Below are 63,047 nucleotides of genomic sequence, written 5' to 3' on the forward strand. Positions count from 1 at the left end.
TAGTCCTGAGGTATGGGGAATAATGCCCCAAGCCTCAGCTCCTTCTTATTGTTATTTTCTGAGGTCTATCTTAAGGCTCAACCTTGGGTTCCACTCCTAAATCATGGCTAGAGCCCCCAGTCACACTGAACCAGCAAATTGTCTTACTCCCTGCAATCCCTTAGGTGGCTGCAAACTACATCTGTCCTCTCTTCCCTCCTGCAAGTGCCCACGGCCAGCAGAGTCCCTGCCCCTCTGCTTCTGCACTCACCAGGTGGGTGCTAACTCTTCCTTGCAGCCCCTGGAGGTCAGGTCTTTCATGAGGTCTTCTTTGGTTGTCTTAGAACAACTACTTTACCCAAACTTTTGTTTATTTCTGTTGTTCTACATTCACTCTGAGGCAATGTGCTGTATTTTTCTATGGAGGAAATTTGGAGGGCAGAAAGTTTTCTGACCTGCTCTGCCATCTTCCCAGAATCTCCTCTGATTCATTCTTCTTAAAGACTTTTTTGTTGTTGATTATCTTTTGTTTTTATATCATCTCGATTTCCCGTGTCCTTCCTCCCTTTCAGCAAGCCTTGATTACTACTTATTGAAATAACAGTATTGTATTGTAACAATAAGCCTTGCCTATTGATTATTATTGCTTAGAATAAATAATTGTTTAACAAGAAAAAGGTAAAGAGGAGAAAAAAAGGACCCCAGGAAATCCAGCCAACACATAGAACAAATCTGATGTGCAATATTTTAAATCTGTGGAGACTGACCTTTGCAAAGAAGTTGGGGAAAATGTCTTTTCATATTTCTTTTTTGGGTCCAACCTTGTTCTTTGTAATTTTGCAATAATAATAACTAGCATTTAAGTGATGCTTTAAAGTTTGCAAAACTTTTACAAACATTATCTCATTTTATTCTCATGACAACCCTGGGAAATATGTGCTATTAATGTTGTGCCTGGTTTTCCCCACCCCCCCTACCTCCAGGAGGTGAGCAGACTGCCGGGTCAGCTCTGCTCTTCCCCACTGGGTCTCCGCCCTTTCCTGGTCAGCTCACTTGCGTAGAAGTGGGCAGGCTTCTGGATCAGGCAGGGGAATTTCAAAATGTACTGACCAATCACTGCTTATGTAAGGTCTTCTTTATAAACTGAGGTTTTTTCCCAGATTGGGGCTGTTGCTGGCTGCTGCTACTGCTATTGCTGTACCTGGGACATGTGGTAGTACCTGCTCAGACCGCCATGTGGCCTGATCAGCCAACATGGCGTTTTAATAAAAGGTGCATTCTAGAATTATTACTTGGGTTGTAAATCAAGGTACGGCATTATCACCCCCACTCTACAGACGAGGAAACAGGAAGATAAAGGTTAAGTGACTTGCCTGGGATCACACAGCTAGTAGGTATCTGAGGCTGGATTTGAACTCAGGCCATCTTAAGAGTCCAGCACTTTCTGCACCATGCTGCCTAGCTGCCTCTTCAGAGTCACTTGTTTTGTGGTGGTCATTCTTTTCACTTTATTGCTGTAGTCAAAGTGTATATTGTTTTCTTGCCTCTGCTTGTTAAATTTCACACCAGTTCATGCAGGTCTTTTCTTTCTAGATTCATCACATTTCTTGTTTCTTATGCAGCACAATAATATTCCATTATATTCAATGTAATTCATTCAATTTGTTTAGTCATTCCCTAATCAAATGGGCATCTCCTTTGTTTCTCTTCTTTGCTACCACACCCACAAAAAATGCTGCTATAAATATTTTGGTGTCTATGGAGTCTTCCTTTCTGTCCATGACTTCCATGGGGTATATTGCCTAGCCATGGAATCTCTGGATGAACGGGTATAAGGTGTTTTAGTCACTTTCCATAACTAAAAATTGCTTTTTCAAATGGTTATTCCTAGTCACAGGCCCACCAAACGATAAATCAGTGTTCCTTTCTATAACCTCTTCAACTTCGACTTATTCCCATCTTTTGCCATCTTTGCAAATTTTCTGGTTGTGAGGTAAAGCTTCAGGGTTTCTTTGATTTGTATTTCTATTATTTGGAACATTCTTTCATATTGATTTACCTTTTCCTTATTAAGGAACAGTAATTTAGAGCATTCTTTCTTATGGTTATTAATAGTTTGCAATTCTCCTTTTCAGAGCTCTGCCTAGAACAATAGTTGTCACGAAATTAATGTGTATTGATTCGTTTGTTCATATATTTTGACCATTTCTCTATTAGGCTATGGTTTTTGGTTTTACACACTGAACAGTTCATTGTTAATGACCACGTAATTTATTGAAACAGAGAAACAGAAAAACCCAAAATATATAGCAGAGTGTAAAAAGTATAAAAAGACTTTCAGGTAGTAAACTGAAGGATTCAGTGCAGCTTGGACTGACTTCCTCTCCCCACACTCACTCCCCACTCCCAGCCAGCAAGCAGGACAGGGAGGACAAAAAGGAAAGGATACAGCAAGTTTAAAAACTCTTGAGGTTTGCCCGGCAAGTGTCTAGTTGGGACAAGAAAGTAAGGGGAAGAAAATGATGGCGTCAACTCATCCTTATTTTACAGTGGCTGTTTCCCAGCCTGACATACTTCCCTTCATAAAGTCAGTCCTGAACGTTCCTCTGGTTTGCTTGTGCGGCGGCTCTGCTTGCTTGCTCTATCTTTAGCTGTTCTAAGCCCCACAGTGTTCTAATCTAGGGGGAATCTCAGTTCTTGCCACTCCACCCAACTCAGTATCAGCTAAATGAAGTTCTACCGGGAGTCTTTTTTCTTTCCTTAGTTCATGAAACTTGCAGCAAAAAAGTTTCTTCAAGGGCAAAATGGAATATAAACTTGAGGACTCTGGGGAATAGATAACTATGCATATTTCTTCTACTTGAGCCACTTTCTGGAGATCTTGAAGGATGGCACACAACTTCAAAAATGCTGCTATAAATATTTTTATATTTATGGAACCTTCCTTTTTGCCAGTGACCTCTTGGATGATTCCTTGCCTGAAAGTGGAATCTCTAGATGAAGGGGTATGCACTTCTCATAATTCCAAATTGCTTTTTGTATAACTTCAAATGTGAGCAAAGACAGACACAGAGGCAGAATAGCACACACGGATTAGTTGTAGCCAAAGTGTGTGTTCTACGATGTATTCCATAATGACTACTTTCTGGTTGCTTTATTTAGTCTCTCTCTACCCCCCCCCCCCCCTTAAAAATGTGCATGGATATATATTTGCTATCTAGCATTTTTTTGCAATTCCAAGTGCCATCCTCCTTCCTTTTGAATGTAAATGAATCAGTTTTGCTTGTTAGAGAATGCATCTAAATATAGCTATATTGGTAAGGTAAGAGACCATTTTTCCTGACATTGGGAACCTTGTGACATTCCCCTCTCCTGTAGAGGTGACTATTCTGATATAGAATCTTCTATATAGAAGCTTCTATAGGCCTTTCAAGTACTTCCCCAAAGGCTTGCACCAAAGGATCACAATAAAATCCATGTGGCAAAATTGTAGTTGGTCTCACAAATTTCAAGTTAAAAAACAAACAAATCTCAAGTAGTTTCTTTAGTACAGGGAATCTGCCTTGGTTTGCATTCTCACACTGCTGGGGTTCTTCATGCCACATCCCTCTATGGCTAGGACTGAGGACTGCAGGTCTAGAGGCTGAATTTGTTGTTATTCAGTTGTTTGAGTCTTGTCTGACTCAAACATGACCCCCTTTGGGGGTTTTTGGCTTGGAGTGGCTTGCCATTTCCTTCTCTGGCTCTTTGACAGATGAGGAAACTGAGGCAAACAGGGTTAAGTGACTTGTCCAAGGTAACATAGCTAGTAAATGTCTGAGGTCAGATTTGAATTTAGGAAGATGAATTTTCCTGACTCCAGGTCTGGCACTCTATCCACTGGGCCCACCACCTAGCTGCCCCAGAGACTGTATAGTCATTTCCAAAAAGCCATTCAAACAAAACCAGTTTATACAGGGTAAGGCCTTTTTTCAGGTCTCTACTGTGGCAATTAAATAATGATGTCCATTAGTAATAAAAAGGCACCCAGTACTAACAAGGAGTGAACATAACTAATCCTTCTGAATTTGTCCTTTTCTAATGAGAGAAAATCTTTTCTCCATCATCCTAAATTTATTTCTCATGGCTGCTTTAAACGTAAATGGTTCTGAAGAGATTCCCCAGTAGTACATGGAGGAGGATTTAATTACCATGTTCGAAGGCCTAACAAAACTGGATAGCCTAAAACACAATTTAACCCAATTATCTTCAAGGTATAGTTCTTAAAGACAAGGCATATGTACACATTTTTTTTTATGAATGGTCACAGACAATTTACTCTCCAATCTCCTGGGTATAGAAGTGTCTTATAGCAGTAAACAACTATCATTTCTAAAGGTTTCACCAAAAGCTCCAACTGAAGCATCAGAGTCAATCCAGTCTGACCTTCCTCTGTACTACCCATGCCCTCTATCAGCAAGCTCATTACATTCCAGTCCTGCAAAATTGGAACAAGTGTTCTGTTTAGTTTAGGTTCAATATTGGAACAAAATAAGACTGTTAGGTCATTCAACAGTTAAAAAGAAAGTGAGACATACTTAGCCGTAGTAGGATGATATTTGACAAAGGTAGACATTGAGAGTCCCCTAAATTGATTCAGGTGAGCAAAACTCTTATCATGCTCCATCAGGCAAACATCCTGGGAGCCCTTCCAGCTCCTCCAGGTAGCTTTGTACTCAGGTGATGAGGAAGTGATGTCAATAATTCCTTAGTCCATTTAGCCAACTAAGTCTCAATAACTTTAAAGGAACAGCTAGCCCAATTTCCATGGGGGGCAGAGTGGTATTAGGATATCATACCTACCAGATGACACATGTAGCATCACTCTCCCTGAGCTCTCATGATTCAAGCAACACATGTATTTGGAGGTCTCTTTCTGTAAAGACCAGATTGAATGGAGACTTTGTGAGTGGACACTTGCTACACACTAAATTCAAAAAGCAGTTACTCACCTGTTCCTGGGTTCTAGTTGCTATTGAATGGATGATACATCATAATTTACCCTGGCCTAGAGTTTCCAGTTATGAGTTGGATGACGCAAGATGATTCCTCTGACAAGGAGGTTCTCATGAAGTGTCTCTCCTGTTAGATGTATCAAGTGCACCTAAATCCCTCAAATATTAGTCCTAACCTCCAATAACCTGATAGTCTCTCTTACCTATTAGGACCTGGCTCCTGAGGAGTGCTATTTGGCCTGGTTCACTGATATCCTTGTATATGAAGGGCATGTGTAATTGAACCTCAGTGGTCATTAATCTGGTAATATAGGATATTATTGGGGATGGGGGTCCTGCCAAGTCCTCCCAGTGAGCTGGGCTCCCAGGATAATTGCATGTAAGGAGCCTCAAGGCACTAGGATGACATTATCTTCCTATGCACTGATTCTTACAATTTGGCCAGCAGCCTAGCTGAATGGTCTGGAGCTTGGAGTGAACAGGGCTAGATAATCAACCACCCCTTTGGGGTCAGGACCAATGAGGGGATTTTGCTGATGACACTCATATCTTTGATTATGGGACATATCTGTAACCATCAAACATCATTTACCCCCTGCTGAATTGAATTAGACTTATTCCATTACAAAAAGAGCAGAGGTTGAGTAGTGGATTACCCATTTAGACATGCAGGCCATGATGTCATGTTGTGGTACCATATGATCCCCTTAACTAAGCATGAAATTGCTACTTCTGCCTAATGGTGTCCATGGGCAAGTATGGCATGATTCTCTATAGTTGCTGACATGCCTCCAATGGGCAAATTGATTATAACTTCTCAGAGCTATCAACCCTTTGTGTGGCTGATACCTACTCAGGATATGGCATTACTATGCTTGTCAAATCTGCCGCCATTGTTTGTTTGTTTTTTGCTTTTTGGAGGGCAACTGGGGTTAAGTGACTTGCCCTAGGACACACTGCTAGTTTTTGTGTTAAGTGTCTGAGGCCAGATTTGAACTCAGATCCTCCCAACTCCAGGGCCAGTGCTCTATTCACTGTGCCACCTAGCCGCCCCATCCACCATAGTCTTCTCATAAAATTGATCCTTCTTCCTTGTGCTCCCTCTCCCTTCTGATCAGGGTACTCTTTTCCAAGAAGACCCAAGATGGGGCTCACTGTCATCACATCTACTGGGTTTTCCACCAATTGTATCAGCCTCAGGCAGCTAGCATTTTTGAATGCTAGAACAGGTTCTTGAAATAATAGCTTCATCATCATCACCATGACTATCATGGTTGGGTGACCTACCTACCTGTCTGCATACAAAGTTTTGTGCTCAACAAGTCAAAGGTACTCAAGGAAGGGGGAAAGTTCTCCAGTTCAGCAGTTTCTTGGACCCAACCTCCAGGAAGTTTTATCTGATAACACAGGTTGATTTAAGGGGTTGTGTGCAAGGGAGAGAGGAGTTTAAGCATGAAAATAACAAGCAGAATTTATGATAACTTTTTTTGTAATATAAATAACAAGTAGTCTGAAATGGAAACTCATGGTTTTATAAACGATCCTCTATTTTTTGTTGTGTATATGAAAATGCTATTTTTAATGGTACATAAATTCAGAATTCAAAAAGGGAAAAATAGAATTAAAGGTGCTCTATGGTTGAAATTGTTAATATTTATATAGCATTTTAAGATTTGCAAAGGACTTTTAATATATCATGTCACTGAATCTCACAACAACCCTGTGAGGTAGGCATTTTATAGATGAGAAAACTGAGGATGAGAGGTTATCTATTTCTTACCAGATCCTCTGATACTAGATCTAACTTTTTTTCCCCAGAAAACTACATCTCTACACTGAACCTACTTAACTTGTCTTCTAGTATTGTTGCTGGGAAGACCTCAGTAGTTTGGGGGCTGGGGCACTGGGCTTCTGGACTTGATACCTGCTCTGGTGGGGACATTAAATAAGGAGAGGTCAGATTGTTCTACCTAATTTATGCCATTTTCTGATGCCACCAAAGTTTTTACATAAGGATGTTATATTTCCATCTCAACCATTCCTAGCATGTCTGTTATAAAACTCTTGATGATTAAAAGAGGTTACACTGAAACCTCTCCAGATCTTAAGGAGACTGTACCATAAAATGTATTCACTGGCATTTAGCAGAAGTAAAAATCGGCTTTCATTTCCTCATAATTATATTAATAGCATTATACTCTAGTATGGATTCTCTGATGCTGAGTAAAGGCCAAACTCTGACTAAAGACTTTTTTGCACTGATTACATTCATAAATATTCTTTCCAATATGAATTTTCTGATGCCTATCAAGATCTGAGCTCCACCTGAAGGCTTTCCCACATTTGTTACATTCAAAGGGTTTCTCTCCACTATGAATTCTATGATGTCTATTAAGGTCTGAACTCTGATTAAATGTTTTCCCACATTCATTGCATTCATAGGGTTTCTTTCCACTATGAATTCTCTGATGTTGAATAAGTTGTGAGCTCCCCCTGAAAGCTTTCCCACATTCACTACATTTATAAGGCTTTTCTCCTGTATGACTCCTCTGATGTTCTATAAGGATTGAGTTCCGACTAAAAGCTTTGCCACATTCATTACATTCATAGGGTTTCTCTCCAGTGTGAATTATCTGATGTCTAATCAGATCTGAGCTACACCGGAAGGCTTTTCCACATTCATTACATTCATAAAGTTTCTCTTCCTTATTAATGCTCTGCTGTCCAGTAAGGTCTGTGTCCTGTTTGAAGGTTTGTTCATCAAGTTCTTCAACAGCATGAAGTCTCTGATGCTTAAGAAAGACTGTGCGTCCACTAAAGGCTTTCCCACATTTGTGACATCCATAAGGTTTCTCTCCACTGTGTATTCTTTGGTGTTGAAGAAGGAGTGAACTCTGTCTGAATGTTTTTCCACATTCACTACATTCATAGGGTTTCTCCCCAGTATGAATTCTCTTGTGTGTAACAAGGTGTGAATTCTGACTAAAGGCTTTCCCACACTCATCACATTCATAGGGTTTTTCTCCAGTATGAATTCGATGATGTATAATGAGCTCTGAGCTCTGATTGAAGGCTTTCCCACATTCTTTACAAACATAGGGTTTCCCTTCACTATGAATTCTCTGATGTAGGATAAGGTTTGAGCTCCCCCTGAAGGCTCTTCCACATTCCTTACATTCATAAGGATTCTCCCCAGTATGAATTCTCTGATGTCTACAGAGATTGGAGCTCTGATTAAAACCTTTTCCACATTCATCACATATATAGGGTTTCTTTCCTGTATGAATTCTCTGATGTATGGTAAGATTTGATCCTCGGTTAAAGACTTTTCCACATTCATTACACTCATGAGTTCTCTTTGAAGTATGAATTTTTTTATATTCAGTAAGTTCTGGTTTTTCTTTCAGTTTCTGATCATATATTTCACATCTTTGGGATTCCTCCCCTGCAGGAGCTCTATGAAGTGTAACAAGGTTTGAGCTCCAATTGACGTTTCTCTCTCTCTCATTACATTCCTTATTGCTTTCTCCTATAAGGCTTTTTCTTTGGGTCATACTTACTTGCCTGAACCTTTTCTTTCGGGAATGGGTCTGGTTCAGTCCATCCTCTGAAACATTTAAACTTTGCTTCTCTAACTCATCTTTACATATCCTGGTTTCCACCAACTCAAATCTTTGGGGAATTTGACTTGAAATTGTTTCTGATGTTGCTTGAAATGCCTCGTCTCCAGAAATTTCCTGTTTTGGCTTCCATTCCCTCTTTTCAGTCCTGTTCTCACAATCTGAAACAATAAAGAAAAAAATTTAAATAAATATTATTTATTTTCTAGGAAAAAGGAAACTGAAGGGAGAAAGAATAATAAAAATGAAACAAATTTTCATCAAGAAAAACAAATTTGAAAGTCCTCTAAGTGGCCTCAAGAACTCTATGCACTGGGGGTGGCTAGGTGGCACAGTGAATAGAGCACCGGCCCTGGAGTCAAGAGGACCTGAGTTCAAATCCGGCCTCAGACACTTAATACTTCCTGTGTGACCTTGGTGATCCTTGGGTTTCTAGCTGAGTCTTACCTTTCCCAGGTCTTCAGTGTGCATTCTGGATACATTCTGCGGGTTCACATAAAGGAGAAGTTGAGCCAGTGGAAATGGAAAGAGGCACAGCTTTACTGGCAGGACAGGTGTGTTGTTACATCTCTTCTCTTTGACCCCTCATGCTTCAGCCCTTAAATCCCCAAGGTGCACTTGCAGAGCTTGTGGACAGCTCATGAGGGAAGGTGGGGGGGGGCCAATCAGAGAACAGGGAGGCTGTGTCCAGAACAGCTTGCATACTCCTGTGCACTTACCCTTAGTCCCTGAGATTAATCTCAAGGTAACAGGGTACATTGAGTGACAGCACACAATCTGGGTGTCTCGGCACTTCCTAGAGGTTAGGGTGCCCTGACCACAGATAAGATCACATACTGCTGAGTGCCCTATATCCTGTTACATCAGACTTGAACTCAGAGAGGCTGCCTGAGACCCATAGAGGGGCTACAGGCCTCAACACTTGGGCAAGTCACTTAACCCCAATTGCTCTGCCTTCCCCCCTCCAAAAAGAAAAAAAAAAGAACTCTATCCACTGAACCACCTAGCTGCCTCCTTAGCTTCAATAGCTTAGCATTAATATTTTCCACTGGCTTCAGTTTTACTTCCTTTTTTTTTTTTTAATAGGTTACACAGTCAGTTATTTTGTGTGGGTGTTAAGTATCTGAGGCCAGAACTGATCCCGGATCCTCCTGACTCCGGGGCCGGTACTTTTACTCACTGTGCCACCTAGCCGCCCCTCTCCATCATTTTCTTAAAAATAGACAATTAACAAAACAAGCAAGCCATGATTTGCTGATTTCCAAGTATAAAAACAGTCACACTGAAAACTTAATAATTGGCTATTATGAGCTGCTTTGAATTGACTCTAGCACATCCCTATTTTGACTATAATATTTAAAAACTGCAGTATTTTTAAAAGTGTCAATCAATAAATAAGCATTTATTACTATGTGTGAGGCCTACTATGAGCCAAGCAAAGCCTAGGTACTGAGGATACAAGGAATAAAACATTCTACTCACAAGGAACTTACATTCTAAAAGAAAAGGCAAGTATGTATAACTAAATATATGTGTATGTACCGTGTTTCCCCGATACTAAGACACTGTCTTATTAATTTTTTTGGAAAGAAAAACACCAGAGGGCTTATTTTCAGGGGAGGGCTTATGTTGTCCTGCCTCAGCTCTCCTCCGCGGCACTGCTCTCAATGGCGCCAGCAAATCACTGGGGAAGAACAGGATGACGCGCTCACTGCTGCAGCTCTGATTGTATGCAGCTCAGAGCGCGGCGTGCATTTCACGGGGGGGGGGGGGGGGAACGGTGCATACAGAGGGTACCGTAATGTAGCGTGTAGCACAGGGGATCACCTTCACTACAGTAGCAATCTCAATAGGGCTTATTTTCAGGGGAGGGCTTATTTTAGAGGAATCTTACACAGTAAGGGGAGGGCTTATTTTCGGGATAGGTCTTATTATGGGGGAAACACGGGTATATATATTCAGAATAAATATGAAGAGAATAAACACAAAATAGTTAAATACAAGCTAGTTTGGGAGGAAGGGCCCTAGCTACTGGGTGATCAAGAAAGGGTTCTCATAGAAGGTGATGCTTGGGCTGCATCTTGTAGCTTCTATCAGAGGAAATCAGTGGGGTGAAGGTGAGAATAGAATTTATTCTAGGAATAATGGGTGGTCAGTGAAACAAGCACAAAGATAAGGGATGGACTGTGATATGTAAGGAACAAAGAGATTATCAGTTTGGCTGGACGACAGAATTCGAGAAGGGGATTAATGTTTAAGGAATTTGGAAAGATAGCTTGGTGCCAGGTAGAGAGGCAAAAGGAAGCATTGGATTTGACTGGGTAGGGAGGGAAGTGACATAGTCAGATGGACTGTAGTGATGACAGAGATGAGGCCAGGATTCCTGAGACCTGAATGGTCCCTGCTCTCAGGACATAAAAAGTCCAAGATGGGTGGATGTCTGAAGACCAGTCAAGTGGTTGACCAAACTTGTTTCCATGTGGACACAAGGGGGCAGGGCACACAGAAGCTAAACCTCACTGAGTCCTTGCTGAACCAGGACTCTCAACCTCTTTTTATTAACTGTTCGATGATTTTTGAATGTTTCATTTCATCCAACACTGAATCTGAACTGAAAGGGTACTGGTGTTAGGCCTGCTCTAATAGAGACCGATCAGAAGACTATTGTGATCATCTAGGTGGAGATGATAACTGAGGTGGTAGCTGTGGGAGGCGAAAGGAGAGATTATGAGATGCTGTGGAGGTAGAAATGGCAAGATATGACATCTATTTTAGATACCTGGGGTGAGAAAGAGATTGAAAATAATCTCAAGGCGGGGCTAGGTGGTGCAGTGAATACAGCACCGGCCCTAGAGTCAGGAGGACCTGAGTTCAGATTTGACCTGAAACATTTAACACTTACCAGCTGTGTGACCTTGGGTAAGTCAATTAACCCCAATTGCCCTGCCTTCCCCCCTCCAAAAAAAAAAACTATAATAATAATCTCAAGATTATGAAGTTGGGAGTCTAGAAGGATACTTGGTGCCTGGGTCAAAGAAGATTGATAGCTGTTGTTGCCAAAACCATTAGATTTTATTGGCAGTTATGTGTTATGGACAAAACACTAATAGACTCACTGGGATCTCCCAATTGTTTTATGGAAATATAATTTTATTTATACAGTGCTAGGAATTCTATTCCTGTTAGTTCCTGTGAGTCTGTCAATAAGCATTTATTAAATATTTCTGCTCTTGACAATGCTGATTAGTTTTGCTTCACTTTTTCTGGTGTGAAATATATGTGATATAAAAACAAAAGACAGTAATGAAGATTTATTTTTTAAAAGAAAAGAGATAAGTAGGAAAACTAATTCATGACTAAAGGTATCATAGATAATAATTATAATAATATCACATATACGTGTGTATGTATAATAATATCACACGTGTGTGTATACAGACACACATACAAACACACACACACACACACACACACACACACACACACACTGAATGGACCAAAAGACCAAGCAATCAAATTCTTTTTTTTTTTTTTGCTTTTTGGAGGGCAATTGGGGTTAAGTGACTTGCCCAAGGTCACATGGCTAGTTTTTTTTTGTGTTAAGTGTTTGTGTCCTCTATTCACTGTGTCACCTAGCTGCCCCAAGCAATTAAATTCTTTTTTTAAATTTTTTATTAATTTGTTTGTTTCCTTTTAGTTTACAGGATTCAATTCCACAATTCCTTGAGTTTCACATTTTGTCCCCTTCCCTGCCCTCCCCCCCATGGCAGCTTATAGTCAAGTATAGGATCTGTAAATATTTCCACATTATACATTAGTCAGGTTATAAGGACGGATTGTCCCAGCTGAAATGAAAAATGGTAAAGAGGACATAAAACCAAATAAGAGAAGGAAAAAGATCAGGTGTTTTGCTTCCACCTGGATATAAATTTAGTTCTTTCTAGTTCTTTCTCTGGATGAACATATTTCTCTCCATCATGAGTCTTTTGGGATTGACTTGTATCACTGCATTGCTGAGAAGAGTCCAGTCTATCAAAGTTGGTCATCACACATACGTTGTGTCTGTAATTGTGTACAAATTTCTCCTGGTTCTACTCTTCTCACTCAGCATCAGTTCTTTTAAGCCTCTCCAGTTAAATATGAAGACCATCTGCTCCTCGTTTCTTATAGCACAACAGTATTCCATAACATGCATATACCACAACTTGTTCAGCCATTCCCCAATTGATGGGCACCCCCTTAATTTCCAATTCTTTGCTACCACAAAAAGAGCTGCTATAAACATTTTTGTACATATGGGTCTTTCTCTCATTTCTATGATCTCTTTGGGATATAACCGTAGGGGTATTGCTGGATCAAAGGGTATGAAAGTATTTATAACCCTTTGGGCATAATTCCAGATTGCTCTCCAGAAAGGCTGGATCAGTTCACAACTCCACCAGCAATGCGTTAGTGTTCCAATTTGCCCACATCCTCTCCAGCATTTGTCATTTTCCTGTTTTGTCATCTTAGCCAATCTGATTGATGAGATGTGGTACCTCAGAGTTGTTTTGCTTTGCATTTCTCTAATCAATAGTGAATTGGAGCATTTCTTCATGTGCTTATAGATAGCTTTAATTTCTTTCTCTGAAAACTGCCTGTTCATACCCTTTGACCATTTATCAATTAGGGAATGACTTATAAATTTGACTCAATTCTCTGTATATTAATAATTAAATTCTTAAAGAAAAAGCTACCTACTATTTTAAAAAGCCTAGTAGTAGGAAACTAATTATAGGCAAACTTAATGTTTCTCTCCAAGAGCTTGATAAGTCCAACAAAGGAGATAAAAAAATAAATTGTAAACTTAACAAAAAAGCTGTGAAAACTATATTAGAGAAATCTGTGGAAACTTTTGAATGTGTTATTCCTTAGACTGCAATTGCAGTCACACAAAAACTGTGGATGCACTACTATACATAGAACTTATAAAAATGCAGAAAAGCAGAAATCTTAAGTCCATTTTTTATAGAACAGAATATGATTTAAAAATTTTTTTTAATGAACAAAAGACAAAGACGTAAATGGAGTCTAAAATAAGACATTCCAAATAATTGGTGAATCAAACCAAATCATAGAAACAAATGAACATTAAAGAGAATGATAATAATGAGATTATGGTGTCCTGAAACCAATCGGGAATACCCTGTTGAGAATTCACTTTTTTTAAACCTAAAAATGAAAAAAATGTATGATCACAAACAAGGACAAGAGATTTCAAAAATTAAAGGTGAGACAAACAAATTGAAAAAAAAAATTAGACCAATAAGTTATTAAATAGGGAAAAGATCTGGTTTTTTCCTCCAGAAAAGACTAATAAAGTTGATAAGCTAGTAGTCATTTGCTTTTATAAAAGAAAGGAAAACCAAATCAACAAAATAAAACATGAGGAGGGGGAAATTCACAAGTGAAGAGGAAATAAAACATTTATTAAACACTTTTATATCTAGTGGCAACAAACCTGAAAACCTAATTGAAGTGGATTAACATCTAGAAAAATATAAAATAACAAAACTAACAAGATAGGGAATAGATAATCTAAATAACCCATTATCATAAAAGGAAACTGAACAAATACAAAGGACAAAAACAAAACAACAGGTCCAAACCAACTTAACAAATAATTTCTAGCATTCATTTAAGGAACAACAACAAACCCCCCCCAACTGTTTTCAAAATGTAGAAAAAAGACACACCATACCAAACTTTTTCTATGAGACAAACATGACCTTGATTTCCAAATTGAGGAGAGATAAAGCAGAGAAAGAGAATTATATATTAACACTAATGAACACTGATGCAAAAAACACTAGATAAACTATTGGCAAAAAGACTACAACAAAATAAGAAACCTATTATGATCAATTGGACTTACATAAAAATGCAAGAATTAGGAAACATTAAGAAAACTATTAGCACAATAAATTATATTAATAACAAAAATAAAATAATGTCTATAGATACAAAGAAAACTTTCATTTTTATTAAAAACTACTATAAATCTAGTAAGGAAATAATAAAAGGGCCTTTCTTTTATATGCTTAAAAATTTAATATAAAACTCAAATCAAAATTATTTGTAATGAAAAAACACTCAATCCTGAACAGTCAGAGATCAGGAAGTTTATAATTCGTGACCCCAAATTAAAATGATTCCAGCCCCATTTTTGTTTTTGTTTTAATGGAAAAAAAAAAAACAACCCAGATTCCCAGAGGATGAATTATGGGTCAGGGAAACAGGTTTTTAGAAAACAGGCTCATGTTCCCATTACTACTGCCTCTTTTCTTCCTGTTTATGATACTGAAATAATCCTCCTTGCCAAGACAAACCTCTCTACAAGTACCTTTGTTCCCATCCCCTCCTATCCTTTCCAGGAAATTGCAACCCATTATCCCCTCAAGCTAGCATCCTATTTGACCCTTCTGCTGCATTTGACACTACTGATCACTCTCTTCATCTTGGATAATCTCTCTTTTTACATTTTATGATACTATCCTCTCCTTATGAACTCCCAACAGTATGTTATACTTCCCTTGTCCAAACTAGACCAAGGGTCAACAACGTCAATACTGCCAAGGACATTCATACCTTTCTGACACCTTTTCACATCTACCTTCAACTCTGAATCACTCCTACCATTTGTTTTCTTTGTTCCTCCTTTATGGAACATTGCTGAACACAGATAAGGCTCTGAAATACCTGTATTATATTAATGGATCCCCCAATCCCAACTTCTCTCCAAAACAGCTGCTTCTCCCAACTTCTCTTTTTCTGTCAATGGCACTCGTGACTTCTACAGTTACTCTGGCTTAGAACCTTAGAGTAATCACTGAATATAGGAAATGAAGAAAGAAGACTGAGTCATAAAGACAGGTCTTTTCTTCCTATGAAATATCTCTTATATTTGTCCCTTCAATTTTAGTCCCATTGTTACCCTTCTAGTTGAGGCTTATTACTTTGAGAAGGATGAGTGTTGTTCCCACTCCCTGTTTCCAGAATATTCTGCTAAAACACTGATGGGGTACCTGGGGTCTAGATCAATTTGTGAAACCAACTTGTAAAACCAGTCTGTTCAGTTGTAACTGCAATTTGTCCTTTCCCATCCTTGAGCTCTGCCCCTTCTCCTTATCCCACACTCCACCTAGGCAACACCCAGTGACCCCTTTGTTCTTACTTAATCTCTTCATTTCTTCTGGGCCTGGCCCAAATCTTATCTAAACTATCTATTCACATGCTCCTCTTGGTCAGCTCTGACCTTTGTCTATGCACTGAGGCCCCTCCCATCTGGTCAGCCCTGACAATGGCAGCCCTACCCTTTAAAGGTAAAAGCATGTACCCCTCTCACTTGCAGGTCCCCTAAAGGACTCTTGCCCGCTTAGTGTAACAATAAACTTCTACAACTCTCACTCCAATTAAGCCTGAGACCTTGAATTCTTTCCAGATGATATTGCAGGTTTTCTGGTCTTAGATAAGATCAGAATTCCTGCTGAACCTATTGGGATCCTGTCCCCTATCAACACCACTTCAATCATGTCTCTACTTTGCTGAGAATTAGCTTTTTTGTCCTCTCTTTTCTATAAAGTAATATTCAAGGACACGTAGAAGCATTATGGTAGGAGTAATATCTTAACTTCTGCCCCCATGCAAGCTAGGCTAGTTTTTCCTTAAAAAGCACTGAAACCAATCTTTGAGACTTGTTTGGTTGAGGGGCCTAAAGGTTCAGGCTGTTGACATTACTTCCTAGTCACCTGTGTACCAAATGGTCAGGATTGGGGATCTTGGGTTGGGGAATTACAATGGGTAGCTCTGGCAAGGGAGCTTTGCTCAGCTGAGTCAACTAGAGGTGTCCTCAATATCTATCCTTGTTGAATATCCTTTTCTTGTTATGATTAAGTGAATCTCCATTTGTTAACTGTAGAATGAGTATCTCATTTTGTTCCAATATTGAACCTAAACCATCAGGGGTGTGGCCTGACTCAGACCACAATCTAGAAAGAGTTCAAAATCTGAGGGAGATGGAGATGACTCTCATGAACCAGGTTTTACCGTTTCTTGTTCCTAGAATTTAAATAACTTCTAGATTTCTAGATTTTAAAAACTTCCATGGCATGTTGATGGAAGAGATTCCACCTGTTCAATGTAGTCCACAATTTTCAATGTTCAGCTGCTGTAAGGGAAGGTGATTGCTGTAAGATAAGGGGATTGGATTGGGGAGTGGAAAAAATACAAGGAGAAAGAGAGGGGAAGGAAAAGAATTCTCTGTATAAGTCCCATCAGGTTTTGTCCTTTGACCACAGCACACTTCCACAGATTCGGAAATTTCTGACCCTTGAAGCAAAATTTATAGAGCGTTGCCCAGTCCCCCATCTTCATCATCACATACACACAGAAATTAGTGGCAAAATGAGGATACCAGTGGTGACCGACTGGGCATCAGGCATCTCCCAAACTTGAATTAATGTAATTCTTCCAAGTGTATACAAGTAATAGAGGGGAACAGATTATTGTAATAGAAAAAAAAAACATTAGACTGGGAGTCAGAGAACCTGGCCTCAAATACTGGATCTGCCATTTATTGCCTGTGGTACCTTGGGCAAATAATTTCCCCTCTCTTGGCCTCAGTTTCTTCATCTGAAAAATGAAGAGGGGTAGACTAGACAGCCTTATGAGGATTCTCCTACCTCTAAAGTCTACAATTCTTTTAATGAAAGGAATCTTTTTCAGAGGCAAAAGATAGCCAGTACTAGTGATGGGGGACAGAATCCCAATAGGTTCAGCAGGAATTCTGATTTTATCTAAGACCAGAAAACCTGTAATATTGTCTGGAAAGAATTCAAGGTCTCAGGCTTAATTGGAGTGAGAGTTGTAGAAGTTTATTGTTACACTAAGCGGGCAAGAGTCCTTTAGGGGACCTGCGAGTGAGAGGGGTACATGCTTTTACCTTTAAAGGGTAGGGTTGCCATTGTCAGGGCTGACCAGAAGGGAGGGGCCTCAGTGCATAGACAAAGGTCAAAGTTGACCAAGAGGAGCATGTGAATAGATAGTTTAGATAAGATATGGGCCAGGTTGAAGGAGACAAAAGGCAAGGACAAAGGAGGGTGTGGGCCAGGCCTGAGAAGAAATGAAGAGATTAAGTAAGAACAAAAGGGGTCACAGGGTGTTGCCTAGGTGGAGTGTGGGATAGGGAGAAGGGGCAGATCTCAAGGGTGGGAAAGGACAAATTGCAGTTACAATTGAACAGACTGGTTTTACAAGTTGGTTTCACAAATTGATCTATACCCCAGGTACCCCATCACTAGAGTTCCCCAAAATACTGAGCTAGAGACTTCAGAAAAGGCCAAGTTTTTGCAGCAAATCAATCTTTCCCATCACAGTGAAAGAAAGTGCTTTCTTGCCAGACTCTTAAAGAAAGAGGAGGTACAGGGGCAGCTAGTTGGCACAGAGAATAGAGCACTGGCCCTGGAGTCAGGAGGACCTGAGTTCAAATCCGACCTCAGACACTTAACAAAAAAACTAGCTGTGTGACCTTGGGCAAGTCACTTAACCCCAACTGCCCTGATTTTCCCGCTCCAAAAGAAAAAGGAAAAAGGAAAGAGAAGGTACAGATTAAGGAAGAAATCAATAAATTCACTCATTTCCCAATTTTTCATTCACCAGGCCAGATACCTTGGTGCAGAGAACCAAAACATCCAGCCACTATACCTCATGGAGACCTGGAAATCTATAGTTACTGACCCCAATTTAAACTGATCTCTTTATATATCAAATTCTTGGCCTCATCTTACGGTTTTTGTTTTTATCTTTAATTTTTAAAATGATGTCTTGGGGCAGCTACGTGGTGCAGTGAATAGAGAGCACTGGCCCTGGAGTCAAGAGGACCTGAGTTCAAATTTGGCCTCAGACACTTAACACTTACTAACCATGTGATCTTGGACAAATCACTTAACACCAATTGTCCACCCTTCCCCCCTCCCAAAAAAAAGCAAAAAAAAAATGATGTCTGAAAGTCCAGTTATGGGTCAGGGGAGTGAGTGCTTACCCAACAGGCTCATGTTTCCATCATTCTCCAGCATCTGATCCTTGTGGAGATTCTCCTGTGGGAAGATCTGTCTCTTGGATTCCTCCTGGGTAAGAAATAGGGCCATTGACTCTGCCATACTGGGCTCTTGAGGGAGAAATTTTTGTTGCTGTGAGGAAATATGCAAAGAAGAAAGCTTTGGTAACCAGTACAGTGAGGGGTGGGAAGGGCATAATGGGCTTTAATCTGACTTCAAGATGGGGATGTATATTGGCAGGAAGAAAAGGTATGCTGTTATTAGGGGGTGGTTTGTGTGTGTGGATATAAGAACTGAAGTTTCTATAGAATTTAAACATTTACAAAGTGCTTTATACACATTATCTTAGCCTTCTTTACCCTGTGAGGTACTTTATGTGAGCATCATTATCCCCATTTTACAAATGAGAAAACTGAATCTCAGAGTGCCTGGGGTCACATAGTTTGCAAGTCCTATACAACTCAAAAAGTACAGAAGTGGGATTTGCACCCAGGTACTTGCTGACTGTAAGCTCAGCACTTCACATGTCACACTGGACCAAAAAATGGAGAGGGTGGGAGGAAAGACGAGTTATGGGGTGGGGAGCACGAAAGAGAATGAGTGTATAAGAAGGGATGTATGTGTGAGTAAGGAAGGGGTTTATGTGTATGGGCTGTGTATGTTGGGAAGGGGTGTGTTGAAGGGAGGCAAAGAAAGGGAGGGAGAAGTGTGCTTAAGCAGTGGGGGATGTCTGAATTTTTGTTGGGCTCCCAAAAGGCCAGGGGAAGGTTTGGGACATAGGGGTGTATTTCTGACCCAGGCGAGGGTCATCTTGCCTATAAGGGAATGGGGTAGGAAGGTGCTTATCTAGGGAGGGGTGGAAATCGAAGTGTGACAGTGGGAGTGCAGGATTCCGGCTAGTGCGGAAGAGGACGAGTGGATGGATGGGTGTGTAGATGTGCATCCCCTGTATAACCACGGGGGTGACCACACACACACGTACTTGTCACGGCGCAGGCACAGGTGTGCGTGGGATGGAGGGAAGGGGGTGGGGGGGAAGCGTGGGGTTCAACCCTTTATATCAGACCATGGAGAGACATGGGTCTCACCTTCTCCAGGCTGCCACCAGCCTCTTGCCCGCTCATTGCCCGCGCCCCTACCACTGCAGCCTCCATTACCGCCTCCCCTCGAGACTGGGCCAGATGGGAACGGTCACTTCCGGTGCCCTCCTGGACCAGTCGGGAACTAGTCTCCTCCCTCCCCCCCTCCCATCCCTCTTCTCCCTATCCCCCCAGTCAACTACAGTTCCCTCCCGAGAACCACCGACATCCGAGTCCTCCGGTTTTCCTAGAGCGTCCACGAGGACCCAAACTTCCGGTATATTGGCTACTTCGAGAATCAATTCAATCCATCCCGTGATTATTAAACGCTGTGTGCCCGGGGTGTGTATAAGTGCAAGGCGCTGGAGGCACAAAGACAAAAAACGGAAGTGTACTTGGCGGGGGTACAGAAGACAAAACATTTACACAAGTCAGTGTACAGTAAGAACCATGGTCCCCTTTTTGGACCCCCGATGGTGGACCGAATTGGGGTCTGCGGAAGTGGGCCTTTAAAGAAAGGGTCAGACTATTATTAAACAATCCGACTTTTTACACCACTCCCAGAGCCCTGTAGAAAGTGACGTAGAGGTTAAGTTTGGCTCAAAGCCAGGGTTTGTCTAACAGGGGAAGTAGAAAAGTACTTGATATACAAAGATCAGGTATAGGACAGCTATTTATTTCCTCTACACAAAAGAAATACACACTGAGACCCACAAGTACAGTTACATTGAAAGAAAAACAAATAGTAGTAATGAAAAACCAGGAGTCCAGAGGACTGAAGATGAAATATAGCACCCATCTCAGTCAATTAACATTTATTAAATGCCTACTAAGCTAAATGCTTGTGATAGAAATAGAGCTAAAAGAATCCAGCTCTCAAAGAGCTTATATAAGGACAATCGTGTAAAATATGTACAGACAAGATATACAGAATAAATGGGAAATAATTGACAGAGGGAAGATGTTAGAATGAAGTAGCTTTCTTTAGAATGTGGAATTTTAGCTGGTATCTGGAGGAGGCCAGAAAAGCCATGAGGCAGAGATGAGGAGGGAGAGTTGTTTCCAGCATAGGGGAGTCAGTGAAAATACACAGAGTCTAAAGATGAAGTGTCTTGTTTAAGGAACAGCAAAGTCTCCCCTCTCCCTAACTTTCCTACTACTATCAAGGACACTATTATCTCCCTAATCATGCAGTCTAGTGGAACCTTTTCTTGGGACCTCCCTCAGTCTGGTTCTTCCCACAGTCTGGGTCCTTCTCTGAGATACCCATGTAACCAATAACTTTATCTGCCACAATTCTCTTCTCCCTTTGCTTCATGCTTGTTCCAACCTCTTTAATTCAAATATTCAGAATCTCTTCTTTCTCAGATACAGAAATCAAATCCCTTTTTCATACAAATTGCTAAGGGCATGACTTAGTCTCCACACAATGACTTCATTGATTTAAGGTACTCTACAAGCCCTTTTCACATAGTTCTGATTATCTGCTTCAATCAAAAGTGTTTTCACTTAGCCAAGTCACTAGAACCAAATAAAATAGTTTCAACTCCACCCTTGCAAAGGCAAGGGAGACTTAGAGAAAAATTAATTTGGGAAATAAACAGATGGATAAGAAGGTGATGTCTGAGAATGGGGTTTAACTTTTCAGATTACAGTTAACAATGTAGGTATGACAGATTCTTGACTAGAAATGGAATACATCTATCAAAGTCTAATAAGAATATATTTGTCAGATGGTTTGCAAATCTAATTAAAAAACCACAGACTTCCTGCCAAGTTGGCCACCTGAACAGGTAGACTGCTCAATTTCCACATAGTTACTGTGAGGGGAATTATGCTTTTCATATTAATTAATATGATATATGTAATGATTTGTTTAGATTTACTAATATTAATAACTAATAATTTAGATTTTTCAGAATTGCCTCTACTGCCTTTTAAGTCAGAAGCTTACAGTGCAACTTGATCAATGAAATCCTTGATAACAGTCTCATAATCACTTTCATTCTTGTACTGTGTACCTTAAGTGAATCGAATCAAAGATTGTAGAACCTGTTCCCATCATATAATTCTGGTTCTGTGACCAGAGTAACAACCGCCAAGGACCTGAAACGACACTGTTCCCACAGGATTCCAGGACATTTTTATTTATTGTGGACTCATGGGCTTGGCATAGGAAAACACTCAGGCCCTGGGAAACAATTGTTTATAATCCACTTTACCCCCTCCCTTCTCACTTGTGTTTTATGTGTATAATCTCTGCCTTCACTACAGCAAGGTGGAATTCTGATGAGGAGAATTCCTGATTTGCAAATCTGTTACTCATAATGAAACTAATTAATTAAACTGCTACTTGATCACTGGCACTCCTGTCTCTAGGCTTGTTTTTTGTGGCTCCAAGAATTCCCAGGTTAGAGACTGGCTCAGTAAAATCCTGTTAACACTGCTGACACTATGATAAAAACCTTGAACTTCACATCAGACCAAATGATAATCAAGAAATCCAGTATGAAATTATAGTACAGTGAATTCTCCCACTTCAGAATTGGACAGAAAGTCAGGAAGGGCAGTTTTGAGAGGAAGGGAGTATCATAGCCAAGCCATGATCAACATAGTATAACTTCCCATTGCAAACAGAAAAAGGCAGGGACAATTGCAGCCTGCAACATTCTGTGTCCAGGGGCCAAAGGAATGGATGACTCCCCTGAGAAATTCAAGTACAAGATGGATATCTTCATAGCCCTGAGGAGCAGCAAGGTTATCAACTGGGGCAGTGCCACAGTGCTCACACTTCAGGCACAGGGTCATTGGTAAATATTTAAGAACTTGCTCTCTGGAAAAAATGTACATACAATACTCAATTAAATTTAATCTGAATTATTGACATTTTCTCCATCACTTTCTTAAGTTTAGAAATCAACAAAACAATAAATCAAGCTCTGATGTGTAGCATTTGTTGAGTTCAGCAGTGAAAATGCTCAACAGAAAATTTAACAATTGGCTCTCTTGAGCCTGTATAAGCTGGTTCTTGGTTACTACTATCCCTAATATCCTCCTGAGACTCCAGATGGGGCCATGAGGATCCAACACTGAAAGATCCAGCAAGGCTGAACACTGGGAAGTGGAAGTTAGCATAGGAACCCCAGGGGATCCAGAGGAAGGACTAATTATACTATTCAAAAGCACAGTAGGGGATGGAACCTAGCCCTAGCATGAAGCCCTAATTTAGGAACTAAAGCTAGAGAGAGGAGTAAACCAAGGAAAACACCATCTTAAGTCAAAAATTATTGCAAATATTACTTCATAATATTTCATCACTTGTCTCTCCATGATCAGGAATAGCCCCCACACACTTATATCTGCACTGTGACAATATACCTCCACACTTGGCACGTGGTTACTCCTATGGTTATACAGGAGATGCACATACATCTTTTCATCCATCTATCAGACATTATTACTTCATAATACTTTAAACAAAGACTCAAAGGAACAAAGAGGATTTTTCCACAAGAATTATATGAATACCTGGAAGAAATGAAGCAAGAGATAAAAAAAAAAAGCTCTGGAGGAAAGAATTGAAAAGAAAATAACTTAGAAGAGAAAGTAGTAAATTTTATCCAAATGGAATCCCTGAAAACTAGAATAAACCAAATTGAAATCAACAACTTCATGAGAAAGTAAGAAATATTAGAACAGGGGCAGCTAGGTGGCACAGTGAATAGAGCACTGGCCTTGGAGTCAGGAGGACCTGAGTTCAAATCTGACCTCAGATACTTAACACAAAACTAGCCATGTGACCTTGGGCAAGCCACTTAACCCCAATTACCCTACCTTCTCCTCTCCAAAAAGAAAAAAAAGAGAAATATTAGAACAAAATCAAAATATTGAAAAATACAAGAAGATCTACAATATCTGATATAAAAAAACAACTGACATGGAAAACACATAGTAGTTTTTTCTTTTTGTTCCATTTCCTTCACAACATGAATGTGGAAATGTTTTACATGACTGTACATGTATAACCTATATCAGATTGTTTGCTATCTTGAGGGGAGGGGAAAGGGAGGGAGGGAAGGAGGGAGACAAATTTGGGACTCAAAATCTTTCAAAAAATCAATGTTGAAAATTGTCTTTACATGTAATTAGAATAAATAAAATGCCATTAAATTTTTTTTAATGAACAGTTAGCTTTTATAAAAGGGTATTTACTGAGGATATATGTCAAGAACCGAAGTTATAAAGCATTTCCTCCCAACACCTGAAGGAACACTTTCCTTTTTGCCATCTCTGTCCTTGAGGAAAGTTGTTTTGACTTTAAATAAGTTGCTATAAATTATTCATCCCACCAAGTTTTCATATAATATGATAGGATAGGATATAACATGAAATGACATATGATATGTAATACATGATGTGTGTTGTATGTTATGATATATGTTATATGATATGATGATATAATGTAATGTAATATAATAAATCTCTCCCTCTTGTAGGATCTAACATCTCTATTGTGGGTCAACTCACTGCTTGCCTGGGTCTTGGTGGTCATTTCTTTGGACTGTACTGGCGACTGGGCTCAGTTGACCATACGCTCTGGACCAGACTCTGGCTCCCAGGTCTCTTGTGGCTCTCCCAACCTTTCAGAACTCATACGGTTGCAGCCCAATTTGTTTCCTCTCCAGTACTCCTTTACCTAGGGCAGAAAAGAAGGGACATGAGAGAGAAGAAGCAGCAGAACCATGTGTTTATGCCTCCTTTTTTGCTTTATTTTGTTTTAACCAATCTTTGTTTTATTCTGTATCCAAAAAGATATCAGTATCTGTTTAAACTCTTTTTCATGAATCAGAAATTAAAGATAAACATATCTTAGCCTAGAGAGGCTAAGAAGCAATACATCTTATATACACTCCTTAGGGTTCACTAAATCTTCTCTCATTTATTACCTTGATAGATTTCATCTAAGTAAAGGCAGGAGAGATCTATCATTTGTATTAAATAAAAGTGATACTTAAACCCAGGTGTCCTTAGCTTTTTTTTTTTTTTAAGCAATCAGGGTTAAGTAACTTACTCAAGGTTACACAGCCAGTTATTTCTGGGTGTGGTGCTGAGTGTTTGAGCCCGGATTTGATCCAGGTCATCCCAACACTGGAGCCAGTGCTCTTACTCGCTGAGCCACCTGGCTGCCCCTAAGGTTTCCTTAGCTTTGAGGCCAGCTCTCTATCTGCTGTATCATGCTGCCTCTCCTAGAGAGAAGGAAGAGCGAATGGCAAATGGCTTCTATTTTTTTCAGAGCTTCAGACAAAGTCCTTTCCTAAGATGACGTTGGGGATATGAGAGAACAGAAGGTTGCAATAGTTGCTCTATAGAATGCCATAGAGAGTCAATTAGGAAAGAGGAAAAGGATAGCATTATGAGGGCCAACACATATTTGTACTCAGCCATAGTTGTGTGACTTTCTCCTGTAGTATCTAGCAGCATGTGAGTAGAAGTGGAGGAGGAAGATCCAGATACACATGTGTGATCTTTGGCAAATCATTTAACCTTTCAGTATGCTAGATAAAGACTCTATGCTGCAGAGAAGGTGGGGCTAGAGTTTCCTAACCTGGAAGTTCCCTATACTAATAAAATTACAGGTTCAGGCCCAAACCCTCTTCTAAACTATTCTGTATCTTGCTACCATTGCTTGACATCATTCCCCTATTGCGTTCTCCTTTCCTCCAGTCTCTGTTAAAGAGGTGGCCCTTCTTATCAAGGAGGATCCTTATACAGATAATCCTCGTACATGTACATCTTCTCCATCAGACTGACATCTCTCTATACTTTTTTTCCTTCTAATTTTCAATCTTTCCCTAAGTTCTTTTCTTGCTGCCATAAACACACCAAAGTTTCCTCCATCCTAAAACTAAACAGATAGCCCTCTTACTAGATCATACTATCCCAAGTACCATCTCTTCTTCTCTCTCTACTTCTACTCTGACCTTAACTTCTTCCACTCTACTCCTCTCATCTCTGCCTTGTGACTTTACCATTCAGTTGAAACTGCTCTCTTCAAAGTCACCAATGAACTCCTTTTTTTTGTAATTTCAATTTGTCTAATTTTATCTGTTTTTACCAATGAACTCTTAATTGCCAAATCGAATGGCCTGTTTTCAATCCTCATCCTTATTGATATCTCTGTAACATGTGACTATTAATCACTCTCTTCTCTTGGATACTTCCCTCTTTGGATTTTCCTACTATTCTTTCTTTTGATTCTCTTTCTACCTCTCTGTGACTACTCTACAGCTTCCTTTGCTGACATGATCCGTATCATGTTAAAAATGTAGAGGTATCTATCCCTTTGCTATATACTGGGTTTTCCTCTCTTTTCTTTTTATATATACTCTCTCTTTTGGTAATTTCATCAATTCCCATAGGATAAATGATTTCTATGCAGGTGACTCACAGGTCTATACATCCACCCCTAGTCACTCTTCTAAGCAGCAGTTCCACATAACTGACTTCTTGTTGAACATTTCATACTAGATGTCCCACAGACATTTCAAACCTAACGTTTCCAAAACAGTTCTCATTATCTTTTCCCCCAAACTCAATTTTCCTTTGAATTGTTCTAATACAATTGAAAGGGAAGCAAGGTGGCATAGTGGATAAAGTACTAGTCCTGGAGTCAGGAGGACTCATTTTCCTGAGTTCAAATCTGGCCTCAGACATATACTAGCTGTGTGACCCTAGGCAAGTCACTTAACCCTGTTTGCCTCAGCTTCCTCACCTGTGAAATGAGCTGGAGAAAAAAATGGCAAACCATTCCAGTATCTTTGCCAAGGAAACCCCAAATGGGGTCACAGAGAGTGAGACATGATTGAAATGACTGAATAACAACAATAATACTATTAAGGGCATTACTATCCTTTCAAAGTTCCTGTGATAGGACCATTATCTATCTTCCTTACAACATGGGTTTGGCAAGATTTCCATTAAGGGTGATGAAGCCTGTGCTTCATTGTTCCAGGATGTGGGGGCAAGGCTCAAGCTATGCCTCTCTTCCATAGCTTTCTGTTGGCTATGTTGATAAGACTTCTTGATTATTTGGGGGCATAAAAGGTCCTACTTGTGTGGGTTTAGAGCCTTTTCAATTTGGTAGTTGTCCAAAGACATGTTAGGGCTAAAAAAACTCCTTGTGTTAACTGTTCAATGACCTACTAGTGCTTCATTTTGTCCCAATATAAAACCAGCAGGGCCGCCCCAACAAGCCCCCAGGATCACAACTTTGGAGCTATCTATCCTCAACTCTTCACTCCCATTCATCCCACATATCGGTTGCCAAATTTTGTTGTTTCTATCTCTCTCTCTCTCTCTCCATCCCCTTCTCTCCATATGTACATCTCATCTTCTCTTAACTAGGCTATTGTAGTAGCTTGTTATTTTATATTCCTAACTCAATATCTCTTTCCACTCCAATTCATCCACACATCTACCAGTTATGTTCTTAAAGCATAGATCTGACTGTGTCATTATTTACTCAATATACTCCAGTGGCTCCCTATTACTTCCATAATCAAATGTTTATTCCTCTTTCGTATTTAAAACACTTCACAATTTAGCCCTTTCCTACCTTTGTAGGCTTCTCATACGTCTCCCATCACTGTCCCTTTGCATTGGCTGTGCCCCATGCTTACACTGTGTTTTCTCCTTACCTCTGCCCTTTAGAATATCTGGTTTCTTTCAAGACTCATCTTAAGACTTATCTTCTATATCAGGGGTTCTTATCCAAAATTAAGAAACCAAGTCCAGAAATATGCGAGTCAACTGATATTTTACAATACAGGATACACTTTCTATGGGGTAAACTTCCCTCTTTCTTCTACAATAAGTTTTGATTCCTAAAATAATTAACTACTCTATAATATTTTGTACATCCAGTTAGCTTTATTACAGAGAAAACATACAAAGGAGAAATAACAATAAGATAGTACCCAGTAAGTGACTTAGCTATGAATAGACACAGCTTGTTGGTGCTTACACTGATTGAGGTTACAGTCTTATATCAAAAAAAATTTACTCTGGAGGACAGGGAGAGGTGGCTATTGACCCTCCACTTAAGCTTCCTACTCTCAGCAACACAACACACATTTATATATTGTTTTGCCTAGAGGAAAAAGAAAACGTTCATATAAAATACATGAATGTCATAGACTTAAGTGATCAAACATAATTAAAGAACTGTTATCACCTCATGGAAAATACTTATTAAGAATAAATTCATGCATGGTTCTGGGAAAAATGCCCTACACAGACAGGATGAAATGGAGCCTACATTTAAGGAGCTTATAGTTTGGGTTTGTAACCAAAAGCATATTATCTTGTATTAAACAAAGGGTGAAATAAACATTTTCATATTGATCATAATCATAAGATTGTACTTTGGTGTGGATGCTCTGCTAATAAGGTCTGAACTCTGACTAAACTTTTTTTTTACTTTTTTTTGAAAGGCTTTTATTTAAAAAAATTTTTTTTTAGTTTTCACCATTTGCTTCATAAGATTTTGAGTTCCAAATTTTCTCCCCATCCCAAGATGGCATACAATCTGATATCGGCTCTATATATACATTCACATTAAACATTTTCACATTAGTCATGTTGTAAGGAAGAATTAGAACCAACAGAAGAAACCACAAGGAAGAAGAAACCAAAAAAAAGGAGAGAGAGCAAATAGTATGCTTCAGTCTACATTCAGACTCCATAGTTCTTTTTCTGGATGTGGATAGCATTTTCCATCATGACTGACTAAACTTTTTAACACTTACAATATTAATAAGTTTCTAACAAGCATGAATTCTTTCATGTCCGACATGGTCTGTTTTCAACCTGAAGGGTTTCTCAGTTTCACCATATTAATGGGTTCCTCTGCAGTAGGAATTACATAAAATGCAATAAAATCTGAACTCCTCCAAGATTTTTCAATATTTATTAATTCATAAGTATTCTCTTTATCAGGAGTCAGCAAACTGTGGCCAGAGGGTCAAATCTGGCCCACTGCCTGTTTCTATAGAGTCAATAAACTTAGAATTTCTTTTTAAATTTAGCTCCCTGACCATACAAAAACAGGATTGGGCTGGACTTGACCCTCTGGCCATTCTTTGCCAATCCTTCTCAATATTATGAACATTCTGCTATCCACTAAGTCCTGTTTGATGGTTCTCTCACATTCATTTAGTCTCACCCTATTATGAAGTTTATGATGCTTAAGGTAAGCTATATGCCTATTAAAGGCTCTTCAACACATAACATTCATAGGATTTCTCTCCAGTAGGAATTATCTAATGTCTGATAAAATCTGAGCTACTTCTGAATGTTTTTCCACATTCTTTACATTCATTAGATTTATCTTCCTTTTGAATTCTCTGCTCTTCTAGTAAGGTCTGAGTCCTGATTAAAAGCTGGCTCACATTCATTAAATTTTTTTTTCCCAGCATGAATTCTCTGATGTTTAAGAAAAGCTGTTTTTCCACTGACAGTCTTTCTACATTCTTTACAATTGTAGGGTTTCTCTCCACTATGGATTCTCTGATGCTCTGTAAGAGGAAAACACTGCCTGAAGGCTTTCCCACATGCATTACATTTGTAGGATTTCTCCCCAGGGTGAATTCTGTTATGTGTAACCAGGTATGAACTCTGAACAAATGTCTGTCCACATTCATACCATTCAAAGGGTTTTTGTCCAGTATGAATTCTATGATGTATAATAAGATGTGAACCTTGGTTGAAGGCTTTTCTACATTGATTATACATACATAGGGCTTATCTCCACTGTGAATTCTTTGATGTAGAATGAGATCTGAGCTCCCTTTAGAGGCTTTCCCACATTCATTACACTCATAGGAATTCTCCACTGTGAATTCTCTGGTGTCTAATAAAATTAGAGCTCTGATTAAATGTTTTTCCACATTAATTATATACATAGGGTTTATTTCCTGTATGAATTCTCTGATGTATAACAAAATTTGAGCTCTGAAGAAAATCTTTTCCACATTCATTAAATAAATACTTTTTTTTTTCTTAAATGAATTCTTTGATGTAGATTAAGGTTTGAGTTCTGAACACTTTTCCATGGTATTTACACTGTGAATTTTCCGGTATCTATTAAATTCTGACTTCTCTTTGACAGATTGACCATGTCTTTCACAATTTTGGGTCTGATGAGGGATAGCTCCCAATAGGTTCAGCAGGAACTCTGATCTTATCTAAGACCAGAAAACCTGCAATGTCGTCTGGAAAGAATTCAAGGTCTCAGGCTTAATTGGAGTGAGAGCTGTAGAAGTTTATTTTTTATGCTTCTACAGAAGCAGAAGCAGGCAAGAGGCCTCAAGGGACCAGCAAGTGAGAGGGTGTAATGGGAATGTAAATTTTAAAGATCTTCCCTGCCCCTAGGCTTAAAGTGCACCAGGAGCCTGGGGTGGGAGGCTTGTTTTTCAGTAGATACTTTTTGATTGGCCAGTGGGTCCAAAAGGTTGTTTACATTCTCTGAGCCAGGAGAAGGCTATATAAGCCCTGATGTGAGGCTTTGTTTTGAGGGCTCACTTTGAGAAGTGTTTTGTGATTTGATCAGATGAAACTCTGGAAATCCGTTGTCCAGAGGCCCCCCCCCTTTGAAACCCAGATGTTGTTTGGTATGGATGTAATGGTTAGACAGTTTGCAAACTGTCTACTTGATCTGTTTCTCTGTCTTGATAATTCTGCCTGTATACTTTGAAGTTCAGGGTGCTGACCTCTTTCCCCTGAACTAGGTAAACAATACATATCTGACTGGTTAAAGTAAGCTTGTTAACCCATTTTGAGTTGCTTTTCTTTATCAAAGCAGATCCAAGAACCTGTATGGGCAGCCACCCTGAGGACGCTTGGGGTGCTTGCTGCTACAGAGGGGTATAGGCTTTTACTTTTAAAGGGTAGGGCTGCCATTGTCAGGACTGACTGGATGGATGTAAGGGATTTCAGTGCATAGATAAAGGTTGGGTCTGACTGAGAGGAACTTGTGACTTCAGTGCATAGATAGTTTAGATGAGATTTGGGCCACATTGGAGGAGACATGAGGATTTTACAGACAAATTGCTATTACAATTTTACAATGCAAACTGCAGTTACAATTGTACAAACTGGTTTTCCAAATTGATGTTACAGGCTGATGTTGCCAATTGGTTTTACAAAGATCCCAAGCACCCCATCAGGTCTCTCTATTATATTTACTTGCTGATACATAATAAGATTTGAACTCAGGTGACAGTTTCTCTGTCTCATTAGATTCCTGACCTTTATGTTTTAGAAAAATATGATTTTTGGCAATGAACTCTCTTTTCTGGGATGAAGTCTGTTTTAGTTCATCCTTTGAAGTGTCTATGTTATCTAATTTGTTTTCACTTTCACTGGCTTTGACTGACTCATATGTATGGGTAATGTGATTTTGAAGTCTTTCTGACATGACCTATGTAGATTCATCTCTAGAAATTTCCTGCTTTGCCTTCCATTCCTTCTTCTTACTTCTGTTCTCATAACCTGGAAAAAAAAAGAAAGAAAATATAAATGTCACCTCTTGTCTCTGCTAGGAGATACTAGAAATTTGTCAGCAATGAATCTGAATGCTCTCTAAAATGACTTGTTAACTTCAGGAATAACTGGATCAATTCATGGTGCCACCAATGGTCTTTCTGCATGTATTCAAACGTTGACTATTCCCATTTTTGGTCATATTTAGCAACATACTAATGCAAGGTGAAATCTCCAAGTTGTTTTAATTTGCAGCTCTCCTTATTACTAGTGACTTGGAGCAACCTAGCAATCTTTCACAATGGCAGGTCTAGAAATTTTTGTAGGGAGGTCAGTCACAACTATAGCAAGGTGGCTAAAACTCGATTCTCTCAGGATCTTAGGGGTAACCCCGGTGTGGGGGCAATACATTCCTAGTACCTGCCACTGTAGCTTAATCACTGTTTAGCTTAGCATGCTTAACTTTAGCTACTCTTGCCACTGTAACCTTATCAGTGTGCTTTCCATTCTCCCAAATTAGTTACAATGACACCATTAACTCTTAAACATAATATGTTTGGCAAAAACCAAGAATAATCAAAACATAACAGCCAATCCATGTATTTGGGTCACATTCTCCCACCAATCCACAAAGTGCCCATCAGAAGTTGGGGGTATGTATGTCTTGGGTTATTTTGTTGTTGTTTAGTCATTTTCAGTCATATCTGACAATTTGTGACCCCATTTGGGGTTTTCTTGGCACAGATATGGGAGTGGTTTGTCATTTCCTTCGCCAGCTCATTTTACAGATGAAGAAACTGAGGTAAACAGGGTTGAGTTGCTCAGTGTCACAAAGGTAGTCTGAGGTAAAATTTGAACTCAGGAAGATGAGTCTTATAGACTCCAAGCCTGGCACTCTATATACACTGTGCCCACCGCCTAGCTGCCCTCCAGAATGTCAAGAGTTTGGCTTGAATTAGCAGCAAGGGGGTGAGAATAAAAGAGACAAGTTTAACCTGGGAGGGGCCCCTTGTTCAGTGGAGCTGAAAAGTGGAGTAGCAGAGGCTAAGTGGAGATATATACAAAAATATTGAAAGTAGCACTTGCACTTTTTGCAAAGATCTAGAACCTAAGGAGGTAGTTATCAATTGCAAAATGACTGAACAAATCATGAATATAATAGAATATTATTCACCTGTAAGAAATATGGATTTCAGAAAATCCTTGGACTTGGGTGAACTGATTTAGAGTGAACAGAACCAGAAAAACAATTTTGTTTAGTAACAACACAAATGATTGAATGAATGAAAAAGCATTTATTAAGCACTTACTATGTGTCAGGCGTTGTGCCAAGTGCTAGCCTTACTGATGGGGGAGGGGGAGGGGTTTATGGGCGGTGCCATGGTTGTTTTGAATGAATATGTATAAGTTTGATGGGGTGATCACCATATAAGGCCATAAATGTAAAACTGCGATGTGATTGGCTCGGATTCGCTATATATTTTCTTGTGTGAGAGGGCGCTCTCTCTCTCTCTCTCCGCCATGTAACTGCTGAAGAATAAACCACCCCGCTTCACTCCTCCGCCTTCTGTCTGGTGTTTTTTCCCCGTGAGGGGCCGGTGACGACCGAAGACCCAGGATGGGTAAGTGAGAGGGCCGTGGGGCTAGTCGTCTAGATCTGTTGTGAGGGCAAACGCCCGCAACAGATTTTGGCACCCAACGTGGGGCTGACCCTTCGGGACGACTAGCTGGCGGACGGCCTGCTGGACGCAGCTGGTCTGCTCCAGTCGCCAGGCAGCCTCGAGGCCACTGTAGCCTCGGGAAGAGGACAGGATGGGAACAGGGCATAGTATCCCTGTATTTAGGTCGGAGGAGAAGGGGGTGATAGCAGCGCAACTTTATAAGCTCTGCGCCCAAAGGGGGGCAAAAATCCCCATTAAGACCTGTAGGGAGTTTATAGATAAGATCTGGGACATATGCCCTTGGGTCAGGCATGTCGGCATACAGGCCGATAGATGGAGAGTTGTGGGACAGCAGATGGCAGCTTTTGAGAATGGCTGCCCTGGTTCGCTGACACCCACCGATTTTTCGGTTTTTAAGATAGTGGACGCGGCATTGAATCCTTCCCCGATCGCCGCTTCCCGGTCCTTGGCCACACAGGTGGGCTCCTCATTAGCCGGGTCAGATTCAGAGTTAGAAAAAGGGAAGAATAAGGAATTGAAGGACCCAGGGGGCTTCGGTCAATATCCGTGGGAGGACTTAAGAGCTGTGGTAATGAATCAGGCGGCGGATAGTTCCGCTAGCAGTTCAGAAGGGGAAGATGAAGGTAAAAGGAGTGGGCGCCAAGAGGGCGCCCAGGGATCGAGGGAGAGAAGAAGGACCCGGAAGGGCACTCCCTCACGTAGGGAGAGGAGGGAAAGACGGGAGAACAAAGGGGAAACGGATGCAGGGGGCGTGCTCCCCGCTTCCGCGCCCTTTACCTCCGCCTTGCCACCAAGCACCTCCTGTTTGCCAGGCAATTACTGTCCTGCCCGGTCTTTCGCTGCTAGTTCCGCATATGTCGCCCCTCCCTGCCCTCCGCCCCCGCCTCCTCATTATGAGAAAAGGCGAGAGGAGAATATTTGTGAGGGAGAGGGGTTAATAAGGCGGAGCCTCCGTGTGGCGGCGGAGGCGGGCGCGGAGGTGGACTTCGCCTCTTGGGATGTCTATCCCATTTTCACTGATCCCCTTACGGGTCAGCGTACTCATTCTCCCATCCCATATAAGACACTGAAAGAGTTCAAAGAGGCGGTGACTAAGTATGGCCCTTCTTCACCTTATGTTAGGAGGCTACTTATGAACCTAGTGACCGCTCACCCCTGGACCCCGGGGGATTTTGACGAGCTAGCTATGTCCTGTCTAGACCCTGCTATGCATCTTGCCTTCCAGGCACAAGTGAAGAGGGAGGCCAGGCATTTGGCCCGACTTAGACCCGGCAGGGCCCCTCAAGACACTGAGCACTTAATTTGTGGCACTGGCCATTTTTCCAACCCGGCCGTGCAGGCAGCCTATAGGCAGTTAGAATTAGATGATGTCAAGGCCGCACACATAGCGGCCTGGGAGAAGGTTTCTGCCAAGGGTATGACAGGGGGCCCTAAATTAGTTGGCCTGAAACAAAGACCTGATCAGACCCCCCTTTCTTTTGTTAACCAAGTTCAGGAGACGGTCCATAGGACCCTAGGCAGCGGCCCTGGGATGGACATACTCATTAAGCAGTTGGTTAAGGAAGGCTTGCGCTCCAGGGAGGCAGCTGCGGTGGCATCCCTGCCATCGGAGGCCCCCTTGGAGGACGTCATAGATAAGTTAATGGACCTACCCCCGGAAAATCCTATTGCACAGTTGGTTTGCACTGCCCAGGATAGGGACCGCCAGCTTGTACAGGCGCTGGAAAAATTGACAGTCTCGAATACAGAGAGGGAACAGAGCCTCTTGGCGGCTATACAACAACTCAGCTCGTCAGCCCAGAAAGGTCCCGGCAGGCAGGCTTGTTTTCAATGTGGTCAATACGGCCATTATAAGGCCCAGTGCAAAGCCACCTCCAGGGGAACACCTCCTAAGTGTTTTAACTGTGGACGCCTTGGCCACATAGCGCGGTTTTGTCGCGCCAAGAATAAACAGGGCAGCGAACAAGCCCCTTTGGAGACCGGGGTCTCCCCCGGATCTCAACCGCAGGGAAACGGCGGGTGGAGGGGCCCAGCCGCAGGGCCCCTCCCCCATCCTCGTTAAGCGGCAATTATCCTCAGTTTGTAAGAGTCAGGGCCTCTCCTGGAAAACAACCCTCCATCTTTACACTTCCCCCTGGAGAGGCGATAACAGTCCCTGCCCATTTGCCTTTCCACCCAGCTGTAGTGACCGGCCTAGAAGGCTCTCCTGACTTTGAGGTCCCCACCCAAGTAGCAGAGGATATGGAGGCAATGTTGACCCTGTTTAATCCACACTGCACCCCCGTCTCCATACGGGCTGATCAGATCATTGCTAAGGCGTTTCCCTTCGGCCCCTCATCCCAGCATCCTTGCCAATTGAATTGGGCTCGTTCCATCACTTTGAACCGTCCCACTTTGATTATTCATGTTGAGACTTATCCGATCTTAGGGATCATTGATACGGGGGCTGATTGTTCAGTCATTAATTTGGATCAGTGGAGGAAAGAATGGCCCTTGATGGTTGCATCCACGCCGGTCCAGGGAGTGGGGGGGAACAAGAAAGCTCAGAGATCGGCTCGTGCCCTCTCGTGGTCGGTGGATGATAATGCAGGCAGGTTCACTCCTTTGTGTCTCCCCGAGCTGCCTTATGCTTTGTGGGGGCGGGATGTCCTTGCACAAATGCAACTCTCCTTAGTAACCCCGGACTGCTTACCGGGAAATGGATAGGGACCACTCTCGATTTGAGCTTCGCCCCGAAATTGACCTGGACAAATAACCGCCCGGTCTGGGTTGAGCAGTGGCCCCTTAAAGCCGAGAAGCTCACTGCTTTACAAAAAATTGTTGGCTCCCTTTTGCAGGATGATAGGATTGAACCCTCCTTTAGCCCATATAATTTCCCAGTTTTTGTCATTAAGAAGAAATCAGGAAAATGGAGGATGCTCGTAGACCTCAGAGCTATAAATGCCTGTTTGCTCCCGATGGGCTCATTACAGCCTGGCTTACCTATGCCCGTAGCTATCCCCCAAAATTGGCATATCGCAGTCATTGATATCCAGGACTGCTTTTACAGCATTCCCCTGCACCCTGGGGACAGGGAGAAGTTTGCCTTTTCTGTACCCTCTATAAATTTCCAGGCTCCCTCTAAGAGGTTTCAGTTTAAGGTTCTGCCCCAAGGAATGGCTAATAGCCCTACCCTCTGCCAGTTCTATGTCGCCCAGATTTTGGAGCCAATTAGGGATCAATACAAAGAGTTCATAATTATCCATTACATGGATGATATTCTTGTTGCTGGCCCCACAGCTGGAGAGGTACAGGAATGCCTTTCCTTCATGATGCAGGCATTGGCTCAACAGAATTTTGTTATAGCTCCCGAGAAGGTACAGAGGCACCCCCACTATGAGTATTTGGGACACAGGATTACCGCTAGTACTGTTCAAAGGACCTTGCCTCCTATCAAATTGAGTGCTTATAAGACCTTGAATGACTTCCAGAGGCTGGTTGGCGCCTTCCAATGGATTAGAGCCACAGCCCCCTTGCCTGCCAGTGTGATGCAACCTTTGTATGAGCTGCTCCGAGGAGACTCTTCGCTGAGTTCCCCTAGGAGTTGGACCCCAGAGGCGGTTCAGGCAGTCGAGGAGGTTCTGAAGAGGGCCCAGACCACCTTGACTCGTTACATTCCCGGCTCTCCAGTTTATTTCCAAGTACTGAGTGACAGCGGCCCACAGTGGGGCTGCCTGTTCCAAAAGCAGGGATGTCTAGAGTGGTTATACCCAAAGGTGAGCAAGGCGTCCCTGGTGGATAAATGGGAGGCTTATTGCCTTTTTGCCCTTCAGGCTTTACATCGTTGTCGTTGCCTGTTTGGGTGCGACTTTGCCTTGAATTGCTCCATTTCCCCGGAGCTTGCCATGACTTTAGCCCAGGAATCCCTGTCCTGGGCGACCCTTCTGACTTCGGTGAGGACTTGTAAGGTCTCTCGCCCTGCTTTGCTCCGTATGTTTGCCTCTTTGGAGCTGAGACCCCCTATACCGGTGGTGTCTGGCGTGCCCGTGCAGGGCCCTAATGTTTTTACTGATGCAACAAAGGACCGCCGCGCAGTAATTCATGATCCGAGTGTTCCCCACACCTGGCTTTTCAATACTCCATATACATCCACCCAAAAGAATGAGCTGTTTGCTGTGCAACAAGCCCTTCGGCTATATGCTGATGTTCCTTTTAATTTGATTACAGACAGCCAATATTGCGCCCTCATGCTGCCCCGCCTCCCTTCCGCGTATATTTCTCCGCGCACTGCGGTCTTGAGGCTCCTTCAAGAGGTTCAGGAGCTTCTTCATCTTAGGCGCCACCCTCTTTATGTGCTGCATGTTCGGTCGCACATTACTGCTGTGGGTCCCATTTACTCTGGGAACTCACAAGCGGACCAGGCCCTCCACGCAGTTAGCCTTTCCCCACCCTCTCTCCCCCCGAAAGATTCCCCTGCACAGTTGGCACATGCTAAGTTCCATATCTCAGCTCGGTCTCTTAGGGCTCTTTATGGTGTGCCGAAGAGCGAGGCCAGACTTATTGTCCGGTCATGTATTGTGTGTGCCCCCTTCCGCCCTCGCATTAAGGAGGACGCATTTAACCCCCGAGGTACTGCCCCCAATGAGCTTTGGCAAATGGATGTTACACATCTTGGCTCTAAGTTTATCCATGTTTGTGTTGATACCTTCTCATCTTTTGTCTTTGCTTCCCTGCAGCCTCGTGAGTCAACCAGAGCTGTTATTGCCCATCTCTATGAAATGATTTCTATCCTAGGAGTGCCATTAGCCTTAAAGACTGATAATGGCCCGGCATATACTTCCAAGGCCTTTGCCTTGTTCTGTACTGAATTTTCTATTCAACATGCTACAGGCCTCCCCTACAACCCTACCGGGCAAGCCCTTGTTGAACGGGCAAACCGTACACTTAAGACCGTCCTGTTTAAACAAAAAGGGGGAATATGCAGGTCGGTCACTCGTCAAGAGTTGGCCCAGGTTGTCTTTACCTTAAATTTCCTGCAAGTTAGAGATGACGGCACCACTGCCGCCATGAGGTTCTGGAGCACCTCCGGTGAGAACACCACCTCTTCTCCATTGACCCTCCCCGCACCTAACCGGGCACTGCCCGGTTCCAGGGTAATGTGGCAGGATAAGGAGGGCCAATGGCACGGCCCTGTAAAAGTGGTTGGAAGAAGGCCCGGCCACCTTTCCTTTTTTCCAAATAATGACCCAACAGCGGTACAGCAATGGGTGCCCCTTCACAAAGTTAGGGATCTTGATTAAGGCACCACCCCGACAGGTTGGGGGGTGAGGAGAATTCTTGTTCTTCTTGTCTTTCAGATTGTCGACTCACCCTCCTCATTTTGGGTCTCCTTGCTGAGAATGCCGTGACGGAATTACGCTGGGGACTGCTTTCCACCTTCCCGAGACCCATGCCTGTGACTTCTTCGGCACAAGTTTTTCCTCGTTTATTTACAGTTAACAACACCCTTAAGCTCCCTGTTCTGCACCTCAACAATGACACTAGGCCGGTGGAAAGTGACAGGACAATATCATTTAATGGGACGTTATGTTTTCAAATCACACCCACAGTCGATCCGGAACTGTCACCATGTGTCGGGCTGTTTCCTCAGGAGGCTGTGTGGTCTGACCGCCTCAACTTTACAAGCAAGAAGATAAGACAATTAAGACTGGCTATTGCAGTGGTGAATTCCACCTCTGTCGATCCTGCCGTTCTCTCCGGACTGTCTAAGTGGCTGCATGATGTTACAACCTGGTTCTCACAGTGGGGAGGCTTAACCTCCTCCACCGTGGTGTTTGTTCTTGTAATTATTTTGCTTTTGTATTGTGTTTGCAAGCTACGGCACCGTCAGGATGGCTACATGCTTCTGACCCAACAGGCCCTTTTTACCCTCCAAGAGGGGGGAGATCCTCAGGTATGGTTCCAGGCCATGGAGGACGTGTGACACCTGGGGTAAGACGGGGGTGACTCCATGACGGGCAACTCCTCCCTCCTCGGCCGCCTAAGACAGGACCCAGGGTGTCGGTGTCCTAGGACGGGTAAGGTTCGAGTGAATCGGAGGTGACCTAAGCCAGAGGCCCCCGCACCGCACGTCAGAGTCCTTGGGACAGGACCCCTGAGTGGTAATGGGATTTTTCCGTGGTCCTTCGGGCAAGAAGCATGGTCACCTGTGTCGCCTGTAGCGAGAAGTTTAGCAGTTTGCATTGCCGATTCTTTTGGCATATAGAATTTTCGTTTGTTTTAAAGAAAAAGGGGGAGTTGATGGGGGAGGGGGAGGGGTTTATGGGCGGTGCCATGGTTGTTTTGAATGAATATGTATAAGTTTGATGGGGTGATCACCATATAAGGCCATAAATGTAAAACTGCGATGTGATTGGCTCGGATTCGCTATATATTTTCTTGTGTGAGAGGGCGCTCTCTCTCTCTCTCTCCGCCATGTAACTGCTGAAGAATAAACCACCCCGCTTCACTCCTCCGCCTTCTGTCTGGTGTTTTTTCCCCGTGAGGGGCCGGTGACGACCGAAGACCCAGGATGGGTAAGTGAGAGGGCCGTGGGGCTAGTCGTCTAGATCTGTTGTGAGGGCAAACGCCCGCAACACCTTAAAAACAGAAAAACAGAGATAATCCCTGCTTCCAAGGAGTTCAGAAGACAGAAATCCAACAGAAGAGGTCCTAGTGGTCTGATGCAAGATCAACAGCACTGGCATCACCAGCAAGTGAAGACACAGATTTTTCTTCCTTTACATCTGTGGCCTGGATGGAAATATGAGGGACACATGCGTCCAGGAGAGGATGTAGAATTGGTGGACAAGAGACTGAATTCCAAGGAAATGAAGATAGGGACAAAGTTGAGGTTGTCCCAGACCTTGAAAACAGTAAGCATGACCTCATCATCATTTAAACCACAACAGTGTGATACAAGACCAGGGCCAGCAAGAAAACAACCAGAGAGGAAAAACTCCTCCTTGTTATAAAAGTGGGATAGGGAGTCATAAATAAGGGGAAGATTGTTTGAGAGAAAGAAGATGCCTATAGAACCAGCACTGAGAAACAACAGTATTGTAGAACCAGGCTTAACATACCATGATAAGAAACCGCCTTTGATAAGCCCTGAATCTAGTGAACACCTATACTTGTTGCTACTTCTGATCCTTGCCTTAGCAACTGCAAAACGCTTCAGTTTTTGTACTCAGTGAGTCTTTGGAAGCTAGATGGAAAAGTGGATAGAGTGTAGCCTGGAGTCAAGAAGAGATGAGTTCAAATCCAGCCTCAGACACTTCTGTGTGACCCATGGCAAGTCACCTACCTGTTTGCCTCAATTTCCTCATCTGTAAAATGGGGATAATAGGGACTAACTACCTTTTCTTTTTCTTTTTTTTTTTTAAGCAATGGGGGTTAAGTAACTTGCTCAAGGTTACACAGCCAGGTGTTTCTGGGTGGGTGCTAAGTGTCTGAGCCTGGGATTTGATCCCCAGGTCATCCCCACACTGGAGCTGGTGCTCTTACTCGCTGTGCTACCTAGCCACTCCCTAACTACCTTTTCTAAGCTAGGAAATCAATTTTGCCTCAGGTAAAGGTTCATTGTCTTGGATTTAATGAACCCAGAAAATGGTCTTTGATTAAAGAGCCCACAGCAAAGAAGGTCTGTGAGTTTTCTGAACAGTTTATTCAGAGGGATTTTGTTAATCTGGCTAGAAGACACCCTACTCAGCTCAATTTTCTCACCATTCCTAGGGCAAGGGCCCTTGAGTTCTGATCATGGGGCCATACCACAGGGACCAGTTCCTCCATATGGTGAGGAAAGCTATCCCTATTCACTTATACCTCAGATAACTATTATAATATTTAAAATTTGCCAACCAGGGTCAAGACTGAGCACTGGTTACTTCTAAATCTCTAGGAACCAGACAATAATAATTTATTAGATATTTACTTTGTGTAAGATACAAAGAAAGGCAAAAACTTTCCCTGATCTCAAGGACTTCACAGTCTACAGTAAATACATGAAACATGTAAATACATAAACATGTAAATAACTAGGTCCATATCTTCCCCCAAGAGAAGGCTGCACAAGGAAACTTCCACCTTCTACTGTCAGCTGGAAAATGGAGAAGCACTGGTGCTTCTTCCTCTTCTTTATGACTTCAGACCTTCCATCTCCTGCTACTGCTCTGTGCCTTTAGGGAACAGGAAGAAGAAAATTGGTGGGGAATGGGACTTCCATCTCCTGCTCCATCTTTCTCTCCTTCTAGAGGGAAAAGAAGTAGTAAAACAGGGTCTCCTATTTGACCTTGCCTTTCATCTTGAGCTCTACTTGTCTCCAGCCTCCTCTGAGAAGAATAGTGGCACCTTCTACTTAATGATGAATATTCTCATCTATATTATACCTTATACATTCCAGTGATTCTGAACTCCTGTAAGTCATCATCCAAACCCCACTTCCCATCCCCCACCACCAGATTTCTTTTCCCCATCCTCCACAACCCTCCCATTCCAAAGTTCCAATCAAATTTTGACCACCCCTCCCACTGTGCCCTCTGGAATTCTCTAGGCAAAAAACTTTTCATCCTAATTTTTTCCTCTCCCACTCCCTCCATTTTCTAGTTATTAATGAAACCTGGCTCCCCCCTGATGGTACAGCCTCTTTGGCCATACTTTGAAATACCGGCTGTACCTTCACTCATTTCCTCCACTTACTGGTCAAGGTGAGGTGAGCTGGAATACTCCTTGCTCTCCACTGCCACCTCTAGGTTCTCCCACTACCTCCATCACTCAGTAACCTTTTTCGAGGTTAATGTAATGCTTATTTACCTCTCAATCAAATTCCTGGTAGCTGTTGTCTATAGACTTCCAGGTCACTCACCCTCCTTCCTAAATGAGTTTGGCATCTGGTTCACAATTTTTCTTTCCTCCCCAGCTCCTGGCCTCATACTAAGGGGACTTCAATATACTTACTGACTTTCCCTTAAATACGTTGATCACTCAGTTCCTCGACCTGCTCATTTCCCATGACCAACTCCTCCACCCACAAAGACAGTCATACCCTTAATCTTGCCATCACCGACAAATATGTCACCTCCATGTTCAAGACTTCCAAAATCCTAGTAGGTCTGCATCCCAAAGAAATTAAAGAAAAAGGTAAAGGACTTATATGTACAAAAACATTTATAGCATTTCTTTTTGTTGTTTATGAAATTCAAGTTAATTCTACTTTATAACTGATTCTATATTGTATTGATTTCATAATGTAATTAATTCTGTATCTTTAAGTCCCCTTTCTATATCCTTTAGTTAAGTACAGGAATTCAGATTTCCCCTCAGAGCTAGTTTAAAAGGTGAGCCTGATCATAAGTCATTGTAGTTGAAAGGAAAAGACTGTCATCTTTTATATCATTGGCTCTTGGGTAAATACGAAGACATCTGGTGTTATCTTTAAGCCTCTGAGAGATATATTGTCTCTGAACTCTCCTTGCACCATTAAGGAAAGTCATTATCTTTCTAACAAACTTTCTAGGTGCCAGAGAGTCTGCTAACTCTGATACACTAGTAAAGATTACAGGTTGCATAAATCAAATAGCATTCCTTGATAACAGAGGGAATCGGTCACTAGCCCCATGTGGATACTAGCCTGAATTCCTCAGAAAATCCAATCATAATGTTCCTGTCCCCATGATAATGTCAGCCCTACCACCAATCATGTTGTTCTCTCTGATCCTTTTCTGTGCTCTTTTAAAAAAAGGAGCTGTCTTTGATCATTTTTGTCTCTGGTGTTATAAAGGCAGCCACTGACTTGTTAATAAATTCATGTTCTACTAATAAACTTATTATGTTCAGAACTTTGTGCCTCGGTTTACCTTAATTTAAAAACATAACAGGTGGCAAAGAATTGGAAATCAAGGGGATGTCCATCAGTTGGGGAATGTGATTGTGGTGTATGATTATGATGCAATACTACTGTGCTAGAAGAACTGATGAGATTAAGTGGCAGAGGTGAGAAATGAGAGCATTTCAGTTGTGGCTGACAGCCAGTGCAAAAGCACAGAAAAAGAAGACATTCTAGTAGGGAATACAACATGTAATTAACTTGGTCAATATAAAATCTAGCGAATTACAGGGAAAGCTTGCCATGATAACAGTTTTATAACAAAGAGTGCCTAGGGAAACTTGGGACCTTGTACATATAGACATCTGGTAACTGAGAACCACAGGATGAATACCAGCATCTGTTGTGCCTGGTTTTCCCCATTCCCCTACCTCATGGAAGTGAGCAGACTTCTGGGTCAGCTCCGCCCTCCCCCACAGGGTCTCCCCCCTTTCCCAGGCAACTCACCTGCATAGAGGTGGTCGGGCTTCTGGTATGTACTGATCAATCACTGCTTATGTAATACCTAACTGTTGGCCGTGTGGGCTCCCTTTACTGCTACTGCTATTGCTGTACCTGGGAGAGGTAGTATCTACTCAGCCCGCCATGTGGCCTGATCAGCCAACATTGCGTTTTAATAAAAGGTCCATTCTAAAATTGTTACTTGGGTCTTGCTCAAGTTACTCAAGGTACGGCAGATCTAGGCAACCAGTGATGACATAACCAGTTGTGACCCAGACCAGCCTGAACTCTAGTCTTTTGCTTATGTATTTCCAAGTTTAAGTGATCCCAGATGCTCAATGGTGTTAATGTGAGCTGGAAAGTCTATTAAAGGGAAGCAGCATGCAAGTCTTAGTTGATGAACTGGCCTGGAGAACCCTAAGAACCTGTTCTGCTTCCAGGACTTAGCTCCACCCTCCTCTCAAAACCACACATTATTCATAATTGCCACAAGCAAAGGGGTTGGGAGAAATGAGGAAATTGAAATAATTGGAGGACCTGAGCTACTTTAAATTACTGCTATGCTTTTATGAGTTGTCTTCAGTCTTCTCACTTCTAGCTCTAGGCCCTCTTCCAGAATAATTTCATAGGATCATACTACTACTAACTCAACATGAGACTTACTAGAGACCATGACCCATAAAAGTCCATCACGGGGAAGGAAAAAACACTCATTGGTCACTTCATAGAAAGGACCCCTATCCAAGGACATGAAGCTTAGAAATTGCCATAGGATATGTTTATAGAATAAGGACAATGAACTGTTTATAGGATAAGATGAAAGGACCATACCCCCACTCTTTCTAGTGTCCCCCATGTTTCTAGCCATTGTACTTTGGACAGTAGCCAACATAAAGCTCAGGTTGTGTTGTGACCCAGGAGAGACAATTTGTTTTAACTATATGAAACTCTATTTCCCTTTTGATTCCTCTTCCCTTTGACTCACCCTCTACAAAAACCTTCAGAAGGGAAAAGAAGAAGCAATTATATAGCACCTACCACCTACTACATGGTAGTCACTGTGCTATTTTTTTCCTACAAATATTATCTCATTTGATCCTCGAAACAATCCTGTGAGGGAGGTGCTATTATTATCCCCACTTTACAGTAGAGGAAACTGAAGCAAACAGAGGTTAAGTGATTAAGTATAAGCAGCTATTGTCCTTTATAAGACAAAAGAAGGGAAACTATAGAGGCAGGTTTTACATCACTACATTTAAGAAACTGCCCTGGAGATCAGCCATGACAGTAAAATAGGAAGAAGCAGAAAGTTCAGTTCCTCCCACTGTTCCAACAATAACTTAAGAGCATCAGACCAAGTACTGACTGGAAAATCAGAGAAGCTACAGTGGGTCATATTTCCAGCTAAAAGCACAAAGTCAACCCACAAGGAAGTAGAACTTGTGGAACAGGGGTGGTTTGGGATCCTGAACTCAGCACTCAAAACTCAGAGCTGATCCTGGACTTGGCCCCAGACACAAGCCAAAAGTGAAGGGTTTCTTAGAAGGACCAGGAGCCCAGACTCAGCACCCAGAGCTCTGAGCTAGGCCCATGGTAAGGGACATCTAGAACTGATCTTGGACACAGCCTTGGCCCAGGTCAGCAGCTAGGTGGCTGGGGCTGGGGTTGGGGAGAAGGGAGAGAGGGGAGGAGAAAAGTAGAAGTCTATACAAAGAAGGAAGAGGTATACATAGGGTGAGCATCACTTGAACCTCATTTTGAAATGAAGCAGTCAAAAATGCAAAGAAGCAGGAAGCAATATAGCTGAGCTTCTCTCAACAAAACTCCTCCGAACAAACCTAGAAAAAGCACTAGACCCAATCCTGTTAGAGAAATCCAGAAAAAGTCACAGTGAGTCCTCTGTCCAGCAAAGGTTAGCATAGGGAGACACAAATATTTGCAGACACTGGAGACTGGGACATGCTAATACTCCAGCACCCAGAGAAAGTCTATGCAACTTTTCTGGGCTGAATTTTCTGGGTCTAGGCCAGGAGAGCCAAAGCTACGGAGAGCCAATCACATCCGCATCCAAGTTTCCATCAGACACAGACACATTCTTCCCCCTCCCCCCAGAAGTGTTAAAGTTCCCAGAGCTTGAGCCATCAGGGAAGACTACATTACCATCTCTAAGAGTCGAAGTCACAAATTCCACCATTAGGTAGTTAGAACTAGAATAACTTACCTAGCAAAACTGAGTATAATGCTAGAGAGGAAGAAATAAGACTTTAATGAAAGAGGAGACTCCTAAACATCCCTTATGTAAAGACCAGCTAAATGTAGAAACTTTGAAGTACAAACACAAGAGTGAAGAGAAACATGAATGAACAATGATGAAGGACTGAACAAGGATAAACTGCTTTTATTCTAATATGGGGAGAAGATATATCAATGTTCTTGTTCATTAGGGGTCATAGATGGAGTTTAAATAGACAAGACCTGGGAGTGGTTCTCTTGATGAATTTAAGAAAGGAAAGAGAAGGGGGAAGAGGAATGCACTGGGGAAGGAGAGGAAGGGAAAAGAAATTTAGGGGAAATTATCTTACATAATCAGTATGCTCAAGTAGACATCTATACAAATAGGGATGAGGAATAGGAGAAGTATCTGACACTTCCACCTCACTCTTATCTGAACTAGTTAAAGAAAAGAAGAATAATACAAAAATAGATTTCACTCAAGAAATAGGAGGACAGGGAGAGAAGGAGGGTATAAAAAAGGAATGATTAGTGTTAAGAAAAACAAAGTCTAAGGAACTACAAATGTATGTATAACTCTTTGAGATGGTGAAGAATGGAAATCGGAAGGGGTTGCCTATAAACTGGGGAAAAGATGAACAAATTATAATATATATATACATATATATATATATATATATATATATATATATATATATATATGATGGAATACTATTGTGTTGTAAGAAATTGTGAAAAGGGTGGTACAAGAGAAACCTGGGAAGACTTGAATGAACTGATAAAGACTGAAGTGAACCAGGCTAACAATTTATATAATGATATAGACAAACAACTTTGAAAGAACTGGATAATCATGCCAGTGTAATGACCAACCACAATTACAGAGAACTAATAATGAAACATACTTCTCACTTCTTATATATTTATTTTGCTTTTTGGAGGGCAGTTGGGGTTAAGTGACTTGCCCAAGGTCACACAGCTAGTTTTTGTGTTGTGTCTGAGGCCAAATTTGAACTCAGGTCCTCCTGACTCCAAGGACAGTGCTCTATTCACTGTGCCACCTAATCACCCTGTGCTTCTCACTTCTTGATAGAGAGGTGATACTCAGAATGTAGAATGAGACAATTTTTTTTTAGTATATGGCCAATATGGAAATTTATCTTGATTGATTATACATATTTGTAACCGGTTTTGTTTTGTTTTTTTAGTTCTCAATCGGGAAGGAGGGGTGGACTGAAGTGGGAGAGTAAGAAGGAAGATTTTTTTGCTGATTGAAAAAATATATAATTTGGAAAAAAAAAGAAATTATGCAGAATAAAGTAAGCAAAACCAGAACAATTCATATTATAGCAACAGTGATGTAAAAATGAACAATTCTAAAAAATTTAACAACTCTGATTAAATCAATGGTCAAACATAATTCCAGAGAGCCAATGATTTTGAATGCTACAGTTGATGAACTAGATATGTAGAGTGACATATGCATTTTTTTTAAACATAGCCAACATAGGAATGTGTTTTGCTTTTTACTATGTATATTTGTTGCAGGTGTTTTGCTTTTTTCTATCAAGAGGTAAGGTGAAGAGAGGAAGTGAGAGGGAGAGAAGGTAGAGGCTTCTTAATTAAAAAATAAAGAAAGGAAGAGAGAGAGAAAGGAAGGAAGGAAGGAAGGAAGGAAGGAAGGAAGGAAGGAAGGAAGGAAGGAAGGAAGGAAGGAAGGAAGGAAAGAAGGAAGGAAGGAAGAAAGGAAGGAAGGAAGGAAGAAAGAAGGAAAGAAGGAAATTGTCCTCTATCAACTCTGACTTTAGTGAGCACATAATGTTTCTATTTCTGGTTCTCCTTACCTCTACAACTGCAAAATGTTTTGATCTATACTCAAAACTCATGACTTTAGACATCCTACTCTCCCTGTGACATTCCCTTTCCCTTTTTGACTTGCATATAAAAAAAATCCAGGATGTGGAGACTTGTTGAGGCAGTCTTACAAAGAGACTGATTCCCACAAAGCTGGTTGTCCAATAAAAACTGTGAGCAATCTGACCTGCCATCCAGAGTGATCTTTATTCCACAACAGTATGATGCCAGAATTTATCAAGAACTGACACAAGATGACAAGGTATTGCAGAAAAACTGGGGAAATGTTGCAGAGATCTGGGACAAAAATCAAATAATATTGATAACCAGATAGAAAAGCCTGAACATCAGCTATCCCTGTCAAAAAAAGAAATAAAAAAATAAGGTATGAAAGAAAGCTTTGAAAGCAGAATGCAAATTGATCCTTTTATTTATAAATGAAAGCTTTGGGAGTCTTCTCTGGGGCAGATCAAACCAGACTTCAGGCAGTAAGTATCAGGGGATGGGAGACCAAAACTATCAAACTATCTGCCTGCCTAAGTCCATTATTCCAAGTGTCTCATAAATAATGTTGGGGATGTGGAATGGAGAGGAGAGACACCACCGGTCACCAAGACAGCATCACCATCAAGAATGGTGTCCTATTACAGTTATGATGGAACACAAAACCTACTTCACTTTTGTTTCACAGGAGGCACTGGAGTTTTTGGACTCCAGTCTCTAAAAGGAAGCACCAACTACACCAGCTATTAGACAGGTAAACATACAGGTAAACACAGGTGTACTAGCATTAGCACAGGTTCATTCTTTATCTGGGCAGATAAGAAGACAGGAACAGAGTCAGAATAAGGGGTTGAATAAGCCAGTTTTCTCAAAGGGAGTTGCTGATAATGGGAGCACCAATTCTTACAGCATTCCCTAATCACCCTTCTCACAGGGGCAGGCAAGAAGGCGGGCAGCTACCCCTACATCTCAATGGGGTCAGTCAAGACAGGCACAGCATTACAGCTTGTGCAGTCCCGTAAATCCCCCAAGTCTCAATAGGGGTGAGTTGAGGCATTCCTCTATGCATTACCCAAATCCTCAATCCCTTATGGTTTCCCCCCCTAAGTCTTGCTGGGGGCCAATCAAGGCACACACAGCATTACACTGTCATATTCCCCACTTACTGATCATGCCCACTTGATTTATAGGGCAACAGACAAAGAAGGCATCTTGCCAACAATAGCCTCACAGGTTAACTTTAGCAATATCATCATTAAGTGCAAGTATAGTATAAATCACATTATGTCAACCCCATATCTCACCGAACAACTGTAGTGGAGATATCATGAGCCTGAGAAATAATATTTAGCACCTGGAAACTAGAGATTGTTATGGCCAAACTAAGAGAAAAATATGAGAAACTAAACTCTAAGAAAAATAACAAAAATCCATCTTACTTATAACTTTAAAAAGGTCTGAATTTTGCCAAGGTGAATCATATCAGGGCTTTACCATTTTCCTGTCTTTCCGTAGATGTCCTGACTTCAGGGGTGGCCAACATGTCAGTAGATGCCTTCAGGTCAAAGAATCCCTCAAGGGAACTGAATCTCATTTCATAATAAGGACTTTCCTTGGCATGCCAAGTTCCCAACAGACCCTGTATTATCAGCTTTTCCCTTTGCTCCAAAAATTTGTAACCTGGAAATTTTCTTCATTAGGAAAGAATGGCCCCAATAGCCAAGGCAAAGGGCTCTAGATTAGTAATTTCATTTGTCCAGGGAACTCCAAAGGAGGAAACTTTTATCCATGCCAATCCACAACTATTTTGCAATTTATAATCTTTTTAAAAAATTTTTTCTAGCAGACAATTTACATAAAATCCCCCTTTAATTTAGTGTGACAACTTCCCACAATAAAGTACTTAAAGAGCAGCTTTGGTCAAGAATGGAATGAAATAGCCAATCAAAAAGACATCACTGCTGATTTTTTTTAAACCAATACACTCACCAATTATGTTCAAAAAAACAAAAACAAAACATCTGCAAGGGATATTTTCTCAGTTTTGACTTGTGGTAGGGTCTTTCCTGTGTTCATGCAAATGCTGGAGCTGCATTCTGTCAAGTGTCTGTCATGCTAGAGTAAGGAAATACAGCTTCACATGATTTGTAGCCCCTGGATCGAAAACTCTAAAGTCTTGAAATCTCAAATTGTCATTGCTCCATCAATGCCAGTGGTACAAATTTGCGGGAGTCTTGTTTGTCCACTTCATAAACAGACACTTGGGTGATACTGTTTTGGTGTAGCATGTCTAGAGCAGTGTTGCGATCCTCAGTAATGGTTCTCTTGTCCATGTTGTGAAAGCGTTCCATGGCAGAAATGTTAAGTTGGATGCTCTGTTTTGGAATGTCTAATTTGGAGACGAAGGTCAAGGAGCCACGATCATCATAACTGAACAGCATTGGGCAGCAGTCATGGCCAGCAGCCACCACGCTATTCTCAGAGACAAAAGACATACTCAGGAGTGGGAGGAACTCTGTTTTCAGCTGTGAAACCATCATGTTTTTGGAGGCATCGGCAACTGATACAGTACTATCATGGCTGACCCAAGCAAGGCGGTTTCCACTGGCAGAGAAACTAACTCCATGTACCCAACCACTACTTCCGGAACCACCAAACTCTGACATCAGTTGACCAAAAGGCATCTTGGTACTCCATGGAGTATTGGCTGGCTTTTTATCAACTACTTTTTTTTTTTAAGCAATTGGAGTCAAGTAACTTGCTCAAGGTTACACGGCCACTTATTTCTGGGTGTGGTGCTGAGTATCTGAGCCCGGATTTGATCCAGGTCATCCTGACACTGGAGCTGGTGCTCTTACTCACTGAGCCACCTGGCCGCCCCTAAGCAATTGGGGTTAAGTAACTTGCTCAAGGTTACACGGCCAGGTGTTTCTGGGTGGGTGCTAATTGTTATCAACTTCTTTAATGTAGGCAGAAAAAACTCTGCATTTGAAATCACAAGATCCAGCAGCCAGCAAAACATTGTTGGGGTGCCAGTCCAAACTCAGGACAGTAGAAGGAATTGGCTTTTTTATGTGTTTGCTCACCCACCAGTCATTTTCAGACTCAAAGTAGCACACAGAAATTAGTCGAGCTCCACTACCTACAGCAAATTTATTCTCCAAAGGAGACCATTTCACAAGGGTGGCTGCACAGTTAATCCTCAGGATCATCAGGGTTGGTTTCCAGATGCCATCTTTCTGACTCCAGACATAGGCATTACGGTCTGCACCACAAGTTACAATTTGATCGCTCTTGGGAGCCCAGTGATGTGTCCATTGTGTTCCTTCAGTTCATGGGCTTTCATCCACTGATTCCCATTCTTCTTGTAAATGTGGACTTCATGATTATTAGGGCTAAGGGCAATCTGAGTACGGTCTCTGTTCTAAGCATGACAGGTTATTGGCTCTAGTAAAAATTGATGTAAGGACATTATTCTTAGTGTTTTCAAAAGGGAAAAAGCTGGGATGTGAAGGGTGCGGACGGGCCTCGGAGCGGAGGAGGATTCGAGGATTCTGGTCAGTCCATGAGGTAAGCTCTGGCGGGCATCGGGAGGAACTGCAATTTATAATCTTAGAAGTTGAAAAGCTGCATTGTAGAGTTAAGTGATTTGCCCAAGGTCATAGGCAGGTATGTGTCAAATTTAGGACTTGAACCAAGGTCTCTCTTATTCTGAGGCCAGCTCTCTATCCTCTACAACAGTAGTCACTTATGTGATATATAACCAAACTATATGCTTTAGTAAATAATATAACCCAAATCATTCTGTTGTCTAACATTATTATTTTGAAAAAAATTATAAAAATTGCTACTAAAATATTCAATGTTATATTTGGCAAAGTATTATTAAGACATCCACGCTTTTAAAAAATTAATATACTTTGGGGAAAAGGGGAAGAGAATAAGCATTTATATAGTACCTACTATGTTCCAGACATTATGCTAAATACTTTATAATTATTACCTCATTTGATTCTCATAACAACCCATCTGGTAGGTGCTGTTATGATCCCCATTTCAGAGTTGAGGAAACTGAGTCAAACAGGTTAAGTGACTTACCCAGGTTCACATAGCTGGTAAGTGTCTGAGGCTGGATTTGAACTCATATCCTCCTAACTCCAGGCACAGCACTCTATCCACTGTACCACCTACAGGCAACTGATTAAAATGATGCCTTTACATGAAGTTCACTTACATATGAGGAGGTTCAGGAATGTATTCCTATGACAATTATTAATAAAAAATTTGCTGACCTAGATAAGGAAAAAAAAATTAGTTCATTTGCCCTCCCCTGCTAAAAGGATGGAAAATTCTGATACATGGAAGCATTTTCATTAAGATTTTGGAAAGGGGGGTGGCTAGGTCGCGCAGTAAGTAAAGCACTGGCCCGGGAGTCGGGAGGACCCGGTTCTGGCCTCAGACACTTAATGCTCACACAAAAAAACTAGCCGTGTAACCTTGGGCAAGTTACTTAACCCCAATTGCCCTCCAAAAAGAAAGGAAAAAAAAAGATTTTGGAAAGGGATAAAGATATGACTGAGAGAAAAATGTCTTTAATAAAGTAATTTTTCATTCAATGGCACAGTTTTAGATTTGCATAGGTGCTTACATAGAGAAATATGAAAGTTAGGACTCTCAGCTGGTCAAGGAAGTTCAGTATGATTGTATGGGAAAAGAATTATGAGGAAGGAGACAGAAGAAGAGGGAAATGTAGATTTTTCTGGGAGAAGGTTTTTCCATTCCCTTTTGCTAGTCATGAGTGTAGCAAATTGCCAACCTTTCCCTCTCTCCTACCAGGCAAGGAACTTGGCCGACTGCTCTGAGCATTCCAGATATGTACTTCAGAGAAGAAGTGTGGCAGAGTTCAGGGAAATCTTTCTTTTAGAGAGTGACTCTATTGCCAATGTGATATCCATAGCAGCTGCTATGAGTATGCAGATGTATTTCCAGGGTTGAATCAAAAAATGTAACAAACTTTCTTCCTCAAAGACGAAACCAAGATATTTATTCAGATACCAGAAAGCCAATTCCACCAAGGTAACACAGAAGTTTATACACATCACCAATCCAGGGAGTGCTGACATCCCCAAGCCTTCCCTCAGTTAGGCTCCCCACAAATAAACTCCCCTAGGCAAAATTTCTCCCTCTCTCACTCACACTAGCTGCTCTGCCTCAGCTCTACCAACTCTGCCTTGCTATCTCTTCCAGCTCTACCCATTCAGCAAACTCCTCTCACCATGGGTTCCATGTGACTCAAGCTGTGGGCTGGGTCAGAGCTCAAAGCAGGTCATATGGGCCTATTAACAGACAGGGAAGATCTTCAAATTCCTTTAACATTGCAGTGACCCACATAGAAAGTTCCTAAAACTCTCCAAACTGCGAAGGCCTGAAGTGAATACTGCCTAGTAGCCTAAGAAAACTAGAAGTAAATTTCTGCAATTAAGACCAGAGTTGTGACATATCACTGAAATCTTCACAGTAAAATAGTCTACTAGATCACATTTGTTGGAGACATTTTGTAGCAAGACTTGGTGGATGAGGAAGGTGTAAACTCTAGTAGAGGCCAATGGGCCACTTATTTTCAACTTTTAATTAAGCAGACCAGATATCTAAGAATAGGGAACCCTTTCCAGATTTTAACAAAGGAGCCATCCAAGTGGTCATAATGGATACTCTTTGTCACAAAGGGAAAAAAAGTCCTTACCCAAAGAGACCATGTTTCCATTATTTTCCAGCACTATGTTCTTGCAGAAATGCCTCCATGTACTCTCCAGATGTTTGGATTCCTCCTCTATTTGGTTCTTGGCCACAACCTGTAACATGGGAAGTTCCTAAAATAACAGATACTTCTCAATGATTACCTAATAAACTCACCATAGCAATTTTTTTTTCACAGCTTCTCCTGTCTCCTACTCAAATTCCTCTCTCATCAGTTACGTTCATTAGAAGACTTTAACTCCTTACTTGTGTTAGAATTTGACACTATCTGGCATAGACTTAATAATATACTCCCATATTCAATGCAGCATGTTGTTTCCTTTGCTGCAAAGGAAGAAATTTATTTCTTCTTTCTGAAGGGTCAAATACATTGAACCAAGTTAAAATGGACTGTAATTAGGAAATTTTAACAAAATAAAAATACAATAAAACATGGATAATATTACATCTTAAGGCTAAGTTAATATGTGGCCCACAAGAATCCTTATGTAAAGTTCAATGGCTCTCATTTCTATTGGAGCTTAACACCTAATATTACTGGAGTACTATTCCCACCTGCTCTGGGATCTCTTCATTATAATTTCCACTCTTCTGGTACCTCTCACTCTTGTATTTCTTTTTTCTTTTTTTTGGCTTTTTGGAGGGCAATTGGGGTTAAGTAACTTGCCCAAGGTCACATGGCTCATTCTTGTATTTCTAATCCCTCCCCTCTCCACTGATTTCTTTTCTTTTTCATTCAAACATACTCAGATCTATTTTTTAGATGCAAATACTTTTCTTAGTTACTGTCTAATATTTCTTCTTTAAAAATTTGTATTTATATCATTTTACATTGTCTTCATTTCTTCTTTTAAATTTTATAAAGTTATCTTTAATTTCAAAAAGTGATATAGACAGACTTGAATTTCTATCTCCTAGAAGTTTCTTGATATATACTCTTGTTTCTCTCTACTACTGTTCATTTGTTATGGCTATTATAACTTTGATCATTCTCTTACCAATAAAAGTGCTATACTTTTTTCATTTTTCAATTTTGTTCTTAAATTGCCATGAAATTAAATTTCAGTAATATTCATACTATATGTCAATTATAGTGACAAAGCGATGAAAAAGCAACTTTTTATACCTATAATGATACTTATCACTAATACAAAATTATAAAAATCAATAATATTCAATTAACCCAAGTACATGTCTTCACACACTTCCTTTATCTCCACTGGAGGAATCATTAAGTGACTGTGCAGAAGTACTGTCCTCTATTTGAGATACTATCTGAGAAAATAATGACTAGCTTCAAATAGGACCAGCTCTCCTTGATGCATTTGATGTAGATATGTAATATGCTGTAACAGTTAAAATAAGGTAAACTAAAAAAATTTAAAAAAAAGGGGTGGCTAAGTGGCACAATGAGTAAGAGTGCCGGCCCAGGACTCAGGAGGACCTGGGATCAGTTCTGGCCTCAGATACTTAACACCCACACAAAAAACCTGGCCATGTAACCTTGGGCAAATTACTTAACCCCAACTGCTTTAAAGAAAATAAATAAATAAAATAAGATAAACTGAGATACAAAGTTTTTAGCACAATTTGTTACTTAAATGTAAATTTACCAATAATAATATACAAAGATGTTTTTACTGTCTTGTGTCTGAAAGCTATTTTACGTATTATATCCTAGATCATATGTTCATTGTCTAAAATCTATTTTCTATTTCCATAGGTAGGATATCCCTCATTTCTATGAAATCAGGTCTGCTTTTACCTAAGTTCAGAGTAAAGAATAGGGGTCTCTATTATGTTTGTTTTTCAAGTAATTAATTTTTAGTTTTCAACATTCACTTTTATAAGATTTTGAGTTCTAAATTTCCCTCTCTTCTTCACCTTCCCACATGCAATCTGATATAACATTGCCTTTATTTCCAAATATATTCTTTCCTGTTCCCTTATGCAGAGAGCCATCCTTTCTAACAAATAAAAGAGAAAAATATTCAGCAAAACTAATTGGCATATCAACCAAGTCTGGCTATATACAACGTCCTCACCCACAGTTCTCCACTTCTGCCGAGAATCTCCTTCCTTTCATTTACTCAGATGTATCCTACTTTTGCTTCATACTCTTCCTACATTCTAGAGCAGCACAGCAGATACAACATTGTACGCAGAATCAGAAGCCTTAGATTTCAAATCCTGCCTCTGACGCTTATTAACTGTGCTAATGGGAACAATGATGACACCTGGTTAGGTTGTTTTATATGTGACACAAGCATGGAAACCACTTCACAAAGGACTTTAAAGGACCGTGTAGATGTCAGCTCTTATGGTCATTTAATCCCCCTTTCCCTATCCACACCATTCTACATTATTTTTTTTTTCTCAAAGGCTACCAATGACCTTCTTTTCTTATTCTTCACCTGGAACAGCCCAAAAAGCTGGAGCCTTTGGGCCTCTGTGACCCATAAATTCACTTGCAGCAGATGATTTATGGTTTCTATTCCTTTGTAACTTGCCTGTTCCCAGACTTCTAAATGCTGGAAACTTCCATACTATATTGGTACTTCCCATTTGTTATCATTAACCAATACCTAGAATTCTACCTGTGAAATCAAAGGCAGGAAACCCACTGGACATTCTTGAAGGAAGCTCCTTCCCTACTTCCACCCCACCCAGAAACAACAGCCCTTGATTTTTGAGTTGCCACAGTAAGCTGTCCTAGTATAAAAGTGAGGACAACCCAAGGCCTCCCACTCACCTGACTGACCAAGCAGCTTGAAAGACTTGCCAAGTCCGAGGACAGCCTCTCCAAACATCCATCACTGATTCCCTTTCTCCTTTTGCTGTGGCCTAAAGATCACTGTACCCGAGACTCCAGTAATTGATCCCTCCAGCAACCGAGACCCAGTAATATTCTTTGCCCCCACTGACCTGCGTATCCCCCATGATTCTGCCTCTGGGACTTTCATTTTAGGTCTTGAGTCTTCCCCTTGTGTGAGTAAAAACAAGTGGTACTAAAAGCCCTATTTAATGCACTACAAGTCTGATTCCTCTGCAAATCCCCCCCTCCCCCCAATTCTAAAACTTCTTTTGTAGGCTGAGACATTATCTTCCCACAGCTCTGCATTTTAGACTGATCACCTTGCATTATATAATGTACAGGAAATTCTTCTCCCTTGGTTTTCTAGTCACTACACTAACGTGGTTCTCTTCCTACCTCCCTGACTGCTCTTTCTGTCTCTTCAATCATTCCTTCTTCCTCTTCCCTTTGCCTTTATTCATATAGCTAGTGCCAGGGGTCGGATTCGGAGCTCTTCCAATGCCAACCCTCCCTCATAACTACACATATGCTACCTACCCTTCCAGGACCAGGTCCAGTTCCCACTCATTCCTCCTTTCTTTGAATCCTTGCAATACTTCTCTGTCCCACCCACCTCAGCACTTAACTGTCCTACAAACTGCCTCCAATGTAGGAGTTTCCTCTCTCCAGCGAACCTGCATGCGCCTCAAGGGCAGGAATCTTGTTTCCTACTAGTGTAAAGCGGAGGGAGGGATGCGTAGTGTACACTGGTGGGGAGGGGGCGAGGTAGGGTGTAGGCAATGCAAATACTTTAAAGTGGGAACCGTACCCGCAAGAGGAGTCACACCCCCATCCTCAGGATCTCTGGTGCTGCCCCCTTTGTTTGGGACCTGGATCAGGTGCGATCTCTCACCTCTGAGCCACCGCCTCTCCCAGTCTCCCTACCGCTCGCGCATCAACCATTCCGCGTCCCCAGCTTCTCTAGGCCCCTCGAGCAGACGCTGCCGCCAGCCGGACCTTGATAAGTTTCGGGGTCGGCCTCAAAGCCGCGGGGACTGGGCGCAGACCTTTTCCGCCCGGACCTTGAGACCACCTGGGGCTTCGAAGGCGGGACCTCGTGGCGCCTGACCACGCCCTCTTTTTTCGGCTATTCGCTGCGTCCCTGCTCGCACCTTGGGCGGAGCTGCCATGCTCTAGACGCTCCTTGTGGGGGACCGGGAAGTGTGCTGAGTCCTCTGGGGCTCGTAGGGCGACCTGAAGGAAGCTCCGGGCTTTAAGAACAAAGTCTCTGCCTTGGGCTTTCGCTACGGGTGCCTCCTTTCTCTTGCTTTTTGCTGTTATTGCTACTGAGAAGTGTTCTCATCTCCCTGGTGCTGGACCCCAGCTTTTGCTTGTCAAGAGGAAACCTGCTCCATCCCACTCTCCCACCCCCACCTGATAGTGATAATTTATTTCTCTCCTAGGTACCGTAATAAGCATTGGGAGAGACAAAAGGAGGCCAAAGATGGTCCCTGCCCTCAAGAAACTCACAATCTAAAGGAGACAACAAGCAAGCAAATGTTCAAACAAGCTAAATACAGGATAAATTGGTGTAGCGGCAAGCACCCCAAGCACGTCCTCAGGGTTTGCTGCCCATACAGGTTCTAGGATCTGCTTTGATAAAGGAAAGCAACTCAAAATGGGTTAACAAGCTTACTTTAATCAGTCAGACATATATCATTTACCTTGTTTAGGGGAAAAAGGTCAGCACCCCGAACTTCAGAATATACAGGCAGAATTATCAAGACAGAAACAGATCAAGTAGACAGCTTTCCAAACTGTCCAACCATTACATCCATACCCAGTCAACATCTGGGTTTCCACATCTGGGTTTTTTCAAAGCCGGGGGACTCTCAACAACGGCTTCCCAGAATTCAGATCAAATCACAGAACACTTCTGAGTCCCAAAACAAAGCTACACATCAGGGCTTATATAGCCTTCTCCTGGCTCAGAGAATGTAACAACCTTATTGACCCACTGGCCAATCAAAAAGTATCTACTGAAAAATGCACTATCTTCAGGTGCACTTTAGCCTAGGGGCAGGGAAGATCTTCCAAATCTGCATTCCCATTACAATTGGAAATAACAGAGAGAAGGCACCAGAATTAAGAGGGGTTGGGAAAGGCTTCATGTAGAAGGTGAGATTTTAGTCAAGGAAGCCAGTAGTCAGAATGGGCGAGAGAGTTTCTTCTTTATGGAACTGCAAGGTGGCTAGATCGATGGATTGATTGAAGCATAAGTGTCAGAGAATAAGGTATAAGAAGAAGGAAAGGTGGGAGGGGACTAGGTTACAAAGGTCTTTGAGCACCAAACAGGGGGTTTCTTATTTGGTCTGGAGATGGTAGGGAGCCACTGGAGTTTATTGAGTGGGAGGGAGTGACAGGTCAGACCTGCTCTTTAGGAAAATCACTTTGGCAGTTAAATAGAGGTTGATTGGAATGGGGGGAAAGAATTGAGGCAGGCAGATCTACCATCTGGTTATTGAAGTAGTCCAGGTGTGAGGTGATGAGGGTGGGCCTGCACCATAGTGGTGGCAGTGTCAGAGAAAAGAAAGGGGAATATCTGAGAGATGTTGCACAGGTGACAGACCTTGACAACAGATTGGATATGAGTGTGAGAGACAGTGAGGAGGCAAACATATCTAGTTGTAAGCCTGAGGCACTTGGAAGATGGTGTTGCCCTTGACAATAATAGAGAATTCAGTAGTGTGGGAGAGTTCAGGGGCAAAGATCAGTTTGAAAGTGTTGAGTTTAAGATGTCTACTGGACATCTAGCTCAAAATGTCTGAAGGCAGAGATGTGAGAGTATGTATCAGCAAAGAGTTATGGGAAGAATAGGTGAAGTTAAGAATCATCAGCACAGAGGTGATAATTAAATCTGTGGGATCTGAGAAGAGAAGAGAATCCAGGACAAGAATCCTGTGGGAACCCTGAAGGTTCTGATCTTCACAGAAGGAAGGAGTTCTACACTGGGATTACCTTATATCAAAGGTGGCAAATACCTCTGCTAACAAGTGCACCTCAACTAGATTAAAATATAATTGAGAAATATTTTTTAAAATAAGTAAGAATATAATAATACATGGATAACATTCCATTTTAAAACTAAGTCAATATGTGGCCTTTGGAGATGCTTTTGTATGGTTTAGTGACTCCTGTTTGAATTTGAGACCACTGTCTTACATTAATGATAATTATGGCTCAGGGTTGCCTCCTGTCAAAATATTAGGAGACACCCTGTTTTCCAGAGCTAAGGCTAGCAAATAAGCTGTGCCCTGAGCTTGGCATAACAATAATCCTTTGTGTTCACCCTCTGGATTATCTCACCCTCTGGCAAAATCACATAATTATTGTATTGCTTTGACTAGCACCAGGTGTTCTCTGAGCTTGGACAAGCACTTGCTGTACCCATGTGTGAGAAATGCTAGCAGTTTGGTTACCATAGATTCTGTAGGAACAATGGATGTTCCAAAAACAGATGTTGCATAGGACGTGCAGGAAGGTGTAAATTGGGATGAGGGGAGTAAGGGCAGAGTGACCCTATCCAATCATATAGGTGGAAAAAATCTTTAAGTTTACCCTTGGAAGAGTCCTAGGCTAAACTGGCTTAAACCGACTAGGGTCAATGGATGGTCACCAACTTTTAATTAACAGGAATGCTTAACTAGCCTCATACATATTAGCCTACATACCCCACATAGAATTAGAGCCTCATTATTCTACCATTCATCCTCATGTTTGGGAAGAGGAAACATATAAAGGAGCATATGTGCAGTGAGCAAGTCAGAAAGCTTGTAACCCAGAAGAGCTGGAACCAATCAAAGTTCTGAAGGGAGGAAAAAGGCAGGAAATTCAAATGGAAGCAACATAAAAGGGCTTGGATGTGTCTGATTCTCTGTAGTCTTTTGAAGAAGCTACCCATTTATTCAGGAAAGAATAAATGTAACATAAAGGTAATAAAAAACCTTCCTGGCTCTCCAATGAGTATCATTACTAAATATGTTTCTAACACATGTTCTGGTCATAAAGCCCTGCCATGAATCAAGTTTGTCTGTTATCCCTCATTGTCAGGGCTACAGTTCACTGTGCTAGCATTGGGATAAGTATTGGGATCTCCCCACACTCCCCTACTAGGGGTAGGGATTGAAGTGGGATTGGACATGAAACTGGGACAAAGAACTCTCCAGTACCAGTGGGAACAGACTAGGTACCACCAGAGATTTATTTCTCCAGAGTCAGAACACCCCCCACTCTGGGTGTCTGGTGTGGCCTCTGCCCTTGTTCCTGCTCCAATCTCTGAGTTCCATTCATTGTGAAGAAAACTCTGGGGCCCTTATTTGTCTTGGGTCTCTCTGGTAAGAATATCCTTTCTGCACACTCTGTTGCCTAACCAACTGTTCCTACCTGCTCTGACTCTAGCCTCCACAGGCCAGGAGGCTCTTACCTGCTCTGTTCTGTCTTCACTCCCCCCAACCCTGAAGGCTAAGAGCATGTTCAGTTAGCTCCATGTAACGGTAATGTGATTTTGAATTTGGGGATCCCTTTTGTGTTGGCAAAGGTGGCAGGTGCTTGGCACTTGGTGGCTGATCAGGCATCTGTTGGGGAGACTCTTCCTTGACATTTCTGACCATAAAAAAGAAAATGTTGTTTAAACCAGGAGTGGACATGTTGTGGCCTTGAGGCTTCTAGGCCTTTAAAGGTCCTCTAGGTCTTCAAGTGTGGCCCTTTGATCGAGTCCAAATTTCACAGAATAAATCCTCACAATAAAAGTATTTGTTCTGTTAAATTTGGACTGAGTCAAAAGGCCTTTGAAAAACTTTGAAAACTGTTAAATATTTGAGGAGGCATATTTTGTCATAAATCAGATAATAATAATATATAATGGGTGAGTGAAGCCAAGATGGTGGAGTGAAAGCAAGAACTTCTTTGAATGCTCCCCCAAACCCCTCCAAATACTTGTAAAAAATAATTCTAAACAAATTCTATAGCAGCAGAACCCACAAAATGACAGAATGAAACAAATTTCTAGCCCAAGACAACCTGGAAGGTTGACAGGAAAGTTCTGTTGCCATGTGGGCTGTGCTGGCACAGGCTGGGCCCCAGAAGCACCATGAATAGGCCTCAAGGGACTCAATCACTGGCAACTGTGGTGGTTTCCAGACTTTTCAACCCACAAATGCCAAAGACAACTTAAAAGGTCAGTAGTAAAGGTCTGTGGGATCTGGGTGACAGAGGAGTGTGATCCAACTTCAACCCTAGCCCCAAGGCAGCAGTGGTGGCTGCTTCTGGAGCTCTCAGCCCACAGACAGTGGGAGGGTCCAGTGGCTGATCAGAGGGTGATTGTAGGGATCTTTTTGCTGGCACTGAGGGAGGATTCTCTTTCTTTGCCCTTGCTTGGATCTGGGTTTCAGGCCTGGGTGGTGGTCCTAGGGGGAGGAGGAGTGCTGGTGTGGTGGCAATGGTGGGAGAGGTAATCCTCCTCACAGTTCCAAGGCAGAAAAGAATGCTTGTGGTTACTCACAGACCAGAGCACAGACCAGGAGAGGAGCAAACACCTCTCCTTTGATCATACAAGCTTAGAAGAACTAAAAATTTATAGGTTCCTGAAATATCTCAGAAAACAGCTGTGCAAAACCCCTGAAGCTTGGGACAATGCACTCTCCACTCTGGAAGCAGAATCTTACTTAACAGAAAGCTTAAAAGTCAAGTAATTGGCTGGGAAAATGAGCAAACAGCAGGAAAAAAAAATCAGACCATAGAATCTTATTTTGGTGACAAGAAAGATAAAAACATAACCAGAAGAAAACAAAAAAAGTGAAGCTTCTACATCCAAAGCCTCCAAGAAAAATATGAATTGGTCTCAGGTCATGGAAGAACTCAAAAATGATTTTTAAAATCAAGCAAGAAAAGTACAGGAGGGGTGGCTAGGTGGCGCAGTGAATAGAGCACCAGCCCTGGAGTCAGGAGGACCTTAGTTCAAATACGGCCTCAGACACTTAACACAAAAACTAGCCATGTGACCTTGGGCAAGTCACTTAACCCCAATTGCCCTCCAAAGAGCAAAATAAAGAAAGAAAAGTACCGAAAAAATTGGGAAGAGAAATGAGAGTTATTCAAGAAAATCATGAAAAATAAGTCAACAGCTTCCTAGAGGACATCCAAAAAAAATGCTGGAAAAAAATAACATCTTAAAAAATAGACTAACCAAATGGCAAAAGAGGTCCAAAATGCCAATGAAGAGAATGCCTTAAATGGAAAACTGGCCAAGTGGAAAAGGAGGTCCAAAAGCTCAATGAAAAAAAATTCCTTAAAAATTAAAATGGAGCAAATGGAAATGTTATGAGAAATCAAGAAATTATAAAAGAAATCCAAAAGAGTAAAAAAATAGAAGATAACGTGAAATGCCTCATTGGAAAAACAACTGACCTGGGAAATAGATCCAGGAGAGAGAATTTTAAAATTATTGGACTACCTGAAAGCCACGATTTAAAAAAGAGCCTAGGCATCACCTTTCAAGAAATTATTAAGGAAAACTGCCCTGATACTCTAGAACTAGAGGGTAAAATAAAAATTGAAAGACTCCACTGATCACCTCCTGAAAGAGATCCCAAAAGGAAAACTCCTAGGAATATTGTAGCCAAATTTCAGAGTTCCCAGGTCAAGGAGAAAATATTGCAAGCAGTCAGAAAGAAACAATTCATGTACTGTGGAGCCACAGTCAAGATAACACAAGATGTAGCAGCTTCTACATTAAGGGATTGGAGGACTTGGAATATGATATTCTGGAGGTCAGAAGAGCTAGGATTAAAACCAAGAATCATTTACCTGCAAAACAGAGTATAATACTTCAAGGAAATAGAGAACTTTAAAGCATTCTTGATGAAAAGACAAGAGCTGAATAAACAATTACAGTGAAAAAGTAAACAGGAAAGAGAAATCATAAGAGACTTATTAAAGTTGAACTGTTTATATTCCTATATTAGGATAGTTGGAGAGAGAGAGAGAGAGAGAGAGAGAGAGAGAGAGAGAGAGAGAGA

At 41.6% G+C, this 63,047-nt stretch overlaps 1 protein-coding gene, 1 long non-coding RNA gene and 2 pseudogenes across 4 annotated transcripts; all 4 read right to left on the bottom strand.

The window, feature by feature from the left end:
* Positions 1-6,613: 6,613 nt before the first annotated feature.
* LOC138142203 (zinc finger protein 594-like) lies at positions 6,614-20,115 on the bottom strand. Of its 3 annotated transcripts, none has more exons than XM_069063221.1 (3): positions 19,994-20,115; positions 18,672-18,819; positions 6,614-8,754 (listed from the first exon to the last, which is right to left on the bottom strand). In XM_069063221.1, exons 2-3 carry the CDS (start codon positions 18,787-18,789, stop codon positions 7,166-7,168), a joined length of 1,707 nt encoding a protein of 568 aa, XP_068919322.1. In that variant the 5' UTR covers positions 18,790-18,819; positions 19,994-20,115; the 3' UTR covers positions 6,614-7,165. The 3 variants fall into 3 exon arrangements, with proteins under 3 accessions (XP_068919322.1, XP_068919320.1, XP_068919321.1); XM_069063219.1 differs by lacking the exon at positions 19,994-20,115 and adding an exon at positions 19,776-19,931; XM_069063220.1 differs by lacking the exon at positions 19,994-20,115 and adding an exon at positions 19,776-19,928 and having other exon boundaries at positions 18,672-18,756.
* An 8,119-nt stretch (positions 20,116-28,234) lies between these two features.
* LOC138142254 (zinc finger protein 594-like) lies at positions 28,235-34,621 on the bottom strand (annotated as a pseudogene).
* A 5,784-nt stretch (positions 34,622-40,405) lies between these two features.
* Positions 40,406-57,104, bottom strand: LOC138142204 (uncharacterized). The gene is made up of 4 exons (XR_011163380.1): positions 56,801-57,104; positions 53,164-53,272; positions 42,051-42,117; positions 40,406-41,184 (listed from the first exon to the last, which is right to left on the bottom strand). It is a non-coding gene; the product is annotated as an uncharacterized lncRNA (long non-coding RNA).
* LOC138142202 (actin-related protein 2/3 complex subunit 1A-like) lies at positions 49,492-50,965 on the bottom strand (annotated as a pseudogene).
* Positions 57,105-63,047: the final 5,943 nt, after the last annotated feature.

This window comes from Petaurus breviceps, unplaced genomic scaffold (assembly GCF_028583685.1).
Source record: "Petaurus breviceps papuanus isolate PSGF00001 unplaced genomic scaffold, PetGlider_PUasm1.0 90537, whole genome shotgun sequence".
NCBI classification, from domain to species: domain Eukaryota; kingdom Metazoa; phylum Chordata; class Mammalia; order Diprotodontia; family Petauridae; genus Petaurus; species Petaurus breviceps.

What these genes read in the sequence shown, in the direction of transcription:
- LOC138142203 (XM_069063219.1), bottom strand. Translation starts at nt 19,841, where the DNA reads ATGGAGGCTGCAGTGGTAGGGGCGCGGGCAATGAGCGGGCAAGAGGCT. An exon ending in CTGGTGGCAGCCTGGAGAAG is followed by an intron (nt 18,820 to 19,775) that starts GTGAGACCCATG and finishes ATTTCCTCACAG; the next exon opens with CAACAAAAATTTCTCCCTCA. An exon ending in TGGAAACATGAGCCTGTTGG is followed by an intron (nt 8,755 to 18,671) that starts GTAAGCACTCAC and finishes TTATTGTTTCAG; the next exon opens with ATTGTGAGAACAGGACTGAA.